Source organism: Chenopodium album, chromosome 9 (assembly GCF_948465745.1).
Source record: "Chenopodium album chromosome 9, dcCheAlbu1.1, whole genome shotgun sequence".
Lineage (NCBI taxonomy): Eukaryota > Viridiplantae > Streptophyta > Magnoliopsida > Caryophyllales > Amaranthaceae > Chenopodium > Chenopodium album.
Window position 1 is genome coordinate 868440 of NC_137842.1, and position 72089 is coordinate 940528.

The window sequence follows — 72089 nt, forward strand, 5'->3', positions numbered from 1 at the left end:
ACAAGCCTGCACAAACATGTTAGCATCTTTATACATTGTAGGCCAATAAAAACCTGACTCATTAATCTTGGCCACCATTTTAGTGGGGCCATGATGTCCTCCATAAGGTGAGGTGTGGCAACTGGTAAGCACACCGTGGACTTCCCATTCGGGAACACACCTGCGAAATAATCCATCTGCACACTCACGAAACAAAAAAGATCATTCCAGAAATAATGCTTAACATCAGAAAGGAATTTCTTTCTTTGTTGGTAGGACAAGTCAAGGGGTAGAGTACCACCCACTAAATAATTGGCGAAGTCTGCATACCATGGGTGTTGCTCTACAACTGCATATAGGTTGTCATCAGGGAAAGAATCATCTATAGGTAGAGAATCCTTACCTTCATCATACCTGATACGTGACAAGTGGTCTGCCACTACGTTCTCTGCTCCCTTTTTATCTTTTATTTCGATGTTGAAATCTTGGAGCAAGAGAACCCACCGGAGTAGCCTTGGCTTTGATTCCGCCTTAGCTATCAAATATTTCAAAGCTGCATGATCAGTAAAAACAATAACTTTAGAACCAACAAGATATGATCTAAATTTTTCTAAAGCATAAATGACAGCTAGAAACTTCTTTTTCCGTAGTAGCATAGTTGACTTGGGCTTCATCCAAGGTTTTACTAGCATAATAAATAGCATGCAAAACCTTGTCCTTCCTCTGTCCGAGCACGGCTCCTAGTGCAAAGTCACTTTCATCACACATACTTTCGAAAGGAAGGTTTCAATCGGGAGCACATATGATGGGTGCCGATATCAAAGCCTGCTTGATCCTGTTGAAAGCCTCAAGAAACTCGTCAGTAAAAATAAAGGGGGCATCCTTGAGCAAGAGTTGTGTCAGTGGTTTAGCAATTTTAGAAAAATCTTTGATAAAGCGGCGATAAAACCCCGCATGACCCAAGAAACTTCTAACTCCCTTAACATTAACTGGGGGAGGTAATTGCTCAATCATTGATATTTTAGCCTTGTCTACTTGTATGCCCTTATCAGATACAATATGACCTAGGACTACTCCCACATTTTTCCCAATTAAGGACTAAGTTGCACTCTTCACATCTTTTCAAAATTTTAGCGAGATTAATTAAACATGAGTCAAATGAAGAACCATAAACGCTAAAATCATCCATAAAGACCTCCATAATAGACTCTATGAATTCAGAAAAAATGCTCATCATACAACGTTGAAAGGTAGCGGGTGCATTACATAAACCAAAGGGCATTCTACGATATGCAAAAGTGTCATAAGGGCATGTAAAAGTAGTCTTTTCCTAATCTTCAGGGTGAATCGGAATTTGGAAAAATCCTGAATACCCATCCAAATAGCCAAAGAATTTGTGATTGGCTAACCTCTCAAGCATTTGATCAATAAAGGGAATAGGGAAGTGATCCTTTTTAGTGGCGATATTTAATCTGCGGTAGTCTATGCACATACGCCACCCTGTTACAGTTCTAGTGGGAATTAATTCATTTTTTTCATTTGTTATCACAGTCATCCCACCTTTCTTTGGCACTACCTGCACGGGACTTACCCACTTGGAGTCAGAAATAGGATAGATAATACCTGCATCAAGTAATTTCATAACCTCTTTCTTGACTACTTCCTGCATGTTAGGATTTAATCTTCTTTGGGGTTGAATGCAGGGCTTATAGTTATCCTCTAGATGTATCCTATGCATACAAAAGTCAGGGCTAATACCCTTGAGATCATCAATACTGTACCCTATAGCCTTCTTATGGGTTTTGAGAACCCCTAGAAGTTGGGAAGATTGTAGGCCAGTGAGTGCAGTACTGTTGATCACGGGGTATAGTTCCTGTTCATCTAGAAAAACATATTTTAAATGAGAAGGGAGAGGTTTTAGCTCAGGTTTCTTAACCTCTGCAGGTTTTGATTCCTGAACTAAATTTACTACCTTCATTGTTTCCTTGGGGCTTAACTCTTTTAAGGAAAGAGCCTTTTCAATATCATGTACCTCATTACCCCAAATGCTTGCATTGTCGCTAGATAAATTCCCGCAAAGAACTTCCTCTAAGGGATCCTTCGCAAGAACCTGTGGCAAGCTATCATCACAAATATCGTCCATTACATCAATTATATCAATGTAGCAACAATTTTCCTCTAGCATAAGCCCTTTCAAGACCTTCCCTAAATTGAAAGTAACATTATCGTCACCTACAGAAAGGGTTAGTTTACCATTTTTTACATCAATAATCGCTCCTGCAGTATGGAGGAAAGGCCTACCTAATATAATGGGTATTTGTGTGTCCTCTGCCATGTCTAAAACAACAAAATCAACAGGAATAAAAAATTTACCAACTCTGACAGGTACGTCCTCTAAAATACCTAAAGGGTATTTTACCGAACGATCTGCCATTTGCAAAGTTATATTAGTAACTTTTAATTCTCCCATATTTAATTTAGCGCAGACAGACGATGGAATGACACTAACACTAGCACCCAAATCACACAAAGCTTTGTCAATAAAAACATTCCCAATGTGACAAGGGATAAAAAAAACTACTGGGATCCTTTAATTTAGGAGGAGATTTGTTTTGCAATAGAGCGCTACACTCCTCTGTGAAAGCCGCAGTTTCTACTTCATTAAAGGCCCTTTTCCTAGTCAGAATGTCTTTCATAAATTTAGCATAAGCAGGAACTTGAGTGATTAAGTCAGTAAAAGGGACTGTTACCTGCAGATTTTTCACCACCTCTAAAAACTTACCGAATTGTTTATCAAGCTTACTCTTCAGTTGTCTATTAGGGAATGGAAGCTTGATAACTGGGCTCTGCACATCTCCTCCCTTATCCTACGATTTACCCTGCACATAAACATTAGTAGGGTTAGTATCTATTTGTAGCCCTGCAGGGCTAGCAGGATTAGCGTTTGGTATAGAGGAATCTAGATCAAGAACTAGTCTATCTTCCTTTGGCATAGGAGGTCCATCATAATGTGAACCACTCCTTAGAGTGATTGCGTTAGCATGATCTGTAGGATGGATAGGTTGTGCTGGTAGAGCTCCCTACTGACGGGATTGTAGGGTAGATGAAAGTTGTGCAATTTGATTGTCCATGATTTTATTATGGGCTAGGATAGAATCAATTTGTGCATCCCTACTCTCCATGTGCTTTTGCATATTGGCAAGTATTGCTCTAATTTCTGTCATGGCAGGGTCGGAAGATGATGAGGGTGATGCTTGGCTTTTCTAGCCGGAATTAGGATGATAATATTTTTGCTGTGGTGGGGTTTGCTGTTGTGGTTGTTGTGGAGGTGGAGGATTTTGTACATTGGTGCTCCGGTACGAAAGATATGGATGGTTTTTATAACCGGCATTGTAGGAATTGGAATAGGGGTTATTCTGCCTATAGGTTTGAAAGGCATTAACTTGTTCCATAGAGCTCCTACAATCTTGCTCCCAATGACCTACAATTCCACAATTTTCACAAAAAGCTTTATGGTTAGCAACAGCAGAAACATTAGCTACAGAGTTAGGAGCAGGAGTAAGATTATCTAATTTTTGACAAATAGATGTTAATTGAGCTTGCAAAAAGGATACGAAATCGACACTATGTTTTCCTTTATTTGCAAACCCTCTCGGATTCCCATATTGGGAATTGTGTATTGCCATGTCTTCGATAACCTGTCCTGCATCATCCATATTTAAATTCATAAACCTCCCAATAGCTGCCGAATCTAGCACTGATCTAGAAGAATTTCCAAGTCCATTATAAAATGCTTGGATCAATTGCCATTGTGCTAGATTGTGGTAGGGGAACTCTCTCTGTAGATCCTTGAACCTCTCCCAAGCCTCATATAATGTTTCGTCGGCCTCTTGAGCGAAGTTCTGAATAGCACTCCTTAGCACAGCTGTTCTCTCTACAGGATAATATTTATTATAGAAATTTAAAGCAAGAGTTTCCCAGTCAGTAATACCAAGTGCAGTTCTATTCAAACCATTAAACCATAATTTTGCTTTGCCACATAATGAAAAGGGAAAAAGAATCTCCCTGATTTGGTCTTGCGTGACCCCGGCTTGTCTAATGGTGTTACAATATTGGCAGAAATCTGCAATGTGAAGATTAGGATCTTCATCCTTATCTCCGCTGACTGCCTCCTCTCTATCATAGTGATAAATTGGGGCTTGATCTCAAATTGAACTCCATCTAGAGCCGGAGTGGGAGTAAGGTGCGGGAAATCTGTGAGCTTCGGTTGCGAATAGTCACTGAGTTTCTTCTGGGCCGTCATCTCTGATTCTGAATCTGAAGGAATATCTGTGTCACTAGAATCAGGGGGAGGATCTCTTCGATCGTTGTCCTCCTCAGAACCCGCCAAAATTTGTCTATAGAGTCTCCTTTGCCTATGAAAAGAACGCTCGATCTCAGGATCAAAAGGGATGTAACTTGATCTGGAACACCTGGGCATAAACAAAGAACTAAAGACAAATATGAGAATTGCCTCAAAGAACTAATGTTCTCTAAGGCAAAAAGGGGGATAATCTAGACTACAAAAAATATAATCAGAAAACAAAAATAAAACCGTTTCCCCGGCGGCGCCAAATTTTGACAGGGTAAAGTCGTATCACCTAATAAAAAATAATTACCTAAGTCCTCTAGCTAAAGTAGATAGGGAAGTAAGGTCGAACTCCACAGGGAAACAGGTCTTTTTACTTCTAATTAATTATTATAATCTAAATTATCTAAGTAACCAATATTTTTGGGAATAAATTCTATACTACGAAGAATAAGTTTAGGGAGAAAAGAAACAATAATAAGGAAGTCTAGGGTCACAGGTTCACCAACAAATAATATTCCGGGATAGAACGAAGTAATTAATAATTAACAATGCACAGATAACATGATTAACAGGCTCTCGCAATTTATTAATCAACATAGATCTAACAGGCTCTCGCAATTTACTAGATCTAAGTTCCTATTAAAAATAGCCTTTAATATTAAATTAACAACTGCTCGATTCATCAATTCAATATTGCTAAACATTCACAATCAAATTACATCTGCTCAATTCATAATCTAATTGCAAAGAGTTAAAACAATTCAATAAGAAATTATCATGCAATATCAATAATCAATATTAACAAACTATCCCTTCATATTAATTATGGACCCCCATAAACCCTAGAATGAAACTACTCACAAATCATCATAACTAAGCCAATCAAGTAAATAAGTAAAAGCATAATCAAGAAAGCAATTAAAACAGCTGAAATTAAAAGGGAAGAAATTGTACCAAAAATAAATCTGGAATTAAAGGAAGTATTAAGAACAAAAGTTTAGAGAGAATTTAAGAGAGAGAAAGTCTAAGAAAGAAGGTAATCTAATAATTCCGTACAAAATCGTATTTAAACGTTTCCTAAAACAAGAATTAAAACTAAACTTAATCAGGTCTCCTAGAAACACGTGCCCGATCAGGCAAAGGGCCGCCCGATCGGGCACGCCTTTTTCTTCGCGTTCCTACCCAGCAGCATCGCCCGATCGTGCTAGATGCTCGCACGATCGGGCGCGCCTCAGCACGCTCAGCCTACTAGTCTTGCCGCGCCCGATCGTGCTAGAGGTAGCCCGATCGGGCGGTTGCTTCTCCTTGAGGCTTGGACTTCGATTGGGCTAGATTTCTCGGCCCAATCCGGATTTCCTCTCGGGTCTCGAATACTTGGTCCAAATGCCTCGGGATCCCAATTACCGAGCCCTTAATCACCGGCTCTCACCGATCCTGGGCTCCAAAAGTGTCCATGTCCTTCTAGCTTCCGTAGTTGATCCATAAAGCCCGGGAAAATGCTCCAAGAGTGCAATTTCCTGTAAAATACAACTAAAACTACGAAAACACTAGAACACACAAATTAGTAATAAAAGTGGCCCGAAAGAGCCAAAAACACTACTAATAACGACCAAGGGACGGGGGTAAAACACTATATAAAATGGACATATCAGTAAGCTGCCTGGTCGAACGGCAGGCCGAAATGTCCATATTGCCTGAAGACAGCAGGGTTGGTTGGTAGAAAGGTATTGAAATTTTGAGGAGCTTGATATTGAAATGGTTGAATTGGAACTGGGACTGGAGTTGGAGTCTGATGAGCTTGACTTCTACAAGTCCTAGTCGTGCTGGTATGCTTTGAGGAGGTATGGTTTGAGAAATCATCCGGCATTGATGGCGTAGAGGCAGTGGTCGAATAGGCTATTCGTTCACGCTGCTTGTGCCGGAGATAGTCTCTAGCATCCTTAAATCGCCGAGACGACTCACTAATCTCTTTCTGAGGTCGTCTTTCCTGCCCCCCAGCCGATTGCGTTTTATCAAGGATCCGGGACAAATCTGCCCTCGGTACCCTCGACGAACGTTCATGTCGGCGGTATGAAGTGTTACCAGTGTCTTCAGCATTAGTCGCTTTGCTCTGTGGTTTCTTTTTCTGGCCATCCCCTTCTCTCTTGGGCGGCGGCCTAGAAGAAGACGGTCGTTTACCCTCCATCTCCTTTCGGAGCTTGTTCAAAGCGAGCAGAAGCAAACCAGCAGTAACCGGAGGATCCTCCGCCTCATGGAATAAGCGGTCATAGGATCACTCGAGTGAATCGTAGTGACTATATCCTCTAAATGGCCGTCCTGGCCAGGGAGAGGACCGGTACCTGGTGTCTGACCATCCATTCCATTAACAGACGAGTATCCCCACAGACGGCGCCAAATGTTTCGGGGTTTTTTAGAGTCCCTCAGGATACTGGTCACGCTCTGACTGGCAACGGGACTCGGACACCTGCAAAACAACGAATCTCCGGTGATCGGAGATTCGCCTCCGACAATCAAGTTAGTGACCAGAAACGGAATAAATTTAGAGAGAGAAAGTAGAGAGAAGTTGGAGTTTTTAGTGCTCTTTTTAATGATATGTCACAATCCACCCCTCCCATCATCAATGATTGGGGTATTTATAGGGGTGGGAATTTGTGCCCCTTAGGGTAAGTGACCTAGGAATTCGGGCTCTGATTGGCTGCGCAATCAGGTTAGGACACGTGTCCTAAGGAGGTGCCGTTTTTACGGCTTTCCTAGGAGTTTGAGCCTCATGATGTAAGGAGGCCTTTATGACATAATTTGATTTCAGGTGCTCTCTTGCTCCTTCTACGTGTCATCTTCTTGTGGAGACACGTGTCACCCATTTATTGGGCCACGTGTCATCACGGGATTGGACCACGTATTAGGGGTAATTTTTACCCTAAACACCTAGGAGGATCCGGAAATTCCAGGCGGATCCTCCTAGGTTCTTCCGAAATTTCTGGGCGGAAGTCCGATTCCGATTTTTATTTTTTTTCGTAACAATACCTGCTCGCCACCGCCGTTGCCTCCACCGCCGGCCAAACCCCTCCCTATGTGTGTGATCCTTATTTGCCATGAATCAGCCATCCTTTTTTGTGTACGATCTTGTAGATTGTTTGTTGATGATTGTTGAATTTTTTTTTTTTAAACAAATTAAATTTCAGATTTTGAATTACAAGTTTTATTAGAGAGTAAGTGAGATAGTGAATGTGGTTAGAGAGTGAGCATGTGAGTCGTAGAGTGAAAAAACCGTATTTATATATTAGGGGTAAAATTGGAATTTCATACAAAAAATGGGAGCGTTACCCTGTCAATTGGGAGCGACGAATAACAACACCCTAAAATAGGTAGCCCACTTATGAAAATAGAATGATTGGGTTTATTACAAAAATGGACTATATTCGGATTAAATACTTATTGACCCAAATATTAATGCTTGTATTATTTAAATCCCATAATAAAATAATTTGACCCAAAATATATTTTAGAAATAAATAAATAATATATAAAAATACATTAAAAATACGGGATATTACAGTTAAAGGATACTATGTTAAAAATAAGGGTCACTATATTGAATATAATGAAGTTACGTGTGAATAAACCTTAAGTCCACAATAATATTACTGTGAACCAGGTCCGCGCAAGATTTTCTGATAATAGAGAAATTTCTCTATTAAGCTCTTTTGTCAATTAGCCTCCTTTTAAAGACATCACATCCATTGCATACTGTAGGGAATATTTCAAGCATCATAATCCCAAGCTTGAACCCCACTGTGATCATACACTTAAGCATGGTGGTGTCCAAAGGGAAAAAAAGAGAGCAAAAAGAGTCGCCACCAAGTTTTAGGAACTTGTAAACTGTTCACGAGGTGAAGGTTACACCCCTTAACGATCCATGAGATCGTCAACTCCAAAAGGTCTTGAACCAAATAGGGTTCGGGGATGAGGGTACGAATCCAATCTACAAAAGAAAGGACGCGCCCTATAAAATAGGCCTCTACTTTATTCTACTCGTATTCATGTGCGCTTTTTGATTAAAATGCAAACATTATATTAACCCTAAACCTGTTTATCTATGTTGGTTGAATATTCATGCACAAATAAATCTACTATTGGCGATCACTTGAATTAAAATCATATTAGCCTAAACCAAATTATTAATTATCTTATTAAGCGTGATTTCAAGTACAAATTCCCTTTAAACATGCATAAAAGGCGTGATCAAGTAATAACAATAATATATATCAAGCAACATGATAAGAAGACAATTAAAATCATGATCATAATCATAATAAAGCATAATAAAGCTAAATAATTATATCAAGATCCTAGGCATGATACTAACAAGATTAATAACAAATCCTAGCATGTCACTAAGTAATAAAGATCAAAGCTTTAGACCTAACATGGTACTAACATGATATTAGAAAGCATAAAGGAACCCTAAACATGATACTAGAAAGCATTAAAACATCCTAACATGATACTAGGAATTAAACGAATCTAAGCATGCTTTCTACATTGCAATAAATAGGGAGTAAGCTAATTACTTACTTTGAAGCCTCGTACCTCTTTCTAATAAAAAAATACACACGTTAGTAAACTTCAACAAAATAATAAATCAAACAATTAAATTAAATAATTGAAAGAAAGAGTTAAAAATTTTAGATTGGATTTGGGACCAAACCCTCATAAGGTATCAACCTTTCACGTCTAGGGCGAAGGCAACTTCGAACTTGGTTAGGTGTTTCAAGATCTCGTGAGTGCGGAATTGTGTTTGTGAAAAGCTAGTTTAGAAAAAGAGAGAAAGAATAAGCTATATTGCTTAGAGAGAGAATAGAGAGAATTGATGATTGTGGATTGTAGATGATTAAAAACGGAGGTTCAGGACCCCATTTATAAGAAAACAGTCCGGAAATTGATTGAAAAGTAATCAGAATTTGAAAAGGAATAAAACTCCATGTTGTCGCTTGGAAATCAACCTTGTCGCCAGCTGTCGCCGGGCGACAAGCCTGTCGTTTTGCGACAAAGTCAGTTTTTTACGGATTTTGTTTTTATCATATCTTTTGATCCAGAAGTCCAAATAAGGCATATAATATGTCGTTGGAAAGCTCTTGAAGTTTAATTTCCAAACCTATTGGAATCAGATTAAAATATTTTGTAGATAAAAAGATATGGCCGAAATAGTGAAAGGATGTTAGTTTTGGATAGAGTTTCGTATTCCTTTCATATCTTTTTCGTTATAGCTCGGAATTAATATTATAAAATATCATTGGAAAGATAATTTCAAGATCTATCCAACCATATAAAATTTGGACAAAAAATATGAGGCACGAATATAATATCTTACTGTCTTTGAAAATCTTTAAATTCGAATAGAATTAGGACTTTAAAAAAGGAAAGTTTTTTTCAAATTCAAACTCTATGATCTTATCTTTTCAAAAAAGAATAATTAAGACCTTTTAGAATCTTATAGAAGATTCTAATCAATCCTAATTAGTTTAGGAGGATTAAACCTTTGGGCCCTCCTCATGATCATTGGGTCATAGGTAAAATCCGGTTTGGGCCCAGTTTAGTATTTTGGCCATAACTTCCTAATTATTCATCGGAATTGGGCTTATAATATATCGTTGGAAAGGTCTTTTCAATCCCCATCCAACTACACCATTATTGAGCCTTATAATGAACCAAACTAAACTGGACTGGACGTTTTCATAAAATAGAGTAGGTTTTTCGAAAACAGAAAGAAGGGATTTTTAATAAAAAACTAACCGCAACACTAGTCTTTTCACACTTTCACTTCATTCGATTATCATTCGACGTGAAAGATATTCATCACTGGGTTTGGTTTTGGGGAGACACAATTGGGTGTCTACACATACTTTCAATTCTCCCTTTTGATTAGAAACATCTCTCCGAAACCACCTATCCTTAACGATTCAAGAACCTCCAATCCCTGAAAATTTGCCTAACAAAAAAAAACAATTGTAAATATATTTAGTACATTAATTAAATACTATAATAATAATATTGAAAAGAGCTTACCCCGACAGAAGGAAAGGGTGCTTTGCGCGGAATCCTTAGCTTGGGCGGTGGCGATGGCGGTTGAGCTACTCCTTTTTTCTGTTGAGGAGAGTGAGACTTAGCGTTTTCTATATCACTACATTTTAAACCACATTTTACTGATATTTTTAAACGTCTATGATCATTAGACTCATTAGTTGTTTGTGACTTGAGTTCTTAGGCATAGAAATCCACGAAAGAGCCCAAAATCGTCAATCTTCAAACAATTGTCGGCATCCATAAGGATGTTTGCTGGCTTTAAATCTTGATGCACTATGTAACGTTCATGGAGATACGCAACTCCCGAGAGAATTTGGAACAACCAATACTAAAATAAAAAATAAGTAAATTAATTAGAAATTAAAATTCAATATTTATATTTTAGGTTATTAACTAGGATTACCTTAATTCGATCAGAGTAAGAGGCAATGGGATCTAATGGAAATTCCACTTGTTGCAAATTAGAGGCGACATATATTCCATAACTAAACACAGATGATCTCCTTAAACATAGACAGTCTCCAACCTAATGGTAAAACAAATTAAAATTTCAATTTAAATCTATTCTAATTTGAAAAATAAAAGGTTTCTACTCTTTTGATAGAAAATAATGTTCTTACTTAACAATATAAGGATAGTTGACATCATATAATAGAGAGATTTCTCTATTATGCTCTTTTGTCAATTAGCCTCCTTTAAAAGACATCACCTTCGTTGCATACTTACAATTCTCCCTTTTGATTAGAAACACCTCTCTAAAACCACCAATCCTTAACGATTCAAGAACCTCCAATCCATGAAAATTTGGCTAACAAAAAAAAAATTGTAAATATATTAAGTACATTAATTAAATACTATGATAATAATATTGAAAAGATGCTTTCCCTGATAAAAGGAAAGGGTGCTTTGAGCGGAATTCTTAGCGTGGGCGGTGGCGGTGGCGTTGGCGGTTGAGTTACTCCTTTTTTCTGTTAAGGAGAGTGAGACTAAGGGTTTTTCTATATCACTACATTTTCAACCACATTTTACTGATATTTTTAAACGTCAATGACCATTAGATTCATTAGTTGTGTGTGACTTGAGTTTCTGGGCATAAAAACCCACAAAAGAGTCCAAAATCGTCAATCTTCAAACGTTAGTCGGCATCCATTAGGTTGTTTGCTGGCCTTAAATCTCGATGCACTATGTAAAGTTCATGGGGATGCGCAACTCCAGAGACAATTTGGAACAACCAATCCTAAAATCAAAAATAAATAAATTGATTAGAAACTAAAATTCAATTTTTATATTTTAGGTAATTAACTAGAATTACCTTAAGTCGATCGGAATCAAGGCAATGGGATCTAATGGAAATTCCACTTGTTACAGATTAGAGGCGACATATTCCATAACTAAACACAGATGATCTCCAAAAACATAGACAGTCTCTAACCTAAATGTAAAACAAATTAAAATTTCAATTTAAATCTATTCTAATTTGAAAAATGAAAGGTTTCTACTCTTTTGATAAAAAAAACTAATGTTCATACTTAACATTATTGGGATGGTCAACGTCATATAATAGAGAGATTTCTCTATTAAGCTCTTTTGTCAATTCGCCTCCTTTTAAAGACATCACCTTCATTGCATCTTACAATTCTCCCTTTTTATTAGAAACACCTCTTCGAGACCACCAATCCCTAATAACTTTTCAAGAACATCTAATCCATGAAATTTTGCTTAGCAAAAAAAAAAAAACCAATTATAAATATAAAGGTTATATTAATTAAATACTATAATAATAGTAATGAAAAGGTGGTTACCTCGACAGAAGGAAAGGGTGCTTTGCGCAGAATTTTTAGCTTGGGCGGTGGCGGTGGTGGTTGAGCTACTCCAGACTTAGGGTTTTTCTATATGACCACATTTTAAACTACATTTTACTGATATTTTTAAACGTCTATGACCATTAGATTCATTAGTTGTGTGTGACTTGAGTTCCGGGGCATAGAAATCCACGAGAGAGCCAAAATCGCCAATTTTCAAACATTTGTCGGCATCCATTAGGATGTTTGGTGGCTTTAAATCTCAATGCACTATGTAACGTTCGTGGAGATACATCACTCTCGAGAGAATTTGGAACAACCAATCCTAAAATCAAAAATAAATAAATTGATTAGAAATTAAAATTCATGTTTTAAATATTTTAGGTAATTAACTAGAATTACCTTGATTTGATCGGAGTCAGAGGCAATGAGATCTAATGGAAATTCCACTTGTTGCAAATTAGAGGGGACATATTCCGTAACTAAACATGGATGATCTCCAGAAACATAGACAGTCTCCAACCTAAATGTAAAACAAATTAAAATTTCAATTTAAATCTATTCTTATTTGAAAAATGAAAGTTTCTACTCTTTTGATAGAAAATAATGTTCTTACTTAACAATATGGGGATAGTTGACGTCATATAATAGAGAGATTTCTCTATTAAGCTCTTTTATCAATTAGCCTCCTTTTAAAGACATCACCTTCATTGCATTCTTACAATTCTCCATTTTGATTAGAAACACCTCTCCGAACCACCAATACTTAACGATTCAAGAACCTCCAAACCATGAAAATTTTCTAAACCCAAAAAAAAAAAAAAATGTAAATACATTTAGTAAATCCATAACCCTTATCTATAATCTATATATATCTATATCTATATTTATATCTATAACCTATATAAAATCTAGGGGTGTCCATAATTCGGATTAAATCTGAAATCCAATCCAATCCAAACCAAATTATCAATTCGGATCGGATCCGAATTTTAAATCGGATCGGATCCGAATTTTAAATCGGATCGGATCCGAATTTTAAATCGGATCTGATCAGATTAAGATTTTTTGAAAATTCGGATTTTTTTATTTGATCGGATTGACCCTAATCGGATCCAAACTAAACCGAACACCGAAATTTAGAATTAAGCAAATATTTTATGGACTGTTGTGTTTTACAATTGGGATTTACAATTACGCTTTAAACATTTAGCCCAATTTGCTACTGCCTTAATTAAGCCTTATATAGCTGAAAGTTGCTGCTTATATGCTAATGTTATTGATATTTTGTGCATGTAACTTAGTAATTATTGTAATGGAAATGATGTTTCCTTTTAGTTGTACTTTGAACAATTTATTTTGACTTGAAGTTGAACAATTTATGTTAATCAGATTATTTTTAAGAATTGTATTGGACAAATTATTATTTTTACAATTGTGTTTACAATCTATATTATCGTATTAGTCTATTTATTAAAGAAGATAAATTAATGTATTTTATTTCGGATTTTCGGATCGAATCCAAATAACCGAATTTTAATTCGGATTGGATTGAAAAAGTTATTCGGATCGAATCGGATTGAAAAAAGAAAAACCGAATTATATTTTAGATCGGATTGGATTTGGCCTTAATCCAAACCGAAAACCGAACAGACACTCCTAATAAAAGCCCCAAACACGAGAACTATTACCAATTTACTGTTCCTTATGAACAGGGAATTGACGTCTCTGCCCTCCCCTTAGCACCCTTCCCTGATTGACCAAATTGCCAGGGGTGGTTCGATCTTTTTGCTTTGACATTCCAGGCTTTCTCCGTGGGCTGACGCGTGGCCTTTTCCCCATTTTTGTTGGCGTTCTTGGCAGTCATCCTCTCTCTTTTCATTCACTTTCTCTCTCCTCAATTGAATCCTTATTTGTTTGATCGTGATTGAGTTTTGGTCATTAGGGTTTCAATTAATTGTGAAATTCGGGTTTATTTCTTGGTTGTGAGGATAGATCATTGTGAATTTAGGGTTTGTACTTGGGAATTTGGGTAAAATTTTGAGAGAATTTTGTTGAGTGAAGAAGGATGGGGACTACAGAAGGATTGGTGAAGAAATTTGGAGTGACGAAGCCGATTTCTATGGAGGGACGACCTTCTGCTGTTGATTTTCAGAAGACTCGAGAATTTGAGAAGGTTGGTTGATTTATTCTTGAATTTTTAGTTTTAATTAGGGATTCTTGTTTATGGTAATTGATTGTTGTTGATTGCTCGTTTCGGATTTTTGGTTGATTCTGTTTTGTATGAAAGCGATTAAGAGGCGGCGATGAGGGAAGCGGTTTTAGCTCGCCTTAGAGGGGTATAAGAACTAAATTGGTGTGTGTTGAATTTATGTTCTTATTTCTGACATGAATTTTAGTTGATTTTGTCAAATTTGGGAATTTTGTCGGTTGATTGTTGATTATAATTGTCAATTAGATGATATAATTGTATGAATGCCCAAGACTTGCATAATTTGTAATATAAATGAGGTTGTTGTGATCATGTTGAGTGAGGCAATCTAAATCATTGCGTATGTATTTTTAGTCCGATGCGAATGGAAATATACTTAGATTATACTATTTGCATAGTAATAACATATAACTCAGACAATTAAGCACTTAGCCTAACATGAGTGAGGTGAATGAGGACGACGGTATAAATGAAAATGGTTCAAGAGATGGATCAGTGTACGGTGGACTGCTGAACAAACCAGCAAACAAATTTAGGTCTAATATGGATCGTGAAGGTCAAAGCTTGACTAGGTTTGGTGAAGAAATGCTGTTGGAGAAACCCCAAGCCATGGTGCCCCAGGGTACTGAAGGGATTGGAAGCAATTATATGCCTAATAAAATGGATGATATCTTAGAGGATTATACTGAAACGATTCTAGAATTTGGAGGCGAATTGATTTCAAAGCAAGATGGACCAGGAGAGATCTCCCCGACAAGTACGTAATGCATTTCCTTTGATTTTGCATTCTATTCTAAGCTGAAGGTATTTGCAGAAGACTAGCTATTGATGCTTGTAAGTATTTATTTTCAAGGAATTCAGAACCTTGAGCAGACTGATGCTGGGAATTCAGGGAATGGAGACGGGGTGAGTATTTCCTCAGGTGTAACGGAGACTGCCTCTTAGTTCTTTGTCGAATCTGCTCTCCAGGAAAAATTAAAAAGGTAAAAAAATTCGGTTATTTTCCACATGTTTCTTAACCTTGGCAAGTTTAATGTGATAATAGGGTTTTAAATAATAGATTAGATCTATCTGTAAAAGAAACATTATCCTACCCAAATAACCCAATTCAAGAGAGTATGGTTCATGCATATCCTGAAAGGTTCGATGGTAAAGATGTCCAGGAAGAATTGTCTTAGCCACAGCCTCTGAAGGTTAGGTCTCTTATGTTCCACTGGTTCTAATTAACCACTATTAATGGGGGGATCCTCTATTCTCTCGTAGGCAACTGAAGAGACTGCTTGGACACCATTGGAGCATCACTTTAATCTTGGAGATAAGGTGGATGTGGAATTAATTAATTGTAGTCCAAGAGGATTTGTGGTATGGATTTGACTGAAGCTTACAAATTCGTTCTTCCTTGTTTTCTATATTTGTTTTTATCTTACATGTATTGGCTCCTCTTTCAGGTATCCTATGGGTCGTTAATAGGATTTTTGCCATACCAAAACCTGGCAGCAAAGTGGAAGTTCTTAGCTTTTGAGTCATGGTTGAGAAGAAATGGTTTAGATCCATCCAAGTACAAGCAACATTTAGGCATTACAGGAAATGATGACGTTTTTAAAAAGAGCAGTTCTCTTGAGACCTCACCAGTTCTAGAATTCAGTCATAAAGAAAAAGAAAAACTTGAAATTATTGCTAATATGGAACTGGAAGATCTTTTGAAAATGTATGACCAAGAGAAGATCCACTATTTGTCATCATTTATTGGTCAGGTTTGATCAAATTACCATGAACTCAGCATTTTTCTTTGCTTATGCTTAGATTATTGGTTTTAATTCTTGAAGCTATGAAAAATTATAATGAACAATTTTATGTTAAGATTTTATTATGTTACTATTCTTAAGCAAGAAGAATTTATTGTGGTTTTAGGAGCTTGATATTGAAATAATTGTGTTATGACTTTCTTGAAACAATAAAAATATGGGTTTGACATCTTCAATACTTTTTGCTATGATAATAATTTTTATCCAGGAAAAAGCTATATACATAGTTACACAATAGGAATTTTTATCCAAGAATTTGTAACATTTTGGACTATCTTATAATTGTTTTTTTCCCCTCTACTACATTATACGAAGTATTTATCCAATGTAAAATATCTTGGTATAAGATATTAGTATAGTAGTTTTTGCATTCTACTACATTATAACTTGTAAGATATTGATATTGCTTTATCCAAAAATTGATATTGCTAAGAAAAATCTACACTATCTTACATCTTTATCCTAGGAGAGAGATAAAGAGACCACTCATGAAAGATCACTAAAGAAAGTCGGGACAATTAGCTAAGGAAAAAGGCTTTCACGCGAGGCACAAAGAGAGAAAGATAGAAAACACTTAAAAATCACTTAAGATCATGAATATAGCTTAGGAGAGAAAGAGAGAGACTACTTAAGGAAGAGCATTTAAGAAAATCAAGTCAATTAGTTAATATGAGAGAGATGGATGCCACTTATGAAAGATCACTTAAGAAAATTAGGGAATTAGCTTTAGAGAGAGAAAGAACACTTAAGGAAAATAAGGCAATTGACTTAGGAAAATAGAGGGTATATAACAACAATGAGGGGAGAAGAGAACACTTTATGACAACTAGGGGGAAGCTAACATGAATGGACTTTATGATCGATTTAATAAAACCATAAAAATAATTTGGATATAAATTTTATTAATACTTTTAATATTAGCAAAAACACAAAAAAAAAAACTTTTATCAATACTAATAAATTTTTAAGTGAATTGAAATCTTTTGAAGAAAGCATTATTAGAGGCAATAATCTAAGGCATATTATGGTAGTTGGTAACCATGGGGAATTCTTACATTATCGAGAATTACATGTTCGATGATTTTTCCAAATTGTTTTACACTTATAAATATCCATAACTTTATGACAAGTAAACCGATAAAGTAATGATTAACATAAAACATAAGCTAATTAAATGATAATAACCGAGCATAGAATGAAGTTATTTCAATAGAAATTTGTATTCTATAATTAGTGCATTTTACATAATGATAAAATAATACTTTATAATTTTTGGTAGTGCTTTGTTATATTGAATTACTTTGCAATTTGGTAGTGCATTCCAAATCAAAAATATTTGGTAGTGCTTTGTTATATTGAATTACTTTACAATTTGTCCACAATTTAAAATTTGAAAACATTAGTTTTATACCTAATTCTTTTAAATTGTGAATTTAATTTACTTAATCCATTTCCAGATTTTATACATCAAAACTGTCAATTTCTATTCATATAGTTACAGGTTTTCAAAATCACACTTTTATTCTAAAATAAATAATTTGACATTATATTATAAGCCACTCCAATTTTAGTTCAAGCATTAGTTATGCGCAATTTAGGTGATGAAGATCAAGCTTGATGATCCCAGAGAAAAAAAGGAATACTCGAGGTTGTTCACCGAAAAAACAAAACTGTATTCAAGAGTCAATTAGGGGAAAGCTGTAATGATTTGATTAGTTGATGTGATTGACATTACAATACTGAAACTATATTAATAGCTTTCTTACAATCTTTCAGAATGCTCGACAATCATTCCTCTTAACAGCATGCTCATGTGACTAGCCTCTACTCCTGCATCATTATATACTATAACTAAAGTGACTGGCTACATATTGCTAACCAATTTGAGCAAAAGAAAATTACAAATAAAACGCAACCAATTACATTAAGTCATTAACACGTAACTACGACTAAGTACACACTAATCACCGATACAAAATCACATTGGGGACCCGCGAGCGCGCGGGCCAACAACTAATAACCTATTTAAAAGCCCCAACGCTACTGCCCTTCCCTGCCCTTAGCACCCTTCCCTAATTGACCACATTGCTAGGGGTAGTTTGGTTTTATCGGGTTGCCCATTTCTCTCTCCTGCTTTTGCTCCTCTCATCCTTAGTTCCTCACTCTTCTCCTAAGCATCCTCAACTCACTCTTCTCCTAAGCATCCTCAACTCTCTCTCTCTCTCTCTCCTCCATTGAAGCGCACTATGAGTTCTCCATTAAAGCGCAAACTGGGTTCTCCATTGAAGCCTAATTTGAGTTTTCTCTCCTCCATTGAATCAGTTTCTGAAGCGCACTTTGAGTTTTCCATTAAAGCGCACTCTAAGTTCTCCATTGAAGCCTACTTTGAGTTTTCTCTCCTCCATTGAATCAGTTTGTGAGGTATAATGTTTTTTCTTTTTTCTTCTTTTTAATAATCTTATATAAATCTCACCATCTAGGGTTTAATTTCACTCTATCGTTGATTTAGTCTAATTAGGGTTCTTCTTAGGTGGATTTCATGTAATTTTTGGACTATTTTTGATGAAAGAGTAGTGAAACTCTGATGAAGTTGGGTTGTTTGTGACTTTGCTCTTTCATTGATTTTTACTTCCAATTCGATTTTTTTTTTTTTTTTTTTTTTTTTTTTCAGATTTTATTTGCTGGTGAAGTAATTTCTTCCCCTTTTTTTATGATCTGGAATTGATTTATTTTTAGGTACAGGGTTTTAAAATTCTTTTGGTTTATTAATTCCAGAAATTGAGCTTTCTTTAACTTAAATTTTCCGCGAAGTCCGCTAATGTTTCTGGCGAAGAAAAGGATGCTTGGGTTTTCGATGGTGTTGAAACCCTTCTCTTTAACTTACCTTATTATGGAGCATGGATACATGGATATGAGCACATACAGTACTGATTCTATTGCCAATTTGAAGATCTGGGTTTTTTTTGGTTTGGTTTTGTTTTTCTAATGGGTTTATGTTTAGAATCTTTAGATGTGGATTAGTTATTCTAAGCTGTGTTTTTTCATGTCAGTTCTGCCTTAAAAAAGTACTACAAATGCTATAATAATGTAATCATGTAAGCAATTATGTTTTGCCTATTCATTGTTATGTACTCAGTATTAGTTTAACTTGTATAATGACGTTCTTTGATCATCTGTAAGGATTAGTTAGGCTGGTCTTATTATTACTATATTCAGAGTACATTAAAGAAAAAAAAAAAAAAGCAGTCTTATACAATTATATACTCCATAATTCCTTCTAAGTTTAAGGATGTGTTTGGTTTGTATACTGTGTAGTGGTGTGAAATAAGTATCTTGAGTTAAAAAGAATTCTTCTATATACTGGAGTAGGCTTTCCCTTTTAGGTCACACTGGGAGTTGTATGCTGAGGGGGTAACGAAGAAAATTAGAGAGAATGATAGTGAAATTAGATGGTGGTCTATAGGATAGATTATGTAGTGAGCAATAATTAAATGAAGAAGAGAAGGAAGGGAAACTACAACCCTCGTTTTAAGGGTTAAACATTACCATAGTGTGGTAGTGGGTAACTTTTACCCCCAAAATTAAGCTATTAATTACAGTAAATTTGATATGTTTTTGGAATTTTGAGACTTGAATCTTTGTTCTTTTTGTTTATTGAAATTCTAATGTTATGATGTAGGATAATTCCCGAATTTTTAATGACAAAATGGGTTTTCATTTTTTTGGCGTATTTTAAAAAATTAGATGGTATGTTTATGAGAAGATTTATCTTGATTATCGTTTTGTTTTGTAATTAAGGATAAATAATAAAAAATTGAACTTTGTTGGATCTTTTTTGATTTAGGTGCTTTAGATTGAATTCCCTGTTTAAAAATTGAAAATGGTTAGCCTGAATTATTGAGTGAATGTTGTTTGGGCCTATTCTTTCAACCTACATTATTTGCATTAGGTGTACCCCTTTCATTCGGAAATATTAACTGTCGTTTTTAATTTTGGGATATCCGAAAAAATTTGTCGCCTTTCTTGTTGGGATGTTAAGTCCAACAGAATTGCCATTCCATTTCGACCTCTTTTAGGTCAAGTGGTTGATTGTTTAAATTTCCCTGAACCGGTTTATGGTTTCATAGACAAGGATAGGAACAATGCCTGTGTTCGTGTTAAGACTGAGGATGGCAAATCTGAATTTGTATTCTTTGGTGTGGAAGCTAATACAATGCAGGAGTCACAGGAAAGGGCGGCTCAAAAAGCTGTGCAGAAATTGATGAGCCAGTTTGGGGTGCGAGTGAGTGATTTTACGTCTGACAGAGCGAAAATGTATCAGCTATGTAGTAAGCTTTTTAAACATAAGGTTGTTGAGTTGTGTTCTGAGAAAGGATTAGAGGTGCCTACTGCACAGAGCAATTTGGGCAAGAACCCTTCTGATGATGTTGTTCATGTGACGATTAACTTTGTAGGCTTTTTAGGTGTTGTTGTTACAAGAACTGGAGTGCATATGTGCATATATAGTGATCCCTGTCAGATGTGAGTCCATTAGAGACTATTTGGGTGGAAGGTTTGGGTTTTGTGGCTTGGTTAAAACTTAAAAGTGACTTGCCTTCATAATGGAACTGAAGTGGAGTGCATATATAGTGATCCCTGTCCTGAAGTAAATGGTGCAATGCAAAAGGCTGCTAAGAGAGCTGTTCATTACTTGGTGACTAAGTATAACCTAGAAACTATAGATGCTAATTATGGTGCTGCTTTGGAGAAGAGTGCTGCTTGTAGTGCTTTAAAGGTTAGATTTTATCAATTAAAGAGGTGCTTAGCTGCCAAGGAAGAAAAGTTTGCTGATGATGAATGTTTGACTCCTACTTCTGAAAGGTCTCAGATACCTAAGGTTGGTTTGCCTCTAGCTGCTCCAATGAAAAGACGCTCAACAACACCGTTAAGTGCTGCATCTTCTTCTAGCGTTAGAGTTACTGAACCTTTGGTTTCTGGAATACCTGAACTAGAGATTGTTTGGAAGCGTGCGAAGTTTGCTTAGGTTATTTGAAGTTTTGGTTTATTATTTTGGACGGCACGATCTTTACCTGATTACAGGTGTCTAGGTTTAGTATGGATATATGCCTATTATTATTTAGGCCTTTTGTTTCTACTTTTGATTTATAAGTTACGTCTGTGAATTGTGCTTGTTGAAATATTCCAGTAGGAACTACCCTTGTATGCTGCAGCTGAAATATAATGTAATGTTTATTTTGAATAAATAAATGGGTACACCTTTTGGTTTGCATAATGATTCAGGATAATCGTATAATCTTATTGTTGATTGCTTGGCCTCTTACTTAAACACTGCTTTTGGATGTTTTTTTATATATTGTATCAGCGTTCTAATTTCAGAAGCAATTTGTATGTATAGCATCTATAATTTTGCTATTTTGCGTATTGCTTACAAATTACTCCCAAAGAGGGTTCTTTAGTAAAATTCTACAACATAAATGCATCCAATTGTGGTTTGATTATGGACTAAAGTAACAGAGTTAGAGCACCTAAATACGATTTTTGGATTGAATTTTTCAGTTTAATGTGCATACGAATGTGGGGGAACAGAGAAAGCAAGAAAATGTTAGAATGTAGGATTAAGATTAGAGGAGATAACAGGATGGCAGGATGATGGATTTCAGTAGCTCTATTATATATTGAAAGACACGTATTGTTAGTGATGAGACTATTTTTTTAATCAGGTACAAAGGAATATAGTAGATTGGTGGAATTCATCTCGGTTTATTTTGTGACATTGAAAGTAGTGAGATATTGCAAATTGAAGCTGGAATTAGTGTCGAAAATTCAGGAATTGTTGCTATTGATGCTTCCCTAATGGCAGGAATTTACTCCAAAAAATTACTGGAACAGGTAAACATCTATTTTGAGTTGAAAGAGATGTGTAGCTTAGTATATGAAATTTGTGAAATGTCCTAGCAAGTTATTTGTTGCTTCATGAACCAAGCTGATTTATTTATATCTTTTTTCTATGCAGTACCTTACCTTTTTTTTTGCATTTAAATCTTTTGCGGAAAATTGCAAGAAATTTATGTTTACTTTTTTTAGTGAGGTTTATAGAATGTTGTCTATATAAAGAATATCATGTCACTTCCCCAACATTCCTTATGAGTTGACAGCAGAGAGGCCCAAGAACATTATGTGGATTTAGTTCTAAATTTTGTTATAAATTCATGTACACTTTTATTGTAGATTATTTAAAAATGCTGCTCCTTTAAAAAAAAAAATGATAATAATGTGGAAAAAACTGCATTGTTAGAAAATCTAATATTGGTTTCTTTTACAGTAAATGAATGACTAAAATAGAAGTTACAACTGTTCTGTGCAGGTTGTTGAGGTAGCTTGAACTGCAGCAGTGTGATATGGGTGAGTTTGGTAAATGATGTGATGTCAGAGATGGGTTTTCTATTTGTGCTCGTTGCTATATTGATTTATGTGGATCGAAGTGACTATTGAGCCAAGCAACACCTTACAAGAAGAAATTCTGTGGATCAAAGTGACTATTGGGAATGCTGAATTGGAAAAGGTGAATGCTTATACCGGCTGTTTGAACTGCTGGAGGAAACGCACCAACCTTCCTTTGCAGAAACGCTATCCTTGCCCCGCTTGTTCACACAAGGAATGCATCTGTACTGAGAGGTATAATATCAGTGAGCTTTTACATCCATCTCGATTCCTTGATATTGCAATTAACAGCAATTACTTTGAAATTGTGCCAGAACAACGTTCAAATTTGAAGCTAGCGACGGCACAGGAACAATGGCCTTCACAACATTCAATGATGACACAGAGAGATTGTTTAGAAAAACAGCAGCTGAAATCTACGCCATAAAAGAAGCGGTAAATTAAATGTTTCTGTGGAACTTATATGTTTACTTTAACCTTACAACCAATACTATTATGATCTGAGTTTTGCATCATTATAAAGCGGTGGCCTATATTGATTTCGTAATCTATTTATTTTCAGATATGGTATATTTAGATTTTTGAAGGTGGAATTATATCCTTGTAGCTCTTATACCTTTATATCATAATCTTTTACTTCATGCTTGCTCTCTCTTTCATGTCATGTCAAATTTGCATCCATATTTCTTAAGTTGTGTGGCCTACATTACAGTTCAACAACACACTTTCACTCTCTTTTTACACTTTGAATTTACTGTCAAATGAATGAAATGATACCTTCTGGACTAGACCAAGTAAAGACACTTTCTACAGTATTTGAATTATATTCACACATGATTGTCTTGCATGAACTCTTCCCCCTTATTTTCTTTTTAGAGGATTTTATTTTATTATAGACTTTCCTCTCCTTTTCAATTTTTTCATATTTCCTCCTGATATTGTAATTAAAAGCACAAACATAGTTAGACCATTTTAAATACATTGTTATAAATGAAATCTGTTTCCATTTTAAAGACATTATAAATGAAATCTGTTTATAAGGCAAGGTATATAAAATAGTCGGTACACATACTCTATGTGCTTATTTCATGCAAGTTCCAGAATACCCATAATACTTTCACTTTCATAATTGAACGCAGGATGATCACGACGCATTCAAAGCTATCCAAAACATGCTCAGCAACACACCGTTCTATATTAAAGTTGGGCCTACTCGGCACTTAGGTCAGAATAATGTGCTAGAGTGGACTTTCAAGAGAGTCAAGACAATTAAATTGAAAGAGAGTCTTGACACAGAAAAAGATATCCAAGAATCTGCTACCAACTCCAATCAAGGAAAACAAGCAGCTGAAAAACATGCACAGCACACCATTGTATCTGGACACTCTGAACCATTTATTCCGACCCCAAAAATGAAGAAATCTTCAGAAGAGCAAACACAAGAAGGCCCTTACACTGAAATAGCTGCATCACCTCAGCAAGATACTGAAGCTCTCCAGCGCAAGAAATCACTAGGCAAAGCACTATGGAATCTGAAGATGAAGAAGGCGAATTGCAGCTACACCTATCATAAATTGGTGCAAAGAAAAAGCTTTGCTTTGGGGGAATGACTCCGAAGAAGCACACTAGAGATCAAAAACCCGGGATTTCTCTAGGAAGAGATGATGTTGATGATGTACCCGAGACTCTGCAACCTCAACAGAAGCAAGACATACCTGTCATTGTGAAGACTGAGAAATTGAAAAAGGCGTCTGCTGAATCCACAACCAAGGAGATTTAGTCCCTGAAGCGCTAAGAAAATATGTAGTAAACTAATGAAGCACTGAAGATCATCTAACTAAGGTGCACTACCTATACCTCTTTTGAATATTAAAACTTTTGCTAGGCTATAAATATATGGATTTATTGTTTTATATCCAGTTTGATTTAGGATTTCTAATGATTTTATAGATTACCTAATTGATTAGTTTAATTTTGTTTTTAGTTTCTCAAATTTTATTGATTTAGGGTTTCTGATGAATTTTTCTTTTGGTTTGTAGCTTATCAGAATTGTGATGAAAGTCGGAATAGGTATGCGAGCAAATAGATGGAGTTTGGTTGAATTTGGAATATGGCACCAAAATGGTACTGCCTCATTTCTTCTACCTATGATTTTCTTTTTAGATTAGTTTATTCTTTCAATGTCATTATTTTTGTCTGTTTTTGTTGGATCTGATTTTGTTTTAACTTAGATTTTGTTTTTGTTGGATCTGATTAGTTAAATCTTCGTCAATGGTTTGTTTTCGAAAATTGACAGTCTAAGCTTCAATAGCATTGTTTCTGGGTTTTTCAAGAGCTTCAAACTCAGATTTTTAGGTGGTTTCGGTTTCATAATTTTGTTGATTCCTAATTTTTGTCAATGTTTTCTATTGTTTTATTTTCCAATTATATATTGCTAATTATAGCATAAAAATCCGATATAATTGGTGGGTGTTAGTTGCAAATAGAGTGGTGGGTGTGGGGTAAAGATGCATTTGGTTGATTTCAGAATTGAGAAATTTAGGGGTAGATATTTGGGGATTATAGAACTGCACTAAAGGTAGCATCTTTATTATGGAGATGAGCTTAGAGTTAGGAGAGATGGTATTGTTGAGAAATTATACACAAATTGTCATGTAGTGTGTAATATATAGGGTGAATGTTTACTGGTTAAGTCTTTCTGATAGCTGGTTTGCACTTTTGATGCTGACTCTTCCAAAGTTCCAATTGCTTGGTGACTAGAATCATACATAGTAGTTAAACTATTAATTCTTTAACCTGGGAGGCTGAAAACAGAAAACATTTTCCCATGGATTTTGTAGAGTTTCTTCATGTGAAACCAGGAAAAGGGGCTGCTTTTGTGAGGACTAAAATGTGCAATTAAGTGACGGGGAAAAGACCTTTCGAGCTGGAGTCATGGTATGTTTTCTGAATGGTCAATTGTTTTTCATGGCTGTGTATCTGCACATCTGGTTTTTTCCATAGCTTTTCTGATCCTTCGTAGTGAGGGCATTGGCACTGCTTTGTCACGCGGTTAAGATTTAAAGGTCAAACAAAATGACTAAATTTTAATAAACTATAAGGCATCACAAATCCATAACCCTTAAAAGCCAAATTCAAGGGTGAAGGTAGCATTTTTTTTTTTGGTTTTCCTTATGAACAGTAAAGTACCGGTTTTGCCCTTAATTTATGCCTATTTTTTGCTGCTTTTTCTTATGAATAGTAAATTCGCGTTTTTACCCCTTGCCTTTTCTTTTTTGTTTTTGTTTTATTTTTATTTTTGATTTTGTTTTTCCTTTTTGTTTTACTGCCTTTTACTTTTAGTCGGTGCCTTTTCTTCTGTGGTCACTTCCTCTCCATTCATCTCTCCTCTCTCATGCCTCCATTTTCTCTCTAGTTTTAACATTTCTCTTGGCAAAGCTCACATCTCAAAAATAGAGCTTACCTCTTTAAGGAATTAGGTCAAGGGTTACTTGCGTGTTCTGTCGGGTTACTCAATTAGGGTTTACTTGAGGGGGGGGGGGGTTACTTGGTTAAGGGTTACTCAGGGGCTTTAGGCATGGATTACTCGAGGGGTTACATGGTTAAGGGTTACTCAAGGGGTTCACTCGAGGGGTTACTCATGAGGGGGAGGGGTTACTTGGTTAGGGGTTACTCAAGGAGTTCAGTCATGGATTAGTCCCTCGGTTGAGGGAGGGTTTACTCGATAAGGAGTAACTCAATCAAGTAACCCCTAACCAAGTAACTTAAGTAACCCTAGCAACTCGAGTAACCCCTGACCAAGAAACTTGAGTAATCTCGGCAGCTCGAGTAATCCCATACCAAGAAACTTGAGTAACCCTTGTTGCATGGCACCACGGTACAACAAGCTGCATACAAAAATTTATGGTTTTATAATATAAATTATACCAGCTTAAAAAAAGTCCGAATTAAGTGCCAAGAGTTTTACCAGCCATAATGACTAGTCAAGTAAGTTCAAAAGAGGCATAATGATCTAAATGAATACCACATTAACTTATATTCGTTTTGATACACTACAGTTACCTTCTAATATAGCAACCATTTTTATTGAATACCTTTATTCATGACTATAGTCCAACATGTACACATGCCACTTATTAAACTTCAATATGGCATGCAAAACCATATGTGTAATGGCCACTGACAATTGCTAGCTAATTTAGATCAAATTATCTTTCTCAAAACTTAACTAACTATCCAAACTACATACATTACTTAACCAATGAACTTTATCCATTCATGGTCATTTATGACATTCTATGCAACAAGTTCACATAGAATAAGCACTAAGTATACTTCGTTTTTACTCACTTTCAGAAATGCTAAAGTAATACACTAAAGTATAAGTACTATATTCCTTCTTAAATAACAAAATAGATATCTACTTACAAATTCTTACGCTATATTCAATGAGATTTATAATAATAATTAAATCAAATCAATACATATAAAACATGCAATTCTTAGAATTTGTTGCAATAACACGAACTTTCATGATACATGTAAGTCAATTATACATATTGAAAGCTATGCAATAATAGTTATTTAAATTGTTGACTTATTTGAACACATAATAATATGTGATTAAAAACTATGCTTACATGGGAAGCAGTGTCAAACATATTTCGATTTTAAAAGACTTGTCTTACATATGTATCTTGTAAATTCAAACTCAAAATAATAATAGGTAATCCAAATATATTTATTTAGTGCTTCCTTGTTAGCGTCTTAATTTTGATTGGCAAAATGGTGTCACGCAACGCGTGCGGACCACCAAACTAGTTAAATAAATACTATAATAATAATATTGAAAAGATGCTTACCCCGATAGAAGGAAAGGGTGCTTTGCGCGGAATACTTAGCTTGGGCGGTGGCGGTGGCGGTGGCGGTTGAGCTACTCCTTTTTTCTGTTGAGGAGAGCGAGACTTAGGGTTTTTCTGTATCACTACATTTTAAACTACATTTTACTGATACTGTGACCCTCAGATTCAGTAGTTGTGTGTGACTTGAGTTCCGGGGCATTGAAATCCACAAGAGAACCCTAAGTCGGCAATCATCAAATGTTTGTCGACATCCATTAGGATGTTTGCTGAGTTTAATCTCGATGCACTATGTACATTCTCGAAGATACGCCACTCAAAAGAGAATTTGGAACAACCAATCCTAAAATAAAAAATAATTAAATTGATTAGAAATTAAAATTGAATTTTAATATTTTATGTAATTAACTAGAATTACCTTAATTTGATCGGAGACAGAGGCAATGGGATCTAATAGAAATTCCACTTGTTGCAAATTAGAGGCGACATATTCCATAACTAAACACAGATGATCTTCAAAAACATAGACAGTCTCCAACCTAAATGTAAAACAAATTAAAATTTCAATTTAAATCAATTCTAATTTGAAAAATGAAAGGTTTCTACTCTTTTGATAGAAAAATAATGTGCATACTTAACAATATGGGGATAGTTGACGTCATATAATAGAGAGATTTCTCTATTAAGCTCTTTTGTCAATTAGCCTCCTTTTAAAGACATCACATTCATTCATTGCATACTTACAATTCTCCCTTTTAATAAGAAACACCTCTCCGAAACCACCGATCCTTAACGATTCAAGAAACTCCAATCCATGACAATTAGCCTTATAAAAAAACAAATGTAAATATATTTAGTACATTAATTAAATATTATAATAATAATATTGAAAAGTTGCTTACCCCGACAGAAGGAAAGGGTGCTTTGCGCGGAATTCTTCTTTTGGGCGGTGGCGGTTGAGCTACTCCTTTTTTCTGTAGAGGAGAATGAGACTTCGGGTTTTTCTATATCACTATATTTTGAATTACAATTTAATGATATTTTTAAACGTCTATGACCATTAGATTCATTAGTTGTGTGTGACTTGAGTTGCGGGGAATAGAAATCCACGAGATAGCCCAAAATCTGCAATCTTTAAATTTGTCAGCATGTATTAGGATGTTTGTTGGCTTTAAATCTCGATACACTATGTAACGTTCATGGAGATACGCCACTCCCAAGAAAATTTGGAACAACCAATCCTAAAATAAAAAATAATTAAATTTATTAGAAATTAAAATTTAATTTTTATATTTTAGGTAATTAACTAGAACCTCCAATACATGAAATAAATTTTGATTAGCAACACCTTTCCAAAACCTCCAAACTCTAACGATTCAAGAACCTCCAATACATAAAATTGGCCTTATAAAAAAAACAAATGTAAATATAATTAGTACATTAATTAAATACTATAATAATAATATTGAAAAGATGCTTACCCCGACAGAAGGAAAGGGTGATTTGCTCGGAATTCTTAGCTTGGGCGGTGGCGGTGGCGGTGGTGCCATTTCTTTTTTCTGTTGAGGAGAGTGAGACTTAGGGTTTATCTGTATCACTACATTTTAAACTACATTTTACTGATATTTTTAAACGTGTATGACCATTAGATTCATTAGTTGTGTGTGACTTGAGTTCCGGGGCATAGAAATCTACGAGAGAGCCCAAAATCGTCAATCTTTAAACGTTTGTCTTAATCCATTAGGATGTGTGCTGGCTTTAAATCTAGATGCACTATGTAACGTTCATGAAGATATGCAACTCCCGAGAGAATTTGGAACAACCAATCCTAAAATCCAAAATAAATAAATAAATTAGAAATTAAAATTCGATCTTTATATTTTAGGTAATTAACTAGAATTACCTTAATTCGATCGGAGTTAGAGGCAATGGGATCTAATGGAAATTCCACTTGTTGTAATTTAGAGGCGACATATTCCATAACTATACATAGATGATCTCCAAAACATAGACAGTCTCCAACTTAAATGTAAAACAAATTAAAATTTCAATTTAAATCTATTCTAATTCGATAAATGAAAGGTTTTTACCCTTTTGATAGAAAATAATGGTTTTTCTTAACAATATGGGGATGGTCGACGTCAATACAAAGATTTCTTTATTAAGCTCTTTTGTCACTTCGCCTCCTTTTAAAGACATCACCTTCATTGCTTACTCACAATTCTTCCTTTTGATTAGAAACACCTCTCCGAAACCACCAATCCCTAACGATTCAAGAACCTTTCTTTGTATACTACTATACTCCATCCGAATACAAATGAATCATTTACCAATTACTAGTCACAAAGTTCATATTATTATCTTCACTAATAATATTCCACAACTCTTTCTTCTTAATATAACAGTCAAATCGACATGTGTATTTTCCAAGACATAACTGACCATTTAATTTTATACGATTATGTGCCTACACAACACTTGTTAAAACATTTTCCTAATTCTAATTAAAATTATATACATATAAAAATACGATGACTGTTATGCTTTGTGGACAGATCGTATTACCTTCTATTCCAAGCTCAAGTCCATCCATAACACGACCTTTACCTGGAAGACATTAGCAAGTGTTAGAAATTGAGACTATTAGGGAAATGAGCTCATATATGTGTAGCATACCAAGGCGAAATTTGAGAGGATCTTTTCCAGCACTTGAACCAAAAATCTGGTTCCCTTTCTTCAGTTTACCAGTATAATGAATAGAGACCTGAACTCAGTAGTCAGTAATTAATCCAAAGCAGCCACACTAAATGATAAAGAATCAGCAAACGCTTATCAGACTTTACTTTTTTTTTCCCTGGAAGCCACTTTTCCATCTTCTTCACCAGCCTCAAGTTCCTCAACAATCAAGCCGCCTGATATTGTCCTTGTATTGCAATTTATTTTGCCACCAGTCTCTGTCAGAGGGCCAGTCTCATTTTTAGCTGGGCTTGAAAGGGTTAAGGCTCCAGTTTCTTTTCTATTCTTTCTTTTCTTCTTAACCTTTTTATCTTCAGTTTGGTGTTCATCAGTAGTATCTCCAGAAACACCTCTTTCTGCGTAAAGACAAGTTCATAGTCTTAATAAAATCACATCTGAGACATCTATAAAAGACCACAAGCAAAAGCCAAGCATGCAAAAGGAAATACATAAGATCTTTCATGCCACAATTAATCTGAGAATGAAGACAAAGAAAACTAGAAATGTGTAGCCTTGCGCCCTTGCCAACTAATAACCCAAATTGGGAGAAACAAAGGTGTACTAAAAGCTAAAGAGTAATTATGGACTTTTCAGCAATCTAAAGCCGTGGGAGCAGGCAATGATATGCAGTGATGAGCTACTTTTCATTTACTAAACAGTAGGCATATACAACAAATTCCAGTTATTATATGAATATATGATCATATGTTCTAGTATTTTTATAAAAAAAAAAAATTAAAGTATTCATTTTAATATTATGGATCTCATTTGTTTCAAAAAAAAATATATTATGGATCTCATAACATTACAACATTTTCATGTCCCTTCACATTTTCAAGATTTCGTGACTCAAGTTTTTGTAATCAAGTTTTCATGCTTATCTACAAACATAATTTACATAACTTCCTCTACTGATGGATAGTACAACACTAACAACACAATAATGTGTCCAATTAAATTTTGAACTGTCAATTAAGAATGTTATTGTTATGTATTTAGATACTCTAAGTTGTAATTAAGAAAGAAATAAGAATTGAAGGCAAATTTGAATGCTTGTATTGATTGTTAATGGCTTAAGGGATATTACAATAGCTTAGGCTATAAACCTCTCTAGTGACATGAGGTCAAAAATCTCACAAGAGTTCACTCAATTTCTGGATGCCTTTCTTCTTACTACTACTACATACTTGTACTAGAGATTGCTAATGGTCAAAGGTGACCTTAAGGCTAACACATGTGATACTTAGCTAAAAAAAGACATAGTAGAAGCTTGGCTGCTTTCTTTCCTTTACTTCTTCTTAATGGGTTTCGTCTTGTTGCATAAGAATGCTTGTGCTTGCTGCTGCCCCTAGTTGTTGTGCTTGCTTGCTCCCCTTTTTGCGCCTCGTGTACACCACCCATGGTGGCTGACTTTTCCCTTTGACCCCATTGACTCGGTCCATAACATCACCTCCCTCTTTTACCTTGACCTTGTCCTCAAGGTGGAAAGTCGGGAATCGATTGTTGATAGCATGAAACTCTTTCCAAGTGGCTTCGAATTCTGGCATCCCTTCCCAACAAATGAGTACCTCAAGTGTGGCACAAACTCCGGAGAAACTTGCGGCGGAATAGTCGGATTGACTGGCTGGCTGCCGACAACCTTTTTCAATTGCAAAACGTGGAAAACAGGGTGAACGGGTAGTGCTAATTTGTACGCTACCTTGCCCACCTTATCGATTAACGAAAATGGACCATAGAATCTTGCTGCTAACTTGTCGTAGGGTTGTTTGGCCACTGATTTCTGCCGCTACGGCTGGAGCTTGAGATACACTTCCTCCCCAATTTCGAAACTCACATCCCTTCGCTTCTTGTTGGCGTTATTTTGCATTACCTGTTGTGCCCGATTCAAATTCATTCGCAATTCATCTAGCACCAAGTCCCTCTCTGCCAGTTGCTGTGCCAAACTCGCCACCATTGTAGTGTTTTCTGCTAACCTCCATAATTTCCGGGGATCTCTTCCATAGACCACCCTAAACGGAGTCATCTTTGTTGAGGTGTGCGGTGATGTGTTGTAAGAGTACTCTCCCACGACACCCACTGAGGGCTCGAAGCAAAACATCGGAGGTAAACTTCAAGGCTTTTGTTGACAATTTCGGTCTGAGGGTGGTAAGATGTGTTGCGCTTGAGGTGGATTTGAGACGGAACAGTTCACTCCATAATTGCTGATAAACACCCTATCTCGATCAGAAACATTGGTGGTCGGAAAACCGTGAAGCCGCACCACCTCCCTAACGAACATGTCTGCCACCTTTAGTGCCGTGTAGGGGTGTTTTAGCCCAATAAAGTGGACGTATTTAGACAGCCGGTTGACTACCACCAGAACGGAGTCGATTCCCCTTGACCTAGGCAACCCCTCCACGAAATCCATGGAGACGTCCTTGCAAATTGCTTCCGGAATTGGTAGCGGTTGCAATAGCCCGGCCGAACACATGGAGGAAGCCTAATTCCGTTGACACACGTCACACCGCCGGACAAATTTGCCTTCACTCTTTCTCATCCCCGGCCAAAACCACTCCGCGGCAAGGCGGAGGTAGCTCTTCATTCTTGCATGACAGAGCATCTGCAACTCGGTTCGAAGCTCGGGTTTGTACTAAATTTCAAAGTCGAAACCCACCAAATTTCTCATCTAGAGTCACATACTTGAGGCTTTGTTGATCAGTCCGAATGATGAACGATCTTCCCAACAAGTACTGGCGCCACTTAGACACGACCAAAGCTATAGCCATAAACTCTTTTTCACAAATTGACCTTGGCCGAGCTCGAACTCCCAAGAGTTTGCTAAAATACGCAATGGGTCGGTTTTTTTGCATCATGATCGCTCCAACACCATACCCCGAAGCGTCGGTTTCCACCACAAACTTCTCCTTGAAATTTGGCATAGCCAAAACCGGGGCCGAAGTCATGGCAGCCTTGAGTTTCTTGAATGCTTGGGTAGCTTCACTTGACCACCCATAACAATCTTTCTTTAATTGGCTAGTAAGCGGCCCCGCAATATGGGGCATAATGAGCCACAAATTTACGGTAATAGCCCGTAAGCCCCAAAAATCCCCTCAATTCTTTCAGGTTTTTTGGAATTTCCCAATCAAGGATAGCCTTGATTTTCTCTCCATCCATGGCAACTCCATTTTTGGAAATCACATGGCCCAAGTAGGCCACCTTCAGTTTCCCGAATTCACTTTTCTTCAAATTTGCGAATAGATGGCGTTCTTGTAATTTTTGCAACACCAAACGCAAGTGACTCTCATGTTCCCCTTCTCCCTTACTATAAATGAGAATATCATCAAAAAATACAAACACGAATTTTCTCAAGTAAGGTCGAAAGACATCGTTCATGAGAGATTGGAAGGTTGTCGGGGCATTAGTGAGCCCAAACGACATCATCAAAAACTCATAGTGACCCTCATGGGTGCGAAATGCCGTCTTGTGGGTATCTTCGGGCCGAACCCGAATTTGATGGTAACCCGATTTGAGATCCAATTTTGAGAACTTTGTGGCCCCATGAAGCTCTTCAAGTAGCTCGTCAATCACCAGTATCCGGCACGGTTTCCTTGTTAAGAGCCCGATAATCGACACAAAACCTCCACGATACATCTTTCTTCTTTACTAGCAAAACCGGGCTAGAACACGGACTAGAGAATGGAATTATGATCCCGACCTCAAGCATCTCTTGAATTAACTTCTCTATTTCATCTTTTTGGGCTTGTAGGTACCTATAGGGCCTCACACTAATTGGGTTGCTGCCCTCCTTCAAATATATGGCATGTTCATGGCCCCTATTAGGTGGTAGCATAGCCCATTAGGCATTTTGAACACCATATCAAACTCCTTCGGCAAACCCATCACGTTTTTGGGTTGAGCACAACTTGGGCCCAATTCTTGATCTGAACTCCACTAAGACCCCTTGTTTCTCCTAACACCCTTAACATGGCTTTGAGCGATACTTGACATTTCTCCAACGAGGGGTCACCGGTGAGGGTTATCTGCAGCCCACCTACCGTGAATTCATCACGTGGGTCTTCCAATTCGTTGTCACGGATTCGAGTTTTTCGAGCCATTACACCCCTAGGATGAATTCGGCATTTCCCTAAGATAGAGGAACGAAATCCTCAGCCACCCTTGTACCCCCTTACAAACTCCACTCCCTTTCACCGTGTCCCCATTGCCTAAGGCTACCGAATACTCTCCCCCTTGTTGCACCGGCACTCCCTCCTGCTCCACTATTATGGTGGATAAAAAGTTATGAGTTGCCCCGGGATCTATCATAACCACTACCTCATGCCCTTTTACCTCTCCCTTTAGCTTCATCATTTTCGGGTTGGATATTCCCATCACGGAACACAAGGACACTCCCACCAGAATCTCGTAATTAACTCCCTCTTCACTATAACCTAACCCATCGTCCCGTTCTTCATCCCCTTCAAAACTATCACTCACCATCAACACACTAAGCTCCTTTCTTTTTGCACCGATGCCCTACTCCCCACCTCTCATCACAACGAAAACACAAATGTAACACCCTAGAAATTCTTCCTTTAAAATACCTGTTTTACTCTTTTAAAAATACAAAATAAGAATTTCTAAGACATTACCGCCACCGTGATAACGGCTAAGGCAATTGTCAAAGAGACACAACGGAAGACTAAATTCAAAACCATCCAAAACAAGTCAGCTCAAAGGTCAAATGAAAGTAAAGTTAGCCACCAAAGTCAAACGAAGTAAAAAAAAATCAACCTACAACTTGGAATCGTTATAAGCCCTTATTAAAACCAAACCAAATCCAAAACTTTGCCTTAGTCTCACACATAATAATAATATCATAAATAATCAAAGCATAAAACACATCATAAACTAATGGAAACTAGCATCATTCGCTCTTCACTCATGCCCTGTTATGAATATGCTTCAATACCTGAAAAGTTTATCTCTACTTATTTCTAGTACTCTCAATTAAAAATGGGTCATCATAGGGCCCAGGTAAAGACAAGGCCAATAATTGAGGTTACTGACACGGGAGCTAACCGTGCCAGCATCAAAACCACACAAAAGTGGGGAATTCCAGCGCATAATAATAATAATAATAAAAGGAATGTATAGCGTCCTTTACTCCAATAGAAGTTATGATCAAATTAAAGTCACATAACTCCCCCCATATGTTCATACTCAAGGTATATACGTTCTAAGAGTTTTGGTGCGTAATCTCTTTCACTTTACGTTATTTACAGATTATTAGACTTGGTGATGACTCTCAAACCATAATCATTCAATCAACAATAATTATTCAATCAATCAAACATACAATTTAATTCTTGAATAATTAGTGACCACATCTTATATATAATTTAAGAGTTTTTTTTTTTTTTTCCAACTTTCATTCACAGCACTCCAAATTCCCATCCTTGCAATTATTCTAGCCCTTTAATTTTTTAATTTTTTTTTTTTGAAAAAAAATAACCAATAACCACCATCTTTACTACCCATATCACTCAATTAAAATCTAGCCCTCTATTTAAAAAAGTAAAACTAAAAAATAAAAAATAAATAAAAAAAAAAACAATAACCACCCTTTAATAACTATCACTTCTACTATTTTTTTTTCTCTTAAATATATATACTACATATATCCCGTGCATGCAGGTACACTCTAGTAATATTTAATGTTGAATCCTTTTTAAATCTATCTCAGTGTCAAAGACACCTTAAAACGCATAAAGCGCCACAAATCCTATCCCTCGGTGTTAAAAACACCTTAATTGCACTAAGGCACCAACATGCAATTTATTCCTCATGTACATAGACACTTATATAGCTTCTTTCTCATGCTTATAGCATCAATAAAAATTATATGAACCATAATAAAATTTCTTTTCAATATTCCAAGCCTAATTAAACATGCAGTTTAATTAAACATGCATTCCAACATGACGTAAATAAAAGTATGGTTCATACAAACAAACCAAAATATAACTTTTCATTCCATAATCCATCACAAATAAATCATGCTTCACAATTCAATCACCAACATTAATAATCCACAATTCCAAACATAAATCTTAGCATGATACTACTTGTAATTTAATTAACCAAACCTAGCATGCTACTACATCAGCCATAAATATGCTAAGTACGCGAACGCACCTCAATTAAGCCCTTAAAGTAGCCGATTACACTACAACAATTCCCGAACCAAGTCTCCTACATAAAGGGACAATAATATTATATTAATTACCCTTGTAATCATAATTTCCAGCATCTTAAATTCACTTTAGACTACTTAAAATAATCTGAAAATTATTTTAAAACCCTTAATTAGTCTCTTCTTCAATGGGTAATTAAACCCTTTTATAAAAATCACAATTCTGCTTCTTTAAATAAAATTCCAGCAACATTATTTCATTAAAACTGCCTTAAAAACTTTATTAAAACATACTTTTATGCCCAATCAATCAATAAAAACATAAGGTAAACAAAAGCCCCAAATTAATTTATACAAGATTCCTAAAAATCTCATCTTTAATAAATTAAAACCCTAACTTTTAATACTTTATAAAATCGGAAAATTAAACACTTTATAATCCAAAATTTACAATCTTTAATCATCAAAACATAGTTATAAAACATATTAATCATGTTTAATTAAAATCAATACAAAAAAATATATAAAACATGAATTAAATTAAAAACAATGATTTACACAATAAGGAGGAGAGAAAAGAAGACCATCGTGGGTGGTGGCCGGCCGGCCGGCAGCGGCTGGCTAGCGGTGACGTGGAAGGAGGGTGGGGTGACGTGGCAGGAATGTTGGTGAGGTGGCTCGGCGATCTCGCGACCATGAGTGCGTGAACTCATGTTCACGTAGGAAGAAAAATAAAGAAAAAGGAGGAATAAGGAAAAAGGAGAAAAGAAAAAAAGAAAAAAAAGAAAGGAAAAATAAAAGAAAATAATACTTACCCCAATATGATTCTTGAGCCTCTTTGTGTGGGAAATTTTTTTGGGGTTTTGAGAGGTATTTATAGAGTAGAGAGTTGGGGTAACTTTTGGGCTCAATAAATAAATGGGCTAATTATAATACATTTGACCCACAATGGTTCAAATGAATGGTTAGGCTTATTTAAATGAAATGAGTTATTCCAATAAAAGTATGTAGAAATAGTGTACATACAATGTTTTAAACAAGGCCCAATAGTTAGTAAACGTTTAACCCAAAATATATATATTACTTTTATAAAACCTTATAATTAAAATACTTTAACCCTTTTAAAATATTTAATTAAAATATTTGAGCCCATAAAATATACTTTATAAATACTTAAATACTTTATAAAAATACATAAAAATACGGAGTATTACAATAAACCCTTAGCTCGTCGTTCTTGATATTCCGACTCCGTCAACCGTCTTTTGCCACCCGCCGTCTTGCTAGACCCTCCGTAACCTGGCAGGGCCACGTTCACGGATCCTTGAGATTCAGGTACCTTGGGCCACACCTTTAGGCTGGGTATATGACAGGCTAAATTCGTATCACCTAATCAAAAGTAATTCCTAAGTCCTCTAACTAATGTAGATAAGGAATTAGTCCACACGAGCAATCATTTATTGTTAGATTTAATTATGCGTGAGTAGTTTCCACCGCCCTCCTCTGCCGTCATCCTCGCGGTTCTAGCGGTTCTCTCCGCGAAACGTCGATTGTTCGGCTTCCTCCTCACGATGGGGTTTCCGGGGCGACTTCGGAGCGCCGACCACCAAGTCGCGCAACTCTTGTTGGAACTTTAACTGGTCCTACTTGTCTCTGGTACGAGCTATCTCGTAGTCTGTACGGAATTTATCAAACCTCCCTTCGAGTTTATGGACTACATCCTCCATCGACTTCTTCACCACCTCCACGTGAGCGCGCAACTTCTCAGCTACCTCTGTGAGTTGCGTCTCCACCCTAGCAATCCGTCCCTCTAGTTGTTCGACCCTCGGGGTTAGAGCTGAAACCATATTTTTTTTAACTGGTGTTTTCCGGTGACAGTGGTCGCAGGAACACCGCTGTGATACCACTTGTTATGTATTGAGATACTCTAAGTTGTAATTAAGAAAGAAATAAGAATAGAAGGCAAATTTGAATGCTTGTATTGATTGTTAATGGCTTAAGGGATATTACAATAGCTTTAGGCTATCAATCTCTCTAGTGACTTTGAGGTCACAAATCTCACAAGAGTTCACTCAATTTCTAGAAGCCTTTCTTCTTACTACTACTACATACTTATACTAGAGATTGCTAATGGTCAAATGTGACCTTAAGGCTAACACATGTGATACTTAGTTAAAATAGAAAGACAATAAAAGACATAGTATAAGCTTGGTTGCTTTCTTTCCTTCTCTTCTTTTTAATGGGTTTCTTCTTTTTAATGGGTTTCGTCCTGTTGCATAAGAATGCTTGTGCTTGCTGCGGTTGAAATAATAAATAGAGATGAGATAAGAGAAAGAATAATAAAATTTGTATTTAATACATTGAAAAAAGTAGTACATGACAACATATATATAGTGCAAAATAACTAAGCTATAAGTAAGGAACATGATCTCATGATCATAGATCATGCTAACATTAACCCAATACTATTATGACTCCACTAACACAACTAATACTTAATAGAGCATATTCCTATACACTATTAGGAGTTAACTAACCACTAACAATTTGAAGCAAATAATCCAACACACCCCCTTGCTTCAAATTAGATTACAATGACTATTCGATTTTCACGTTTAACCTCGACGAAATTTACTTTTGCTTTTATAGCACTTTGTTATGCACATCTCATCACCCACACAATTTTGTTGGAGCACATTATCACCAATGCCTTACTGGCTTACTTAGCACCTCCCTCCGTACACTAAACCTTGATATTTTTTTGTTGATAGGTCCTTTGACTCCAATATAGCGGTAACGACATGCTTATAATTTTTTTTCTTTGCTAAGACATCTTAAAACTTTATTCACAATAGTCTCATTAGTGATGGAATCACCATAGATTCTCATCTAACTTACAATTCCTAACACTCTTGATAAAAAAGTTTGAATAGACTCTTTACTTTGCATAGCCATACTCTCAAAACTACTATGTAAAGTTTGTAGTTTGACAGCAATCACCTTTTTGTTACCAAAAAACTCTTGTTTAAGAATATCCCACGCTTGTTTGGCGGTTGACGCAGCGGAAATTCGCAGGAAAACTTCATCACTCAATGTTGATTGGATGAAAAATAGGGCCTTCACATCCTTCTTTCGACTTTCTCAAAGACTTTGGCTTGGCTCAACCGGTGGCTCTACCGGTTCAATGTAGTCGTGCTCCACCATATTCCAAAGCTCTTGGGACTTGAACATAGTTTTCATCTTCAAACTCCACTAATGATAGTTTTCACCCTTGAATATTGGAATCAAGGGTTGCGACGACGAATTCATACATTAACTGACATAGTTACACTCACTGTGTTTAGTACTCAAACAACTCACAACAATTTTTTGCTTCTCTCACGACTCACGACTTTTTTTAATTTTAATAAGGCCTAGGATTGAACCACCGGCTCGAATACCATGTTGAAGTCAAAAAATATCAAAAGGCTAATAAACGAAAGTAGCAAGAGGAGAAAATGATAATGCTAATTGTATATTCCACTCAATGCAAGTTACACAATTTATAGGAAACATAGTTAACAAACTAAGCCTAAGAATTAGGGGATAATCCCAAAATTGGTTTATTTCCAAAAGGAAAAATGGAAACTAAAAATCCAACCTTTGTGCGGTCAAGCAATAAAAATCCAACCTTCCATTAATCTAAAAAAATTCAACCTTTATACCCCACCTTCTTTGACAGATCCATTTAACCTTGAACCTGTTAAATAGGTTAAATTTTTTTTTTTCCCTTTTTTTTCTTTCTCCTTCCTCCTTCCTCCTTCATCCTTCCTTTCTCATTCCTTCTCCTCCATATTTTCCGGTCACCGACCACAACCACCCAACCACAACCACCCAGAACCCAACCACGACCAACCTAACCTCTCCCCCCCCCCCCCCCACAAAAATTCGAGCCACCCAACCACTACCACCCAGAACCCAACCACGACCACCCTAACCCCTCCCCCCCCCCCCCCCCCAAAAATTCGAGCCACCCAACCCTCTCTCCTGTAATCCCCCATGATTTTGTAATTATAATAATTATATTTTATTATTAATTATATGATTATTTTACTATAATTGTATAATCTATATATTATACTAAAAGACAAGCGCCTCAATGTGAGACTGACAAATGTCTTATTATGATTCAATTCGCTGTCTTTTATTAATTTTTTTTTTATTTTATTATTATAAAATAAAAATTTATGTTTCCATATGTATAAAAAATCTATACATTTTATTCTAAATAAATACATAAACTATTATAGTAAAGTCTATTATAGTAAAGTAATCTATCTATATACTATACTAAAAGACAAGTGCCTCAATGTGAGACCGACAAATGTCTTATTATGATTCGTTGTCTTTTATTAATTTTTATTTTATTTTATTATTATACATTTATGTTTCCATATGTATAAAAAAATCTATACATTTTATTCTAAATAAATACATAAACTATTATAGTAAAGTCTATTATAGTAAAGTAATAGACATATACACATGCACGGTATATTAAGAAAAGTATCATAAAATATGTTAGTATATGTAAATAATAATAACTACATAAGAATAAAAAATCTTAGTATAAAAAATATCAAAATAACATATGTATGTATGGTAATTCATATTCTCTCTAGAATATTATGTTTATAATGAAAGAAGATAATTGGTAAATATTAACAAGCCTATCAAAGGCATTATATACACTGTACGCTACATATGGTAAGCTATAAAGTAGGCCTAATTTCCTACAACTAAGGGAAGACAAGTATACAGTAAGCAAAACTATGCCAAAAAATGATGCATACATAAAATAGTTTCTAGTTTTAACATAAATAATATCTAATGAAATCTATATGAAAAAATTTTCTCATTCTATAACAATTAAATTTTCATATTTTCTTACTCTTGTAATGCTCATATTCAAAATTTAAATAATTTAATATGTAATTTTATGAGTTTTATAACATTCATAGTTACTGTATAAGAATACATGTCCGTAAAAAAATGCATTACATACATGATTGGTTAGTTGATAAAATATGTCTTTAATTCTTATTATTTTAATAAATATTTTTTTAATCATATAAAATTTATGAATAACCATTTCTATATATTTGTGTTGTATATTCAATCATCATTTGTTGATTAGTTATATGGATATTATGTAAAAGTTTTTGACACAATGCTTAGCTTAGATAACTGTAAAATATGGCGGTGAATAAGATATAAGGTTATTATCGTGTTTGTAGATAGTGAATGCCATGGGTAAAACATGTTTAGATTGTATGGATACCGAACAGATAGTATGACAAGTAAATTTTAGTTTTTCTTCCATTGTTCTTCTATAGTAATATGCAGAATGTATGACAAGTAAATTTAGTTTTTCCTCTACTTCTCTTACGTAGTTATGTAGGGCAAAATGATTAATTTATTTTTCAATTAAAATAAATAATATTATAAAAAAAATAATAGGGAATAAAAGAAAAGAATTGCAAATGAAATAAAATACTATTCAAATCACATCTTTCTTTAATTTATTTAGGTATCAACCATTATTGCAACTGGACAAAATTTTAATAATTAATTAATTGTTAGAGAAAATAAGCCCGTTTTTACTAATTGAATTATCTTAGGATTTTTTTTTTTCCTACGGGATCAATCATGCTTTTTTCAAAAAAATAATGATTTGATTTATAAAACGTGCAATGCACGGGCACTATGCTAGTTTTATAAATATTTCAAAAATAATAAATTAGTTTTAAGCTATTTAGCCATTACTAACTATTGACAGTAATCAATCTACCCATACAAATTAAGAGCCTAGTCCAAGTTAACTCAAAGCCCAACTTTACACCTTATTCCTAAACTTTGGTATATATATGGGCCTAAACAAATTATCCTAATTGCATTTGGATTAGGAAACCCCACAAACCCACTTCTTATTACTTATACCCACTTAAACTTTTTCCCCTTCTTCAAAATCTCAATCTTACGTACAAAAAAAAAAACCTCAACATTTTTTCCCCTCTGCTTTTCTGCTTTCACGATCAAACAAAAGAAAAAAAAAATTGAAGCTGCTGCCACCGGCGACCACCTGCTGCCACGCTGCCGACCACCGCACACCAGGCAGCCATCATTCTTCTTGTTCTTCTTCTTCTTCCCTTGTTAATTTAATTCAAGTTTTAACCTTTATTATGTTTTTGTTCTTAAGTTGTTATTATTATGATTTAATTATGCTTATAAAGTGTAAAAGACTACAAATTTATAAATTATACTATGTCTAATTTATGGCTTAAAATTTTAGATTTGGTTTGATTAAGAATTAAGGGTTTAAACCTTGATTTTTCATGGTTTTAGGGTTTAAAACGTATTGATTAAGTCAATTAATTATATTATGTTTAATTTATGCTAAAGCTTAATTATTTTGATTATAAAGAAAATTTCAGATTTATTAAAGTTTTAATTTTGGGTTTAAATTGTATTAGTTTCATATTTTTATGTTTATAATCTCATAGAACAATGTTTGTGAGTATTTTATGATTTAAAAAGCTTTGAACTTTAAAGTCTAATATCAAGAATAAATTTTCAGATTTATTTACTTACTTCAAAGCTGCTGGAATTTTATGTTATACACTATATTTTCACAATTTTAACATATAAACATATAGTTGGGATGTTATATTATTAATATTAACTAATGGGAATAATTTAAAGGCTTTATTTTGATGATTTGAGAGGTTTTAAAGTAGTTTGGTATTGCTGTAAATTTATTTGCTTGGGTGTTGAGTTAGTTTTTGTTATTTGGTTTAGGAGAGGAGTTCATAGAAGGTGACTTCTAGTTGCTAAAGTGGTCAACTAATTCGTTTATTCAAGGTACGTACGAATTACGAAACCTTGCCTTTAGAAGCATGTTTAGGAACGAAAAGTATCATGTATAGAGAAGACTGGGAATAATTGTTTGGTTATACATTGTGATATCCGTATGATGTGCACTATATTACTTTGCAAATATTATTTATGCATTAACTTTGCAAGATGTGCTTAGAAGCAAAGGTATGTAAATACGTGGAATGATTTATTTATTACTCATTCATGATTATTAAAAAAAAATGAGTAAAAGAAGAATTCAAGTCTTATAAGACGAGGTTAAGGTTTTGGGGTGTCTTATGCACTCAAGGTGTTCATACACCGAGGTAGTTAAAGGAATACATAATAAATGTTGCTTGTCACTAATAAATCAAGAATTGAAATTGGAAAGTTGTTTTACTTGATTGAATTAATAATGGATTGATTGTATTGTATGCATATGAGTCATCACCAAGTTTAAACCTGTAAATCACGTAAAGTGCAAGATGGATGAGCAATAAAACTCTAGATTGGTGCACTTCTGGAGTAATTACAATCAGGGGTTGGGGTACATGGGGTATTAGCCGTGTACTTTTCTCGAGGCTGTCTGATCTACGAGTCTCTTATTTCAAATATTTTTTTTCAAAACTAGGAGTTAGGTGAGATCTCATACTAACTACGGTCACGGAGTCGCGCCCGTGGTCGTTGGATGTTTATTGATGTTTCCGAAAGGAGGCATGGGGTTTTCTTTATTGATGTTCCAAATGGAGCATGGGTTGGACAACCTTGTCTATTGCTTAATCTAATGAATGATATAAAACGAGTTAACTACTATTAATTAGTGAAATCCTAGTAAATTGATAGTTGAGTCGTGTGTTGAGTCTATAATTTAATGATGCATGATGATTGATTATTAGTAGCATGTTAGGTATTTCTTAATTTATTTCGCAGCTTATATGTACTCAGCTTTGCTGATTGCGTGCTTTTGTGTGTGTTTTTCTTTGGTCATGGCCTTCGCCTTTCTATGACCCTGTGACGATCCAATTTTTACACTTGTAATATTGGGGAGCAGATTAACCACAGGTTCTTACACATGCAACATCCGCATCAGGGTTGTGGGATTTTTGAGTGGAGAGTTGTTTATTGTTCGCAGTTTATTTCTTTTTATAGTTTTGAATTTATTTTAAACTCGGTTTTATTTTTGTTCTACTTCTACTAGTTTGGATTTTGAATAAGGGCCTTAACGGTTCCAACTTGTAGCACTTAATTTGGTTTTATTCACTGGTTTTGAAATTTATTTATAACTGATTTAGTATTTCCGCTGCTAATTTCTGATATAGCCTTAACGTTTGAACACGTGGCGGTAGCACGCCAGTATTTCTCTTGAATTTTGTTCAGGGTATTCAAAGGTTTAAAGAGAGAATTATTGGGGTGTTACATCTCCCATGAAAACCGACCACCCTAACCCCCTCTCCCATGAAAACCGACCACCCTAACCCCAAAATCGACCACCCTAACCCCCTCCCCTACAAAATCCGACCACCCTAACCCCCCTCCCCTACAAAATCCGACCACCCCTCCCTTACCCCTGCAAAATCCGACCACCCCCGCCCTTACCCCTGCAAAATCCGACCACCGTCCAGTGGCTAGGGAAGGTGGGTCGTGGGAGTTTTGGGGGGTTTTTTTTTATTTTTTTTTAATTTTAAAATCTTTTTTTTGTTTTTAAAAATAAAAAAAAAATAGTGTATAGGATAGCTCCCGCTGAACTATTGCTCAGCCCCCAAGGAGCGCACTCACGGCCGAGAGAACAGCCAGAGAGGCTCACCAGCCCGGTAGAGTCAGCCCAGGCCCGGTAGACCCTCCACGTAGGAGATAGTACACCTATAAATAGAGGGCAAAGTACAACGGAAAAGAGGTTAGACACTCAAGTTATTATACTTTCTATATCTCTCTAAGTACACTTTCTCTCTCTAACTTAAGCTTCGGAGGGGGGTTCCTCGAGCAACCCCCGAGGGCAGTTTACGTGTGTTGCCATGTGTAGGTTGTTGACGGGACCCAGCTCACCCAGCAGAACTCTTGGATCCACACCTGGAACAATTGGCGCTAGAAGGAGGGGAAGGATCATCTAACCTGAGGTTCACCAACTGAGCTAGGGATTAGTTAACAAACCACCATGGCCGGAGAAGAAGCTTTACAAACACCCATATCCAAAGCCAATGAGACCAACCAAACACCACAAAAAACACCCACAGTAACCCTCGATCCAAAAGGATCCACCGGAAATCCCAAATCGACCATCTCATAGAAATCCAACCCCATCGGATCGACATCAGCTGTAGCTAAAGCAGCGTCGAAACCAGTCGATCCAACAAGATCCAGTTCCATTTTCAAATACGGAATGCCGTTAACGGGCGCAAACAATGAGCCCGTGGTTTCAGCACCTGTAACCCAGAAACCGCAGCCCGTAAACATGCCAGCCATCCTGCAGAACTTCTCTAAGTGCAGTAAGGAACAGCTGGCAGCAATGACGGCAGTCTTTACCAATATGGATAAGGGAGCGAGCCCGTCACCGACAATGGCAGTTGCGGATCCCGCAGTAAAGAAGCCAGCGCCCTTAGCCCTCACCCCCAAGCAGAAGGAGCTCGTTCAGCTGAGGAAGAAGAAGACACTCCTACTTTCAATCATGGACCAAAACACACAGACCTTCGTCCTACCACAACCAACTACTAACCCACCACCAAAAGAAACCATGCTATCTGAACTCTCTAACTTTGCAGAGTGAATTAAACATACACTAAAACCTACAAAACTAGCCGTATAGAGGAAACACAACCCAACCTCAAACCCACATTGTAATACCCCAAATTTTGTAGTGTATTTAGTCAACAGTTTTGATAGTATAAAATTTTAAATTTATAATTTATTTTCGAGTATATATATTAAGTATTTTCTATTTTCGAATTTAATATTTAAAAAAATAAAAAACAATTTTTTTTATAATTTGCAATAAACTCAATTTGAATCGTATCTATCTTCTGAATATTTTAGAGAAATTCAACCTAAGCTTTCTAATATATATATATATATATATATATATATATATATATATATATATATATATATATATATATATATATATATATATATATCCGAAAGCTGATACAATACCCATTCCTTTCAATTTTTCCCAAGTCGTCATCCCAAACTGATCTTTCATCAATAAGCCATGAGTTTTCTTACTGTGATTCTCTTGGATTAGATTGAGCTTGGCAAATTTGAAACTCTGTTTGAACCTTTTCTTGATTTCTTGTTCTACCTACTAAATTTCTTCTTGCTCCTCGTTGAACATCTTAAAATTTACGAATTGGAATTTTTTTTTTTTAAAGAAAATGGGTTGTTTTCTTTTCTGCCAAAGTAGAAACCTTTGAAGTGTTTTTGGAGTTTTATGCGTGGGATTTGGCGATTTGCAGGCTAAGAATGGAAAAGTTTGTTGTGGACCACTTATTTATTTAGTACTCCACACTTCTAAATTTATGATCATAGTTGGCTTATAATTTTATAATAAAAATCTTCTTATTTCTCCAAACTAATTATCAATACAACATATTACAAGAAGTTGTTTAATTACCCACGTACTAGTGTACTACTACTACTAATTTCGTATCATCTATATTAGTCATACTGACTTAGTATTAATGTCTATTATTGTAGACGGAGGCTAATAGGTGAACGTTGCGGAGGTTAATTACCTTGAGTTTTTACGCACAATCAAGGTAATTTTCAATGTTCATCATCTTTAGAATCCCGTTAAGAAATTGTTATGAAATATTGTGTATCAACTACGTGCTTGTGTAATTATATGTGATGAGTGTGCTATCATATAATATTATGGAATCATATTATATACTAGTTTTTTATTTTGTATACTAGTATATGTATTTTCGAAATATTTGATTATTTGATATTGTATGAGTTTTTAAAATAAATAAATCTTGGAAATTGGATGATTGATAATATGTGATTGATGGTCTATATGTCATATAGGATGACTATGGTCTAATAATACTGAAATTGAAGTATTGTTACTTGGGAATAAATTGATTTGTGCAATTGTTGTGTACAGTGTAATCGGATGATTTAATCTAATAAAATGTACAGTGAAATTTAATCTAAGAATGGAAATGAAACCCGACAGTATTGTAATCTAAGAATGGAAATGAAATTTAATCTAAGAATGGAAATGGAAATGGAAATGTACAGTGAAAGGGTGAAGAACAGATAGCCCGCTAGTAGTTATGGTTGTTACTGACAGGCTAAAGTCGTATCACCTAATCAAAAGTAATTCCTAAAACCACTAACTGAAATATATAGGGAAGTAGGGTCGAATCCACTGAGAAACAATGTTCTTTTATTTCTAATAAATTATTATAATCTAAATTATTAAGTAACCAAATTATTGTTATTTAAAGGAATTATACTACGAAGAATAAAAGTAGGGAGAAATAAAAGTAGGATGAAATCAATGAATAAAAGACCTAGGGCATAGGTTCACCAGTAAATATATTCCAGAGTAAAACATAATAATCAATCATCAATGCATAATTAATCAGATCTCACAGAATTAATCTACCGGTATTAAATCGCATCTTTCGAATCTTGACTTAACCATTTATAAATTAACCTGTCTATTGAAACTAAGCCTAAACATCAATTCTCATCTCTCGAATCAATATTGCATTACTCATACAATTAAACCAGCGCTAATCTAATTGCATAGCATTAAATCAATCAATAGGAAATTAATCAAGCATTGACAATCAACGATAATAAATTACCCCTTCATATTATTTATGGATCCCCACAAACCCTAGAAAGAGAACTACTCGTGCATAATTAAAAATAAACTAATCAAAGCGATTAAAAAAAACATATTTAAAACAATAATTAACCAAACTAAAAGAAAACAGAGAAATAACGAAAATCTAAAGAAATACGAAGAAACAATGAAAACAAACCAATATATGATAAATATAAAAGTAATGAAAAGCAGTAAACTTAATTAAAGAAAACAAAAATGTAAGGAAAAACTAGGAACCAAAAAGTCAACTTAAACTAATTCTCCAAAAATTAATCTTATGGAAAGTAATCAAAACTAAGACTAAAATCAAGAAAAACGAAAATAAGCTACTCCCTCCATTTCAATATGATAGTCCCACATGGAATCTATCACATAAAATAAGAAAAAGAAGAATATTTGGAATCTAACATTAAAGTAAAAAACAATTCATAAATAGTTTTGCCTTATTTAAACTTTTTTTTTTTTAAGGAAACTGTCAAGTATAATTGCATAATTCAAGGAAATAATTTATTTACTTAGGCTCATGTCATCAATGCACAATCATTAATTTAACCAATCATAATTTAATATGTATAAAATAGGAAATAAAAACTAAGTTAAAAGTAGAATACATTCAATATGGGTAGATCTTTTTGAAATGCCCAAAATAGTATATGGGACTAACAAATTGAAACGGAGGGAGTAATAAAAGCTTGCCTAACTTCTCTAACAACCCAATGATTGGGTTTTATAATTCCCCATCAACCGACCTAAACTGACACTCGCCCGATCGGGCATTGGGCCGCTTCATTCACACCCAGCAAATCTGATAGTGGGCTGCTTGTGTCTTCGTTTGGGCCAATAATTTAAGTGTCATTTTATGGTTCGTGGCCTCATTACTTGGTCAGATATTTCCTTCTTCTTCATATATCTTAGACTTGTAATAATACGAAGTATTATACTTACGAACCGAACTGAAAATTTTACACTACACCCCGGTGTAGCTTCTGCTACCTACACCCCCCCTCCCCAAGTGACGTCATTTTGCACATATAATATTTCAAAACTGAACATATTTTATTAATAGTTGTAAAATTAACATACAATTATTTATAATTGAACATTTAATTAAGGAGCATTATTATAGATGAAAAATGTATAAAATTTATAATTTTGTACTTGTTATTGAAAATTTTTGAAGGTAGCATACACTCCTTATTGTAATTGTTAGAATCATTTCCATGAAAACTACAACATAGCACACACTCTTATTGAAATTCCTTATTAAATTTGTTAAAATAACTAATTCATGATATAATTGGGTGCTTTAATTAGTAGTATAAAAATGAACTTTTAAGTATATGCACATATTCATTTTAAAATTAATGCATTTACTTGTTGATCATGAATAAGAACGAAAATGAACATTTATCAATACGTAAATTAACATTTATATATATTGAAAATGAACATTTATCAATACGTAAATTAACATTTATCATCTATTAAAATGTGAATGACGTTATACTAACATATAAATGAACATTTAACAAAATGAAAATGAACATTCATAAAAATAAAATAAAAAATTAATGAAATAATAATAATAATAAAAATAACTGCGAACTATAATCTTTGTTTCTCTTCTCTGAAACGGTTTCCTTCGCTCTGCAAACAAAACTGAAGAATGTACATATATAATTTATTATTCAATAAAAATTGCTAAGATTATAGTACTCCCTCCGTTTCAATATGATAGTCCCATATGGAATCAATCATATAAAATAAGAAAAGGGGAATATTTGGAATCTAGCATTAAAGTAAAGAACAATTCACAAATAGTTTTGCCTTATTTAATTTTTTTTTGAATTTTTTAGGAAAGCATTAGCCATAATTGCATAAATCATGGGAGTAATTTCTTTACTTAGAGTCATTTCATTAATTCACAATCAATTAATCTAAGCAATAAGAATTTATTATGTATAAAATAAGAAATAAAAACTAAGTTAAAAGTAGAATACATTCAATATGGGTAGATCTTTTTGAAACGCCCAAAATAGTATATGGGACTAACAAATTGAAACGGTGGGAGTATAATACTTACATTGATTTACATTACTATATATGTAAATGAACATTATGAATTTCATATATGATCAAAAGATTTCATGGTATGCATAAGTCAGATTCTCAACTCACATGAATGAATATTTATGCATTTCATAAATGTGCATAACGTATCATAAAAATGAACATTTTTTATTTTGACATATAAAGTCAAATATAAACTCAAATAGATTCAAATATACAAATGAACATTTATAATTCAGTATATGTTCATATATTACCTCGGAATTGTAGAAATGTTAACATCTATACCATAAGTTTTAATATCTTTTAAAAGTTCTTGATCTACAATAGGAGATTTTTACAATGACTATGTAGTAATATATATAAATAAATATTTGTATTAATCATTTATTAACATGTGAATGATTGTATACTAATATATAAATGAGCATTTATCAAAATGAATGTTCTTCTCCAAAAAAAACCACTACGAACTAATTTTATTAATGCTTACTTTTCTCCAAATTTTTTTTGATGTTCTTCTCCGAAGCTATTTCCTTCATACTGCAATAAAAAAAAATGAAATACTTCATACTCAAAATTCAAAATGTACTTGTTCAAATTACTAGTTTTAAAACTAAAAATAGTAAATGTTCCTGTAACATAATTGCAACAATAAATTATAAAAATTAGGGTTTATACTCTTTTTCGAATTAAATATGAACAAAATCACTTACTCCTTTGAATTTCGACCTTGATTTGTTGAATTATATAGCAGTTGAACAACTTTTTTGGATAATTTGTCGCAAAGTTTGTTGAAAATTTTGGATTAGAAAATGCTGAAAATGGGTGTAGAGAGAGAAAATGCGGAAAATGGGTGAGGAGAGAGAAAGTGAAAAAAGATAAATGGTGGTTTGATTTTTACTGTACAATTGCAGAAAGTAGGTATATGAGGGAGATTGTTAAACGCATCGTTTAGAGGGGGTTGTAGGGTGTGGTACCTACACTAGGGTCTAGTGTATACCAATTAAACCGAACCCTTAATCAATGAACTAAATTCCTTTAACTCGATCTTGGGCTTTGAATATCCGGTCATAAAATACGATCCGACTCTAATGTCTTCGTATTGGCTCAATAAGCTCATAAATTATCATAAATCTGCAAATTCCTACAAAATAATACCGAACTCTACAAAAAACACTAGAAAATGTATATTAGTAATAAAAATAGCTCCGCAGAGCTTAAATAAGCACAAATATGACCGTGGGACGCGGAATAAAAATACATATAAAATAGATTCAACAGTTACTAGTTGATTTAAATTATTGTATATTGATATTAGTCTTCTTCCTAATCGCTGGGTATTAGTGAGCGGTGTGCACACTAGGGACATTCTGTTTTATCTTATGGCCATTTGGGGTTAGGCGCGACCCTCTGTAAAGTAGGTGGTGACAGGGACTAGTCTCGACTTACTAGCGTTCTCTTTCCCTTTCTTAACTGAAGTAATGGTTGAGTATTATAATGGCTATGAGACTATATTATGTATAAAATGTTTTCAAAATAAAATTATTTATTTTACGGGATGAAGTTGAAATTACTCAGATTATCTGATTTTGGGAGTTTTCTCTCTTTTTTTGTTTTTGATTATTTTGCAGGTTGGTAAGAGGATACTCGATTACATGTGAGGAGACGTTAGAATAATCACGTAGCTAAGACAATTTAGTTTCATTCTGAACTTATTTATTTTCCTTTTAACTATTTTTTTTAAAAATAATTTGCAGTTTTGATGTAATGACTATTTTATTTTTCCACCACTTAGACCACTTAGTTCATTAAATTGCATTTCATTTTGCTTTGCATTTATTTTCTACGGAAAATAAGTGTAGCAATAACACTTCTAGGGTTCGATGGCTGGGTTTTGAAAGTTTAAAAGGTTACTCTTATTGTTTTAAAAAGACTCGAATTTTGGGGTGTTACACACATAAGGTTGAATTAACCCTGAAGTTGACACCAAAGTACAAATATGATATGTGCATTACCATTTATAACAATATTTGACCAAAGTACAAATATGTGCATTACCACATTTGTCAAAGATTGTTATAAATGGTAATGTACATGTTTTCTAATTTTTGTACTCCCTACGTTCTAAATTACTCGCAACATTTTGACTTTTTGCACTATTAACATATTTCACTTTGACCATCTTTTTTTTAGCTATTATATAAAAGTCAATGTAATCATATAAGATATTGTTGGGTCTATTTTAATGTGTAGTTTCTTAATATAAAATTTTAATAGCTTTTATAAATATATAACAAAAGATATTGTCGATCAAACATGTACATCGACAAGCATGTCCAGTCAAAATGTTTCAAATAAACTGGGAAAGAGGGAGTAACTATTAAAATAATGTTTATCATGTATAAATTTTCTTTTTCTTCAAATTTAAAGCATTGGTTACTAATTAATCAATTTCCTTTATTATTTTTTTTTTTATTAATAATTGAGTTAGAATAGTATTTGATCTTTTTTCCAACTACTTTAAAAAAAAAAAAAAAAAAAAAAAAAAAAAAAAAAAAAAAAAAAAAACAAAAACCATGTATAATTATTGCAAATTAAGTTACACCAAAGCTAAAATACTATGAATTCGTACAAACAAGTTCATCATTAATTGGAACCTTTAGTTGAAATATCAAAATTGCATTAATTGCCTTGAAAAGGCATAATGGGTAGTTCAAATTAGGACACCAGTATTTTACTCCCATTTATATTAAAGATTAAATATAGACTTAATATTGGAATATCAACAAAAGTAGAAATTATTATTGTTATTATTTTTTACTTTTTAAAATAGTCAAAACAAAATATAAGGGAACAATGAACAAATGGACAAAAAAAAAAAAAAAAAAAAAAAAAAAAAAAAAAAAGAATTCAAACACCTGAAAATCAAACCAACAATATTTAAAAAGTGGAGACGACAAAAGTGACACGACATGAATCAAACACAAAAAATAATGTTATTGTTAAAATTTTAGAACACATTAAGTATACGGTAAACAAAACACGATGAGGTGATTTAAACACATCAAATTAGTGTTAAAATTCTCAATACAAAACTATCAGGACTTAACAATACATAAAGTATAAAACGTTGAGTATAAGACATATTTGGATTGGTCCAATAACATGATTTTAGAGCCAGCATGACACAAAAATCACATATTCAAATCTCATCCACCCTCTATTATTAAGCACGTGAAATATTAAGCACTTATATAAATATATTGAATGAGGCAAGAGTTTTTCATGTACCACGACAATATGACAAATATAATAATACACTAGTTTGTGCCCGTTCGATGCCCGGGTTGTTTATTGAATTTTAAGATAAATTTTTAATCTATATGTCAAATTTTAAAACATATCATTGATACAAAATTAGTTAGCAGTTGATGTGTTTTTGTGATGATTTAGGGCATGTTCATATTTACTGAACTGAACTGAACTGAACTGATTGGAGCTGAACTGAACTGAATTGAATATTTTATGAGAGAGGGAAATTAAGAGCTGAACTGAACTGAACTGGACTGGACTGATTGGAGCTAAACTAAACTGAACTAAACTGATTGGAGTTGAAATGAACTGAAAATAAGTAAATATGAACAGACCCTTAAACATTTCTTGACCCGTAACTTGAAATAATGACCCTGTCCGAAATGACTTGTAAAGTATATTGTTTAAATTGATTAAAATATATTATAAATAATGGATGTAGTGCTAATTCCTTCGCTACAAAAAAAAAAAAAAAAAAAAAAACCTAAAGAGAGGAGGAAAAACCTAAAAAAGAGAACAAAGAGAATCAAAATACAGAGAAAACCTCTCATCAAATATTCTAAACTTCTCCAAAGAAATCATCTCAAAAAAAAATTTTATATGATAATTTATGAGTGTTATAATTTTTTATTTTTTTTAATAAAGTTAATTTAATTTGTACATATGAAATATTGGTACTTTATCGAAAATAAAACTCTAAATTAACAATTTTATCTAAAAATTCTATCCAAATTTGATTGAAAATAGAATTCTAAATTAACTTTTTTTATCCTACAAATTGAATTCTATATAATTCTATCCTACATGGCGCGACACTTGGCGAAAAGTTGGAACGACAAGTGTCGATATCTCGTCGCCTAGCTAAAAGTTTAGCTTTATATATTAGTTATATGATATGTTTGCAACTCAATGAAAATGGGGGATTACTTTTGATGGATTAATAAGACTCCCGCAATCGAACGTACTTTCTTAACAAGCTGAAATTGGCTCCCTTATTCACTTGGGAATTTCTTCCACCACGACACTACACAACACATTTGCAACTTCAAATAGTTTTTTTATACGGTAAAATACGGGGGATCCCCCCACCCTATCACATGATTAAGGGAATGAGGATCTAACCGCCAACCATTTGGGGGTGGAGGGACTAACCATCTCTCTAACTCCAGAATAGATGAGAATTACTTTTAATGGGATATTGCGACTTTGGCGGTTGGATGTACTCCTTGAAGCAAGTTGAAATTTAGCTCCTTCGACAACATAACTTTCATTTTCGGCACAATGACTAGTTGCTCAAGTGCAATGGAATTTCTGAGCAAATATATCGCAAACTCCATTTCTTTCCACATTTGACTATAGCTTTCGATAGTAACTTTTTTCAACTGGAAAAGGGGGCGGTCCGGATACTGTCTTATGGGGCTCCGTTTCATTACAAAGCGATACTTCATCTAAAATCCGTAAAAAAAAAAAATTAAAATGTGAACAAAGAGAGTAACAAGTTTGTAATAGATATAAACACCATCTTTAGCAACATACTTCATCCGTTTTTTTAAAATGCATCACTTTGATTTTTGCACTATTCACCTCTTTAAAATAAATAAATGTTATTATATACTCTCCGTGTTTTAATAAGTGTTACAGTTGACCGGCATATAGTTTTAGGCAATTTAATTGACTTAAATTAAATAAGAAATAAGTGAGATAGTTGGAGTATTAAAAAATTGTAAAAGAAAAATAATGGGGTTACTAGTTTATTGAAAAGTAATGAATGTAAGAGGAAATATATAATAAAAACTTAGTAGTGGATTTGGGTGAGACCATTAGAGGAGAGAGATATAATATTTAAAGGCAGTTTTTTACAAAAAAAAAAAAAAAAAAAAAAAAAAAAGAAATGTAACAATTATTTAAACACGATCGAATTTGGTAAGTGTAACACTTATTAAAACATTGAGAGGGTAATACTCGTTAGATTAGTCCTATAATATATTTTTATTATAATTTTCACTATTAAAAGTCAAAAGTGTGTCTCGCCAAATATGCCGATCAATCTTATACAAATAAAAAATACAGAGGGAAATAGTACATTGACAAGTAGGGATGATCAAGAATTGACCCGGTCCAATATTTTTGGCAATTTTGGGTTTTTAATCTGATCTCTGGGCATGTTCTCGTCAACTTATTTTCAATTTAGTTCAATCCTAATAAGTTAAATTCAGTTCTTAATTTCCTTCTCCCAAATTCCCTCTGTCCCACATTACATTACTTGCAACATTTTGACTAGACACGCTTGTCGATGCACAAGATTGATCATCAATATCTTTAATTATATATTTATATAAGCTATAAAAAGTTTATATTAAAAATTTACATAAAAATACATCCAGCAACATCTTACGTGACTATATTGGCTTTCCTACAATAACTAAAAAAGATGTCAAAGTGAAATGTATAAATAGTGCAAAAAGTCAAAACGTTGCGAGTTAAAAACCTCAACCTCAGTCATACAGTTTTTTATATTAATTTTTAAATACTTGGTTGACCGGTACATATATACCTCTTTATAAATAACCCTAGTTTAATTCTTTTTAGTGGTCGTTTGATTCCTACTTCTCATCCTCCCTGCATTTTCTCATTTCATCACTAGTTTTTTATGTGCTTTGGGGAGTGGTGTCACTTTTTTTTTTTTAATCAAGGTATCATACAATTCTTAAATAGCCAAGAAAAAAGAGATTTATAATCAGCATGGAATCTGAGATTTTAGACGAAGTCAATAATGACTAACCTCTATATGTAATTCCTCAAGGATGGGAGAAGCATGTAAGAAATCAGTTATAGTGAAAAGATCAAAAACTACAGGAACGCGTAAACGTAAATGCAGCTTCTTCAGACTATGCGTAACAATGCTTGCAAGCGTTGGTGGTACCTGAAGATATACGAGTATACGACAGACATGTTAGTACTTGCCAGAAAAAAGATATGGAATACGTACTTAAAGTGAGATGGAATATATCCTACAAAAACTCAAAACTTTTTCACCAACCTCATTGTTTAACCTAAGAAATAAGTGCTGAAGCTTAGGAGCGTTTCTGGTGAGGTGATGAACAAACTTAGATGAGCAGCAGCCGTCTCTTTCACAAAAAATCCGCAAATACACTTCCCTCAAACAAGGGAGTTGGGAAAATGTGATTTTATCACAACATTTATTAGTATAATCAAAGATCTCAAGATAAGGACAATCGAGGTAAAGGGCTGAGAGTAAATCAAAAACCAATTTCTTTAAATAGGGAAGTTTAACATTTAAACAGACATGGTATTGGTCGGTTGGATATATTGAAATGATGGTTAGTGATGTGAGATTCAAAGCAACAGACAAGATATGATCCATATCACTCTTAAGCAAAGTGACATTCCTCAACTCGAGTGTAGTTAATCGAGTGAGCCAACTTTTACATCCACTTTTACACCCTGAACAAAGAGGTAGCTGGCAAAATTTTAGGCGTAAATGCTTCAAACAGGATGCCTCAGAGTGGAAAAGATGACAAGATAAAACATACTTTGGATGTTTCCGAGTGCGCGAATAAAGTAAGTTGAGGTCCAATTCCTCAACTCTCTTTTCGGTAACACTAGCAATCCACCCATCAATATGTGAATCATATTCTTTTGGAAAGTAAAAGTTGAGCTTGAATTTACTTATTTTTTGTGCTTTCCATATCTCTAGAAACTGATTAACAACTTTGACAAACTCAAAGTCATTACTATCATTTATTCCTAACACACTTAAAGAATTAAACTCAAGGTCAAGGGTGGAACGGAAATCGGGAAGGTATTTCCACCTAGGTGACAATGACCTTGTTCTAACAGCATCTGTTATAGGCAAGAAAGAAAGGAGGTGAATAAGAATGTCCTCTGGTAATTTGCTTATGTAATCCTCCATTTGATCGATCTTGTTACCTTCAATCCAATAAAAGACTTTAAACTTGTTAGGTTTTGTTAACAAAAACCACAACACCGACAACAACGAAAACAGCAGCAACACCAACAACAGCGAAAACAGCAGCAACAACAACAACAATTTAATTGTCAATTCATTGTTCTAATATATCATTAGACGATTCTGCAACACCTTAGAAATCAAATTAAAAACCAAATTTGATTCAACAATCAAACGCCTCCAATTTCATGATTTTATCATAAACCCTAAATATATTTTTATTTTGTAACGGGATAATCGAACCCTAAATTGAGTATGCTGAGAATTAAATCAACAGCCCAAAATTGTGAAATAGAAACTCGATTTTTTTTAAAAAAAAACCAACACTTACCTCAGAAGCTTCTTCAAAGGAAGATCGAAATTCAGAATTCGCCTCTCGATGGATGAGGAGCAGCGCTACACTATGGAAAACTGATAACGAGATTTTTAAAACAAACAAAAGAGATTTACTAGTATTTATTTATTTATTTTTTGAGAAAAAAAAGAGAGATTTATTTTGGTCGTGGTCGGAGTGTGCTTTATTCTATTCAAATTCAAATTTTATAATTTGGAAAGTTTTTTTTTTTTTTTTTTTTTTTTTTTTTTTTTTTGTTAAAAAGATTATTTAAAAGTTTTTTATCCCTAAAAAAAAAAATTTCAAAAAATAAATAACAAAAAATTATAAGTTTTTTATATTTTTTTTTTGAGGGGATATAAGTTTTTTATATAGTAACCCTTAATTTCGTTTTTCTACGTTGTGGCCAACACAATGACGTATATCACTTTCTACCCTATAACCGCAAATACATTTTGTTTCCATATGGTAACCTTGCTGTTATCCAACCGTTTAAAATTCCGTTAGTGAGGCCCATTATCAGATTATTAATGATTTTTTTTATCGATTTGTGCATTGAAAAAATGTTCGTTAAAGGTTTTGAGGGCTATTTTGGGCCTTAAGGAACCATATTAAACTCAGATTTCACAAAAAAAAATAACATAAATGCCTCGTTTTGCGTATTAGAACGTAAACACGTAAATCGAGACATTTATTAATAAGTATAATAAGACATTTAAGTTATTTTTTTGCCAGATCTGAGCTCAATTTGGCCCCTAAAGCCCTATTAGCCCCAAAAACCTTAAACGAAACATTTTTCAACGCGCAAATCGATAAAAAAATTATAAATAGAGAGTGAGTCCCACTAACGGAATTTTTTAACGGCAAGATAACGACAATGTTACGTATAGAAACAAAATGTATATTTGGGTTACAGTATGAAAAGTGATATATATTGAGGCACAACGTAAAAAAGTGAAAATAACAGCGTTCATATATAAAAAAAAAAAACCCTTTATTTATTAACGATACATCAACAAGCAGGTGTTCCCTCAAAAAAAAAAAAACAAAAACAAAAAAAAAATATTTCGGTTACGTGGAGTGCGCGACTACGCGAATACTATTTAAATTTGGAAAAAAAAAATTGAAAAAAAAGAAAATTAGAACCGTCAAATTTTACTGAAGATATTTTACCAGGAAGGCAGGTTCTACCGAACTACATATAATGGCTATAAATAGCATAATATATTAATATGTTTTTTTTAATCCAAATGAGGTTACAACGTACCAAGAAGAAAGGAAAAAACAATGAAAAACAGAACAACTAAAAAACCAAAGAAAAAAAAACATATAGCAAAACACGTAATTATGGAGGAATAAAGCGAGGTATAGACACCCCTCTTATGTCCTCCTCTAAAATATGACCAAAACCTTCCAGAGCATTATTGTAAAGTTCTAACTGAGAGTCCTGGACGACTCTGCGGTTGGCCAACCAATCCAACGCTCGGTCACCTTCTCTATAAATGTGGAGTTGTGGACGACCTTTACTTCCCAACATTTGTCATTGATTAGCTTTAGGCAAAATTGGATGCATTCACCATACACAGCTTCTTGCTTTTGGAGAGCCTGGACACATGCTGCATTATCCATTTGAATTTCAAGTTTGTCAATTTGCCGGTTCTTAGCTATCTCAAGGCCTCGAGTAAGCGAAAGTACCTCTGCCCTCAAGGCAAAGCAATAGCCAAAACTGGCCGCAAATGCCGAAACCATATTGCCTGCATATTCTCGAATTATAGCATCCCACCTACTGGACCTAGTTGTTTTTGGCTGCACCGTCGCAATTGAGAACATACCACCCATAGGGTGGAGCATGCCAAGTAATATTGGCTGGAATGCGATAACATTTCTTCGCAGTTTCTTCCCCCAACTTATTCCATATAGCTCTACGGACTTCTTCATATCGCACTTGGAGGAAGCAACAAAGTCAATGGGCATTTCATCACGTCTATTGAAGGCAAAGCAGTTTCTCCACCTCCAAATCCACCAAACTCAAATGCAAAATAATGTAGCCCAGGATTCTTCATTTACTGGACCCAAGTCACGCACATTTGCAGTCAACCATTCTTTTAAGCCTCCTTGATAAAATGCAGCCATGGTATTGTCATCCACTGTCTTGCGCCACACAACCCTTCCAGCTGGGCAATCACAAAGGATATGGAGTGTTGTTTCTTCAGGAAACCCACAAATGAAGCACCTCGAATCATCTGTCATCTTACGTTTGAAACGATTTTTATTGCCAAGTTTCGTTGTTGAACCGGGACTCCACATTACATCTCAACAATCATCATCAATAAAATCTGTTTTGTGCTTCATTACGCTCAAAGCAGATTTAATTGTAAATTTCCACTATCTCCATCTTTCCAATCCAATACACCAAGTCTCCAATACTCGGGTCAGACCGAACCTCATAGCTTTGGATTTTTTTAGCGTGTGTTGATCAAGGAAGGGCGCAAAAATATTCCAACGCCAACCTTCCCCTTCTTCCCACATTTCCTCCACTGTTTCCTCTTCTAGCTCACTAGGAATCGGTTGAGTAGCAAGTTTGCTTAGAGGAGTGTCGGTGGCCCATTTGTGATCCCAAAACAACGTCGTCATGCCATTACCAATTGCCGTTTTCAAGCCTTCAACTAAGACTTTAGCATTCTCTGTGATGCCACTCCAAACGTTGGACATACCTGTTTCGGGGTTTTTTGGAATCCCACGGGATACTGGTCATGCTCTACCTGGAAACGGGACTCGGACACCTGCAAAACAACGAATCTCCGATGATCGGAGATTCGCCTCCGACGATCAAGTTAGTGACCGGAAACGGAATAAATTTAGAGAGAGAAAGTAGAGAGAAGTTGGAGCTTTTAGTGCTATTGTATAATGATATGTCTCTATTCCCCTTCCCATCATCAATGATTGGGGTATTTATAGGGGTTGGAATTTGTGCCTCTTAGGGTAAGTGACCTAGGAATTTGGGCTCTGATTGGTTGCGCAATCAGATTAGGACAGGTGTCCTTAGGGGGCGCCGTTTTGCGGCTTTCCTAGGAGTTTGGGCCTCCTGATGTAAGGAGGCCTTTATGACATAAAACACATTTTCAGGTGCTCTCTTGCTCCTTCTACGTGTCATCTTCCCGTGGTGACACGTGTCGCCCATTAATTAGGCCACGTGTCATCACGGGATTAGACCACGTATTAAGGGTAATTTTTACCCTAAATATTTGCCCCTCAGAGGGGGTGGCTCGTCCCAACTGGGCCGCCTCCTCTGATCTTCACTCAATCGAGCAGCCTGGGCTTATTTGGAGCGTTTCTGTATTGCTGGCAGTTCGGACAGGATCGTCCGACTGCTTTATTGGGCTAGGCGCCTCGTCCGAATGTCCTGATGCTTGTTGGCGAACATCAGCCGTATCATCAGTCAGACAAGTTTTGGCCGAATGGCTTTACAATTGGGCTAAGAGCCTTAACTGATACGTCTGATATCTTCAGGGTATTTTTAGCCTGATTGATCGGGCGAATTGGGCCGAGAGGCCTGGGCCGAAAGGCCTTTGGTTGGTAACCAGTTGTTTTCCATTTCTCAAGGAAATGGTTCAATTTCCGAGGTTAATCTCGAACTTGACGGATAATTATGACGCCCATTCGACTTCCGTCATAAATGCTTGAACGTTGGCATGAATTCCGTCAAAAGAGGCGGAACGGGTAAAAACCGTTCGAATTTACGGTTAGGTTCATTTTTAAAGACTAACCGTTTCTTCTTCTTTAGGCGGGAACAAGTTTTTTACCATTTTAACCCCCATCCTTTGCCTATAAATAGAAGGCATTTGACTTCACAATTTTCACTTTACATTTTCATCGTTCTAGAGAGAAGTCAGAGCTTCTAGAGAGAGAAAGTTACTGTCGCCCTAATTCTTCAAGAACTCCGTCGTTAGTGGAAGTTTTTGGTCAAGGTTTTAGAGTTTTCCAACCCTTCTTCATCTAAGATCTTCGAAGTTTTTCAACCTTCTACTCGTACACAGGTAACCGAATACTCTCCTCTTCCTTCTTGATTTAGTTTTCTTTTTTTATTTTATTTTCTTTTTTCGAACACACTGGCTTAGCACTCAGACTCGTCCGTTTCTCCTCATGGGGGCGTACATTCGCCTGGGACTGAGGAGTCTAGAGTGGACGGGGACGAGTCTTCGTCTTTGTGGAGTGGTTCCATTATTTCTAGTGCGTACCATCTCACCCCCACCTATCCTTCTTTGTCCTTACAGGCAGACATGGCGCGTACGAGGCAAACGCATGACAAACATGCTAAGCGTAACCCAGACGGCAGTTTGGTGACTCCTTTGGTCCCCTATGATTCGAACAACACGGATCTTGAGAACCCTACCACAAACACCACCATTAGTACCACGGCCACAGAGAGTGGCAGTGCTTGTTCAGTGGTCGAGGTGACCACTTCTTTTGAGGAGTGCCAAAACCAAAGGGGCACCTCTACTTCTGGACGGGAGCCGAACGTGACCCGAGCCCTTTTTACTAGCTCAGTCCTTGGAGCGGACGAGCTCCCTTCTTCACTGCCCCCGCCTTCCTCTGGAGCAAGGGCAGCTTCGTCTTTGCAATGTCAGCTACAGTCTCCTCTTGCGACTGTTGCTCAATCTGGCCAAAGTCGGCCACCATCTTACACGCCCGCTGGCCCTTCTACGGCCACAGGTCTTCCTCTAGCTCCCCCCTTTTCTCAAGCTCTTAGATCGGCTCGACCTAGGATAGGCATAGTGATTGCCGAACCTAGTGAGAACCCCCGACCGACTCCATCTGAAAGTCGCAGTCCTGGGGTCGATAAGGATCAAAAGGGAAATGCCCCCTTAGTGCCTGAAGAGCCAGTGATGGCCGAGCAACTGCAGGGCTCGATTAGAGGCTGCTCTATCGAAGCAGATGAACTGGACCAAGCATTGTCCAGTGAGTTTAGTGCGGTCAGGGAAACTGCACCTCAGCCGGCCGAACAGGGAGATGAAAACCCTGAGGCCGAGGAGGAGGAGGATTTTAGCAACCCTTATAGCTGCAAGGTTGGGGACGTCTCCTTGGCGTTCCTTAATAGCAAGTTTGAGGAATGGGAGAGATTCCTCATGCTGGGTGAAGGATACGAGATCGCTCCCCCTCGTACCTTTGGCATGGTCTCCATCTCGGACGATCGAAGGAGGAATCGCCGAGTATTCAATGTATATAGGGCGGCCTTTGAGGTCGGCCTTCGCTTTCCCCTTCACCCATTCGTCCAGGAGCTGCTGGATGAATAACAGATCGCTTTGATTCAGCTGTCGCCGAATAGCTAGGTCAACATTTTTGGCTACTTGGTGACCTGTCTTTGGATGGGTTTCACCCCCAACTTCCCGGTCTTATGCGCCATGCACAACATGACTCGGATGGCGTCGGACTCGGACGGGTGGTTTGTTTTAAGTAACCGGCCCGAGTACATGGTGATTCTGCTGAAGCCGTCCAAGTGGCGCGACTGGAAGCAGAGGTTCTACCTCATCGAGACAAGGGACAGGGAGTTCAAGAGAAAAATGAATAGATTCAACTCCTCTCCCCTCCAACTCAGACGAGGGGACCACCGTCCGACTCGCCCTCCGATCCACCCGGACCATGCTGCTCAGCTTGACTATTTCTCGGTCAGGCGGGAGATCGGGGGCGGCCGCCGAGTTCCTATCATTCCTAGGTGGATTCCCTTAGTGATCTGGCTAAGGGACCCATCTTCATGTCCTGTTTCGGCCTACTCAGGAATTACTCTCCAGGTTGACCTTGTTGCATGTCTTGCTTTTATTTTCTAACTTTGAGAATTTTTCTAACTCCCATTCCTATTTTCAGAGGAAGTCGTAGCCAAGCTCGACCCCTACCAGAAGGGAGAGATGGACATGAACAAGTTTGATATGGAGAGGTACCGGCTGCTGAGAGAGCAGTACGAGTCGGCTAAGGGGATACGGACAATTTCTTCTTTAAAACTTTTCTTTGATATATCTCTCTTTTTTTTTCATTTTTTTTTGCGCGTCCGATCTGCCGTACTCTGAGCTTTATAGATTAGTGCTTGGCTCAGACTTTTATCCTGGTCGAGTGGGAGTGAAATGTAGGTTATTTCCTACAACCCTACTCGAACAGGGGTTAACATCTCTTTGCCGAATGAATTTCAATTCTTTGCTTCTTGCTTCAATGCAACTCGAACAGAGTGTGCTAATTCCAATTTTTCCTTGTTTTTTCTTACAGCTACCCCTAAGCCTGCGAGAAAGTGACCGGCGTCCGCTTCAAAGGACGACGGTTCGTCCAAGTCTCGCAAGACTACGACGGCCAGAGCAAGGTCGCGCGTTGTTTCGGCACAACCCAAAGGAGAGCAACAACCCCAGCTGGTACATAGTGGGGACTCCAAGCTCCCGGAGCCATCTTCGTCCGAGGTGGCCCGGAAAGAACCCGTCCACAAGTACGGGGAGGGAATGCCGTCCCTGGACAACACGACCGACCAGGACTCAACTCCGCATGTTGAGTATTTGGGAACTCAAGCTCTGGGTTCCCAAATTAAAGGAGAGCTGCCGCCTCAACCATCGGCGGGCGTGCAGCCAGTGACGCCTCTTCATGCGGGGCGTTCGCGCTTTGAAAATCTCTCAGAAGGTACTCGTACAGCTTTGTTGTTTATTAGCTTTCTAACTTCCTCAAAATTCTAACTTTGCCTTTTATTTCGCAGAAACTTCTGAGGATTTGGATGTTCAAGCTCCTGAGTCTTCCTTGACCGGGGCCGAACGCAAGGCTGTCCGGGACGCTATTCATAAGGCGGTCCTGGCCGAGGCTCAAGACAAGTACCGAGGTATCCATGATGGGCACCTCGGCCCAATGATCAACAGTTGCGTTGAGGTAGTTTTCTTCTTCTTTGGCAAATACTTAGCCAAATTTTTTCTTTCATTCTTCCTTACTAACACTTGGTTCGTCCGTAGCTCCTCTTAAGGCTCTTCGCCTTCCAATACTGGCGTCCGAAGCAGAGGTGCGAGCTTGAGTCTGCCTGGTCGGACCTCCACAGGCTGCAGGATGAGAACACTGGCGTCCTGGCCATGGAGAGACTTTGCCATGAGACGGCGATGAATGCCTTCTCTGAGAAGGCACGCCGTCAAACCGAGGACATCGTTAAGATTGGCAATGCTCTCAAGCAAGAAAGGCTGGCGAACGAGGCTCTGACCAAGGAAAGGGACGAGGCTCTTGCTCTGGCGTCCAGTCAGCAGGAGGCATCTCAGGCCTCGGACCAGCTGAGGGCTGAGCTGGTGTCCGACCAGGAACCCTTGAAAGAAGCTCTCCAAGCTGCGGATGAGAGCAACCAGGAGGCCGAGCGCCTGAGGAAGGAGGTAGAAGAGCTGAAAAATCAGCTAAGTGCTCCAAGGCCAATTCTTACAGCCGATGTTGTTCGCATTGAACAGTCGGCCCTCACTCGCCTCAAGAACCGCTTTGAGGATGTCTTTGCCATGATGGTGGACCGAGCGAACCTCGCTTATTTTCATGAGCGGTTCACCAAAAGGCTGGACTTCCTCACAATGAAGGAAGAGTGCGAGGCTGTTAAACGTCCGCACTCGCCCTTTGTCGAGACTCCCTCCTGCAGCGAAGCTAAAGACGAGGAGGAGGAAGCGGCGGACGAGGATGAGGAACCTCCCCAAGGCAATAATGCGGCCGATACTGAAATGGCCGATGCTGAGAAGGATGGGGAGGATGCGGCTAAGTGAGGGGCTCTTTTCTGCGGCTTTTGTCAAGCCTTTGTATCAACTAATGTTCTCTTTTTTTTAGCTTTCATTGAACAACTTTTTTTTTTTGTTTCTGGTGGTCGCCTGTTTTGTGCGGTCTTTGTAAGGATTTTTCCTCCTTCTGAGCGGCTTTTAAGTTAATTTTGTTTTCGTACTTAGCAATTTTTGCACTTTTTAATATGCTTACTGCTTATTTGTACGAATGCACTGGGGGTCTGCCCCTTTATTCGGCGTTTGCCTAGTCCAAATACCAATTGGTTTGATTAACTTAGTAGAATTCATACCTTAGAGGGTATGACTACTAATGAGTTAATCAAATCATATATAATGACTGCCCTGGACTAGGCGAACACTGAATCAACTTTGAAAATATGGCCTTTTGATTGGCTTAGGCTAAGTCGTCCGTTGAAGCTATCGCTTGGACAGACCCAAGAAATTTCAAGTATGATCTCAACTTGAAGATTTCCGTTGGTGGGCTTGGTGCCTAGGGTAAAATTTGCCCTAGATCGGCATTTCGTGCCTTAGGCAATTTCAATTTCCCTTTTGGTCTGTTGTTCGTCCGGATGAGGACGAACGTTAGACTGGCCCTTAGGCTTGTTGGCCGAATGGCTGTACAATGTATGCCCTTGCTTTCCTTAGCAGTTGGCATAAGTTGACTAAGTGCGACCGAGTGATTTAGCTACGTAAGCTTCTTTACTCTGCTCGGTCAACACGAAATTTCGTCCGAGTGGATCTTTCACAGACCACTCGGCCGAATCAAGCTGCCCCTTCTTTTGGGCGCACCCTTGTTCGATCAAGTGTGGCCGAGCCAATCTCCATTGTTGGACTCTCATTGAGGTCCTACTCGGCCCACACTCTATGCCCTATTTTGAGAAGATCGAGTTGCTATATTGAGGCAACTTGAGTTTCCCTTTTTAGGCGGCCTTTTAGGCTATTATTCCATGGTGGCCAATCAGCATATCTATGAGCCACCATGTTTTCAATTTTATTCAGCATTTTGCACAAAATAATTGCAAATAATCAATAAAAATTTAACAACAATGCTTGACTTTCATTTATATATGTCAAAATTTATACATTGTTGGTGGCCATACGGCTTAATTACATCATTTGGACATGAAGGCTTAGTTAAACTACTTGGTCATAAAGACTGATGTAAACTTTGGCTGAATAGCTTTAAACAAAATATTTTTTCAGATTGTCTGTATTCCAAGTTCGAGGAATAGGACGACCATCCAAGGTGTAATACCCCATATTTTTACGTATTTTTTAAATTATTTATTCGTTTATAAAATATATATCTTGGGTCAACTTATTTTTAATTGTGGAATTTAAATAAATTGAGTTTTAAATTTGATTAATACTCACTTTACCAAATTACAAATTATATTTACAACAAGCCCAATCATTCTTTTATTTATTTGGGCCAATTATTTCTCCCTCCTATTATCTTTTATGAGGTCCAAATATCTCAAATCTACCCTACTCTATAAATACTTCTTCAATCCCCAAAATTTTCCACACAAAAAGTCAAATGGTCAAGGTAAACAATTTCCCCTTTTCTTTTTTCTTTTTTTTTCTTCCTTTCTTTTCCTTTTCTTTTATTTTTTCTTTCTTTTCTTATTTTTTTTCCTTGCTTTTCTTTCCCTGGGAGTTTTCATGCGTGAAAACTCACGCTTAGTAACTCAAGGCTACTGCCACCTCACGCCCACCTTGCTGCCGCCACGCCGACCACTTTCCGGCGACCCACATCACCCAGCCGCCGGTCTAGCCACCGGCGCAACCACCTCCGTGAGCCACCCCCTTCTCTCTCCTCTTGTTTTAATTTATTTTTAAGTAGTATGTTTTGGGATTTTGATTTTAATTATTAGTATATGATTGATATGTTTTATTATTGTGTTTTAATGATTAAAGAGTATAAATTTCAGATTATAAAGTGTTTTATTTTCAGATTTTATAAAGTCTTAAAAGTTAGGGTTTTTTATTATAAAATATGGGATTTTTAGGGTTCTTATATCAATTAAATTGGGGATTTTGAATACCCATTGATTTTGATTATTAAGGGGCTTTTAAATAATTTTCAGACTATTATAAGTTATTTAAAGTGAATTTAAGTTGCTGGAAATTGTGTATACAAGGGTAATTAATGTAGTATTATTGTCCCTTTATGTAGGAGACTTGGTTCGGGATTTGTTGTAGAGTAATCGGCTATTTTAAGAGCTTAATTGAGGTACGTTCACGTACTTAGCATATTTTGATGATGTAGTATCATGCTAGGCTTGATTTCAATCAATTACATGTAGTATCATGCTAAGGTTTATGGATGGAATCGTGAATTTTTTATGTTGGTGATTGAATTGTGAAGCATGAATTATTTGTGATGGTTTATGGATTGAAAAATTATATTTTGGCATGATTATATGGACTACACTTTTATTTATGGCATGTTAGAATGCATGTTTAATTAAACTATATGTTTAATTTGGCTTGGAATAAGGAAAAGGAATTTTATTATGGTTCATATAATTTTTATTGATGCTTTAAGCATGAGAAAGGAGGTATATAAGTGTCTATGTACAGGAGGAATAAATTGTATGTTGGTGCCCTTGTGCACTTAAGGTGCTTTTAACACCGAGGGATAGGATTTTTGGCGCTTTATGCGTTTAAGGTGTCTTTGACACTGAGGTAGAATTAAAAAGAGTTCAACATTAAATAATATGTGGTCACTAATTATTCAAGAATTAAATTGGTATGTTTGGTTGATTGAATAATTATTGTTGATTGATTTATTATGCTTTGAGAGTCATCACCAAGTCCAATAACATGTAAATAACGTAAAGTGAAAGAGATTACGCACCAAAACTCTTGGACGTATATACCTTGAGTATGAACAATGGGGGGAGTTATGGGGTTTTATATTTAACCATAACTTCTAATGGAGTACAGGACGCTGTACATTCCTTTTTATTTATTATTATGCGCAGGAATTCCGCCACCTTTGAGTGTTTTTGTCGCTGGCACGGTTAGCTCCCGTGTCAGTTAACCTCAATTTATTTGGGGGAGGTATAGTTGGAAACCCGTTCGATGCGTAATCATCGCTAAATGAATTATTTAGTGTCTAGTTAAAGTGTCTTGTTGAATGTTATGTGTGCTTGTCCACAGGTGCGTTGAGGTAAGTGTGTGTTGTTAGGTGAAAGCATGTTAGTGTGTTTATTTACGCTTATGTACTCAGTTTTGCTAATGGTGTGTGTTTGTGTGTTTTGGCCATATCTTTATCTTGGTCCTATGATGACCCATTTTTAATGGAGAGTAGTGGGGACAAGTAGAGATAAACTTTTCATGTATTGAAGCATATTCATGACGGGGCATGAGTGAAGAGTGAATCATGCTAGTTTCCATTAGTTTACGATGTGTTTTATGCTTTATTTATTTATAATATATTTTGTCTGGACTAACGCAAAGGTTTGGTTTTGGATCGGTTTTGAATAAGGATCTTTAATGGTTCCAAGTTGTAGTTTGATTTTATTTGACTTCGTTGTTTTGGTTTTAAACTTTACTTTCGTTTGGTTGACTCTTAAGTTGACTTGTGTAGGCGTCATTTAAAGTGCGTCTACGTAAAAGCATGGTGTGAATATGCTTGACACTCTTAGGAAGTGGGAATTGACATTACGATTAGGGACAACAATTAGGGACAAGGAAAGTAGGGAGCCGCCAACAAGTTTTTAAGGAACTTGTAAACCGTTCACGGATCATTTAAGGCAACCACGATTAAGGGACAACGAAGGCAACAACGATTGACCCATTAAGGTTACACCCCATTCATAATCCATGAGATTACTAACTCCATATAGTTCAGAACCGCGAATGGAGGATCGGGGATGATGGTACGAAGTGAGTCATGGAGTCACATTCGCCCGTATTGGCCTCTACTTGATTCTTATTATGAAAAGTATTCCTGCGATCTCAAAGGCATGCAAACAAAGATTCAATTTGCTCCAAACTATTATTAAGCTAAATTGGTTGAATATTAATGAAACACATAATTCTAATTATTAATGATCACTTGATTAAATAACAAGATTAAAGGAACCTAAACCGGTTGTCCAAATTATCTTATTAGGCGTTATTTTCAATTACATATTCCCTTTAACATGCAATATAGTGATAATAAGTAATAATAGAATAAACATTAATATTGGAAGCAATTCAACAATAATAGCGTTAGTCAAATAAAATAATAATAACCCTAATCATGATATTAGCAATATAAATAAAATAAGTATGGTAATTAATTAATTAATTAATTACTCACATTCCGCGCGTTCCTTTAAATTGCTACATCATGAATAAATTGTTAGTAACTTCAACAAAAATAAATCAAATTGAAATTAAATTAAATAAAAGGTAGGATTGATTTGGGCCAAACCCTCAGTTATTTGTATTTTTCACGCCTTGGTTTAAGGACGGAACCTCGGGTTAAATATGGAATCCTTAGAGTGCTTAGGAGAAGAATGGTGTAATTAGGAATATAGGTTTGAGGCTTAGAATATAAGAGAAAAAGAAGAGAATGATTTTTGGTGGAAAAGAGAGGAAGAGAGAAGGATTTGATGATCAAGCTTGTTGATGATTCAAAAAGGTGTGATATGACCTCTATTTATAAGGAAAAAAAAGGGGTCGAATCAAGAAAAGATAAGATCCGAATTTAATCGGAATAAAACTCGATAGACAACAATCTTTGCGGTTTTTGTTTTTATCATATCTTTTGATCCAGAAATCGAAATAAGATAAATGATATGTCGTTGGAAAGCTGTTGAAGTCTACTTTCTAACCCAATTAAAATCAGATTAAAATATTTTGTAGAATAAAAGATATGACCGAAATAGTGAGACGGTGTCAGTTTTGCATAGAGTTTCGTATTTCGCTCATATCTTTTTCGTGATAGCTCGGAATTAATATTATAATATATCATTGGAAAGATAATTTCAAGAGCTATCCAACCATCTAAGAATTAGATAAAAACAGTGAGGTACGAAAATAATTTCTGACTATCTTTGATCGTCTTTCAATTCGAATTGAATTACTAGAGGAGTTTTATTCCATTTCAAACTCTTAAATTTTATCTTTTCAAAAAGGATAGTTAAGATATTTTAGAAACTTATAGAAGCTTCCAATATAATATATATATATAAAGGGGAGTTTTTTCCCGCGTTTGTAGAGAGCCACGTAGGATTTTGTTAATTTAAAAAAATTATAGAGCGCCACATAAATGTGCGATGTAGGGTTGGGATTTAATGTGTGCCACATAGGTTAAAAAAAAATTAAAATATTAAAATTATAAAAGTCAAGGTGAAAAATAACAATATATATCATCTATCTTTATATACTCAAAAAAAAAAAAAAAAAAAAAACCTAAAAAAATTATGTGCTATACGTTTCACTGGCCCAAGCAATCGATCATTGTAGACACCTAAAAATGTCTCCCCAAAACCAAACCCGATGATAAATAACCTTTCACCGCCACTATTGGTTGGGTTTAGTATTTAATCCCGAGAGTGCTTAAAAAATCGTATTTTATTAAATTCATACTTTTGAACGGTCCATGGATTAGTCTTGATGTTTGGTAAAAGCATAGTTTTAATTTCAGCCCAACTTATTTTAAGTCCAAACCTTTTTTTTATTTTATTGTTTTTGGCCCAAACCCTTTATTTATTTTTATTTAATTATTTTCTTATTTTATCCCGAATAATAAAAAGTCAGAAAAGGCCCGAAATTATCAATCGGCACTTAAAATGCCGAAGGAAATTAGGGTTAAAAATGTATTTAGACGGAAAAGCAGGCTGGAATTTCCCGCGCCACGGCAGGTACCTACCGTGTCACGGGAATCCTTCCCGTCTGACGGTGGGATTTCCCGTGACACGGGAGGTCTGCCGTGACACGGGACATTCCGTGTCTTTTCCGCGTAAACCCTTAACGCGTTTTTATCCCGTTTTCTGAAAATTTCCCGCGTCACATTAATTATGTACCGTGTCACGGGAAAGTGTACCGTCTGACGGTGGAGCTTCCCGTGTCACGGTACAGTTTGACCGTGTCACGGGATACTTTTAAAAGGGTTTTTTTTTTTTTTTATCATTTTAGGGTTCCGTGTGCTCCCTCAACACATTTTCCCTATAAATACCCCCTCATTTATGATGTACGGGGCACCGAGAATTTTATTATTTTATTTTCTCTCTTCTATGCTTTAGCCTAAACACTAGCCTACCCTTTTTCACTTCAAAATTCCTTCTTCAAGCACTCAAAGGAGTCCACATTTTACTCGAGGTTCTGTCCTTAAGCCAAGGCGTGAAAGGTAGAACTGTTTGAGGGTTTGGCCCCAAAATCAACTTTATTATATTTAATTTAATTTAATTATTGTTTATTTATTTCCTTGAAGTTACTAACTCG

At 35.7% G+C, this 72089-nt stretch overlaps 1 protein-coding gene across 3 annotated transcripts; it reads left to right on the forward strand.

The window, feature by feature from the left end:
* The first annotated feature begins 18302 nt into the window (after positions 1-18302).
* LOC145558180 (uncharacterized) lies at positions 18303-47176 on the forward strand. Of its 3 annotated transcripts, none has more exons than XM_081619331.1 (9): positions 18303-18654; positions 21954-22122; positions 22598-22908; positions 22989-23109; positions 23814-24516; positions 24714-24798; positions 25515-25611; positions 43279-43341; positions 47026-47176. In XM_081619331.1, the coding sequence occupies exons 3-5, from the start codon at positions 22703-22705 to the stop codon at positions 24282-24284; spliced, it is 798 nt and encodes a 265-aa protein (XP_081475457.1). In that variant the 5' UTR covers positions 18303-18654; positions 21954-22122; positions 22598-22702; the 3' UTR covers positions 24285-24516; positions 24714-24798; positions 25515-25611; positions 43279-43341; positions 47026-47176. The 3 variants fall into 3 exon arrangements, with proteins under 3 accessions (XP_081475457.1, XP_081475456.1, XP_081475458.1); XM_081619330.1 differs by lacking the exon at positions 47026-47176 and adding an exon at positions 44387-44611; XM_081619332.1 differs by lacking the exons at positions 25515-25611; positions 47026-47176 and adding an exon at positions 44387-44611.
* The last annotated feature ends 24913 nt before the right edge of the window (positions 47177-72089 follow it).

Excerpts from the sequence above, each read along its gene's own strand:
- LOC145558180 (XM_081619331.1), top strand. The coding sequence starts at position 22,703 with ATGTGGATCGAAGTGACTATTGAGCCAAGCAACACCTTACAAGAAGAA. Across the intron at positions 22,909-22,988 it reads GAATGCATCTGTACTGAGAG|AACAACGTTCAAATTTGAAG; the intron begins GTATAATATCAG and ends AAATTGTGCCAG. Across the intron at positions 23,110-23,813 it reads TCTACGCCATAAAAGAAGCG|GATGATCACGACGCATTCAA; the intron begins GTAAATTAAATG and ends AATTGAACGCAG.